General features: G+C 37.8%; 1 protein-coding gene and 1 pseudogene across 2 annotated transcripts; one reads left to right on the forward strand and one right to left on the reverse strand.

Annotated features, from left to right (window-relative positions):
• Nucleotides 1-2,717: 2,717 nt before the first annotated feature.
• Nucleotides 2,718-4,011, reverse strand: LOC138174926 (E3 SUMO-protein ligase KIAA1586-like; annotated as a pseudogene).
• Nucleotides 4,012-8,276: 4,265 nt separating this feature from the next.
• On the forward strand, nucleotides 8,277-33,276 carry CUNH4orf33 (chromosome unknown C4orf33 homolog). Of its 2 annotated transcripts, none has more exons than XM_069105369.1 (6): nucleotides 8,277-8,383; nucleotides 15,240-15,428; nucleotides 20,434-20,494; nucleotides 29,437-29,488; nucleotides 29,599-29,798; nucleotides 32,980-33,276. In XM_069105369.1, exons 2-6 carry the CDS (start codon nucleotides 15,248-15,250, stop codon nucleotides 33,095-33,097), a joined length of 612 nt encoding a protein of 203 aa, XP_068961470.1. In that variant the 5' UTR covers nucleotides 8,277-8,383; nucleotides 15,240-15,247; the 3' UTR covers nucleotides 33,098-33,276. The 2 variants fall into 2 exon arrangements, with proteins under 2 accessions (XP_068961470.1, XP_068961471.1); XM_069105370.1 differs by having other exon boundaries at nucleotides 29,599-29,650.
• Nucleotides 33,277-57,778: the final 24,502 nt, after the last annotated feature.

The following is a 57,778-nucleotide window of genomic DNA, read 5'->3' on the forward strand; positions in this document are numbered from 1 at the left end:
ATATATATATATATATATATATATATATATATATATTCCCTTCAACTACTGAGAAAGGTTTCATAAGTTACAATTATTGTTTTTCTGTGTAGGAATGTTAATAGTTCAACTTTGATAAGTTCCTTATGATTTCTTTTCCCTGTTTACCTTCTCATGTATCTTGTATCTGAATGTCAAATTTTCTATTCAACTCTGGTTTTTTCAACAAGAATGGTTGAAAGTCCTCTATTCCACTGAATGACCATATTTTCCCCTGAAACATGATACTCAGTTTTGCTGGGTAAGTGACTCTTGGTTTTAATCCCAGCTCCTTTGCCCTCTGGAATATCATATTCCAAGCCCTTTGATTCCTCAGTGTTGAAGCTGCCAGATCCTGGGTTACTGTGATTGTGTTTCCACAATATTCAAATTGTTTCTTCCTCGCTGCTTGTAATATTCTCTCCTTTAACTGGGAATTCCAGAACCTGGCTATAATATTCCTAGGTGTTTTCTTTTTGGGATCTTTTTCAGGAGGTGATTGGTGGATTCTTTCAACCTCTATTTTGCCCTCTGGTACTAAAACATCAGGGCAGTTTTCTTTGAGAACTTCCTGGAGGATGATTTCTAGGTTCTTACTTTGATCATGGCTTTCATGTAGTCCAATAATTTTTAAATTCTCTCTCCTGGATCTATTTTCCAGGTCAGTGGTTTTTCCCATGAGATATTTCACATTGCCCTCTATTCTTTCATTTGTTTGGATCTGTTTAACAGCATCTTGATTTCTCATAAAGTCATTAGCTTCCATTTGCTCCAATCTAATTCTGAAGCAATAGATTCTTTTTCCATTTGGCAAATTCAACTTTTTAAGGCCTTCTTCTCCTCGTTGCCTTTTTGAGCCTCTTTTGCCATTTGAGTTAGTCTATTTTTTAAGGTAGTATTTTCCTCAGTTAGGCTGTTGACTCTCATTTCATAATTTTCTCGCATCATTTTCATTTCTCTTCCCAATTTTTCCTCTACTTCTCTTATCTGCTTAAGATCCTCTATGGCCTGGAACCAGCTCATATTTTTCTTGGAAGCTTTTGGTACTGGAATTCTGACTTCACTGTCTTCCTCCTGTTCCATGATTTGCTCCTTTTGGTCCCCAAAATAGAAGTCTAATGTTGGAATCTTCTGTCTGCTTTGTTTCCTTTGCCTGGTCATGTCGCCCCTCAGTCCCTTGACCCCTGGGCTTTTTGCCACAGTAGGACTCTGCCACCAAAAAGAGGAGCTTTCATCCCAAACACTGGGGTTTTCTCAGCTGCCAGAGGTATTAGATGGGTGCCCTCTCTGAGGTCTCCACATGCTCTGGCAAGCTGGACACACACCTCAGGACCTTCACCCTAGACAGCAATCCATATTCTAGCAGGTTAAAGCAAGATTGATTACCCCTCAGACTGGTGCTTGGTCCCCCTACACTCTGTAGGCCAGCAGCTGAAGCTGCCAGGAGGCACTGGCTGGCTGTGCTGGCATCTCAGCAGCTTCTCGTCCCAGGGACAAAAGCCACCCAACTACTGGGTCCCAAAGTCCAGACTGCACTGACCTCTAACTTTGTCCTGCGCATTTATGTGTTGATAAATCTGGAAATGGCCACAGCTGCTGCTGATCTGGAGTCCCTTGGGCTGGCAGCTGGTCAGGCCCACCCTGGGGCTAATGCCTTAGCGTGGAGCCAGGCTCAGCTCCCAGAGCACTGCACTAGCTGATTCCTGCCAGCCTGCCAGGCTGTCCTCAGTGGGAGGTTAGCTTATATGTGTCATTTTGTGGGTTCTGCAGCTCCAAAGTTTGTTTAGAGTCCCCTTTTTACATGGATTTGGGAAGCTGGAAGCCGGAGCCACGGGGAGGTCCTGCTTCTATCTACATTTACTCTTTAAATTTATTGGAAGCACCTTGAGAGTACAGATCCTGTCTTATCTAGACTTTGCATATCCCTATCATAGTGATTTTTTTTTTGGCTTTTTGGAGGGGGAATGGTAGGGCAATTGGGGTTAATTGACTTGCCCAAGGTCACACAGCTAGTTTTGTATTAAGTGTCTGAGGTTGGATTTGAACTCAGGTCCTCCTGACTTCAGGGCCTTTGCTCTATTCACTGTGCCACCTAGTCACCTCCCTACCATAGTGATTGGCACAATGTAGATTTGTTGTGTTGTAATGTATTTTTAGCATTGGTTGTCTGACTATCCACTTTTGACATCTTTGCTATTTACCCTGCTGTTGTCCCTTCTCCCTCTATGTGGAACAGCATCTTCCAAACTTAGACATTTAGAAGCCAAACCTCCCTCCTTAGATGAGTTAATCCACTCATCTTTGGAACTCTTCCTTAGAACTGAGTTTTCTTAACTGGTATTGTATTCACTTACTTAATCCATTATATATAGACAGTACCACTTTTACAGTGGGGCAAACTGGGCACCTACTATAGATCCATGCCTCAGGAGATCTCAAGTATCTTTATCATCAGAGGCTCAAAAAAATCTGAGTTGGAATATCTGACTAACAGTATTTTGAGTGTTTTAATCAAATTGTTTAACTAGGACAAGGTCCTCCACAACACTCTGAGAATGGGGTCCTCCAGAACATTCTAAACACCCCAGATCATACTTCACATCCATCCATCCTGGACATCTTCACCTGTAACATGTGATCTATAAAGAATAATAAAATATACAATAATATTTTTGTAAATTCCATATAGTTAATTGATTCTAACAGAAGGTTTTCAGTGACTTTTTTTTTCTTAATTTGTATTTGTAACCAAACTTTGGTTGCAGTTCAACCATGATTTGACAAATGGGATTGCCATCTCAATCTGCTGATGCTTTTCTTAATAAATGTGTTGCCATTAAATGTGATATGTGATCTACTATTAAAGTATTTCTCACTCTTGTTCAAATTATATTCATTAAACCAAAATTTCTTTTGACTTCAGCACTTCTGTCTTCTTAGATTTTTGTCTATTCACAGGGATTGAATATTGTTTGATTCAACAGAATCAACAAAATGTGGGAAATCATTTTTTAAAACTTTCATTTAAATTTTTCACTTAAAGAACAGACTTTTTCCCACCAGATATCCATGGTGAAGCTAGGTCTTCACCAGGCCATGTGTATGGTTTTAACAAATCAAAATAATTAGAAATGATTCTATAATTGCTTCTGTGTGATAAAAGACATGAATTACTGTGTCAAATTGTATTTTCTAGTGATATATTCTTAGAAGAACATTACATTTATTATTTTTATTAAAAGGAATGTTTTAGACTTATATGACCTAATCAGTTCTTCATTTTGAGACTTGTGCTTTCTAGTACTGATCTTTAAGTTTTCCAAAGGTTTTATGGTGTGTTTGATTAATTTTTCTAATTTCTGAATGTTCTTGATTGCAATGCAGGTGAAAGTAATGAAAATTCTTCAAGAAAGGCAATCATTAAACCATGGTCTTACAAGAAATTAATGTTAACTAATCTCTTTGCCAACCCAGAATAAGATAAATGAGAAAAATGTGTATAAGTATGAAAAATACATATATAATACAGAAAATATGTGCCATATAGTAGAGCAGCTTGTGAACTGTATGCCATCCATCTTGGTCCCAGATGACTAATTTTTAATAATTTCAATTTCAACTTTCTTTAATACATTTTCCAACTCAGTTTGATTTTTATTTTTGATTGGTGATAAATAGGATAAATTTTATCCAGAAATATTTTAAGATGGCTAATTTGTTTTATTTCAGATATTGAATCATTAAGTAAAAATTGTAATCAATAATTTAAAGAGTGACAAATGATGATTTTAGGAAAATTTTCTAATAACTTTGTGGCTACTCCAGATTTTGTTCCCAACATTGTATTAGCACAGAACAAAATGCAATTGAGTTAGCTTTCAAATATCTAAATTATTCATTATCAGAGCCACAATCATGCAAAGTAGATAATAAAGCGTTGAAAATACTTTTTGCTATGGTTGAAACCAAATCTTTTAGAGTAACAAATAACATTACCAATAGATTGGTTGATTAAATTGTGAACTGACTGTGTTTTTACAACCAGCTCATAGAATTCCTAAAAATTTAACAATATGTTCTTGAGACATATGAACTGGTTCCAGCATTACTACTCCCCTCCCTGTCTAAGTGCAAATAGTGCTTCTATGTTTTCCTGTTTGTACCCTTATTTTTTCACCTCTTTCTTTCTATAGGAACAGTAATCAAATCAATACTACCTCTGCTGATGGAACTGACTCCTTTATGCCTCTACTCAACATTTCTGTGACTCTCTTCCTTACTACCACTTCCATGTATTTGTAATCTCCCCCATTAGAATGTAAGCTCCTTGAAAGCAGGGACTGATTCACTTTGTATTTGTACCTACCAGGGCCTAGCATAGTACCTGGCATATAAATGGGCACTTAATACATGCTCATTCATTCATTTTTTTATACTGGAAATGTCAGTGATGATACTTAGTGACATATACTTTGTGAAATACTAATAACGACAATAATAATTATAACAATAGTAACTTAATAATAACCAGAATGTATATATGCATATGAGAAAATAGATGTTGCATTGGATGGAGCACCAGAATTAGAGGCAGGAAAACTCATCTTCCTGAGTTCAAATCTGACCTCAGACACTTCTAGCTATGTGACCCTGGTCAAGTCATTTAACATTGTTTGCCCCAGTTTCCTCATCTGTAAAATGAGCTAGAGAAGAAAATGGCAAACTACTTCAGTATCTTTGCCAAGAAAAACCCAAGACTGAAAAATTACTGAACAACAACTCATCTATATAGGAAGCATGCTCTATCCTACTATTCCAGAGCTAAGCCAGCCATATTCCCACCTCAGGATTTTAAGGGTACCCCTCAAGAGTTTGAAATATTTTGTTTAGGATGTCTCTTCTCTGATGCTATCAACTTCGGCCCCCACACTGATTGTGTTCCCCTTACTATTGGACACAAGTGACTGGCACTCCATTTCTATTTAAACACTTGATATTAATCAGTTTTCATAAAAGAATATTTAGTCTGAAGACAGACTCTGGTTGATTAGAGCCTTTTGAGGGCACCTCCATTTTCAGATGCAGTCACTTGAAAAGGTTTGTCCTGACCATATTATTAGCAAACTAAAGTCAGTTACAGAATACCTAAACCTGTTCTAATGTCTCTTAGGCACTACCATTACAAGTCAACACAACTCTCTAGAAGCAGGCTCCCCAGACTCTCCCATGTGGGAGATATTTTGTGTATATGTTAATTTCTATTTTAAGTATATATGTAGAATGCAAACTCCTTGAGATCAGGGATTCTTTTTTTTATTTTTTCTTGTATCCATAGTAGACATCACCTTGGAAGAGTTCATTCATTTTGGGGACTGGCTAGCAGAGCTGCCTGGATACAAAGGTGAGTGAGTCAATCCTTACCTCAACCCTCTCTATTTAGTTTGTTCCCAAACCCCAAAACATGCTTCATTCTCTCAAATAATTCACCAGGATCTCAGAGCTGAACCATTGCTAGTATCTTGCGCTCTGCCCAGTAACTCCAGTTACCCACTTTCTGCCCTCTTTTCCTCCTCTTTGTTCAGGAAACAATGAAATCACATTATAATTGCTACTGTTAAGGGTTTGACAGTTGATTGCCTTAGGACCCCACTCTTGATTAGGATTAAGATTAGGATTGGGACCCCACTCTTGATTGGGATTAGTATCAGAAATAAAAGCTTCTTGAGGTTAGAGACTATCTCATAGTTGTTGTTCTTCAGGAGGCTGATATCTTGATTTGCAAGTGAATTGGATTTAAGAGAGGCAGGGCGGTACAGTGGTCAGCCTCACTCTCTCCTCCAGATTTAGGGAGTCCAGTGGCAAGACGTCAGTACAACTGGAGATGGCCCCAGACGCACAATGACTTCATGGAAACAACTTGTATATGTACTTGTAATTGTGAAAAATTAGTCAATTTCAATTCTGTATGTCAATTTCCCAAGCTAGCATGGGGTCTGGCCACAAATAGATGCTTTTTGATTGATGGATTAATAAATGTTGGGTTGATTGGATTGGAGAGCACTTTAAGGTGTGCAAAGCTCATTAGGTACAGTTTTCATCACTCATTTAATCACTAGTAATATCTAGCATAAGGTTTTATGATGTCTTCTTGTAAGGACCTTTCAATCACATGGTAACTCCCTCCTCCTGTGGGGATAACAATCCATCGAAATTTTCTTGTTCTGTATAATTCTACTCCATATCTTCCCATAAATCCCTCTACTCACTGTGCTTAAGGCCTTTTCACATTCCACAGGTGAGGCACTCAAGGGTCCATCTTTTATCTCTCATTCCTATGACACAACTGTTCCTTCTCCTTTTTCAAAGCTATATGTCCTTGCTATTTATTAGGTATATTAGAACTCTTTTATAAACAATTTGAGAAAGTAAAGATTTTCTGCGTCTTAGTTCCCTCCTCTGGAAAAAAAAATTAAAAGGCTTGGATTTTATCATTTCTAAAGTCTGTCCAAATCCTAAAGTTTGATGATTTTGATTCTGTTTAATCTTCCATCACATGCTATAAAAGTATTATTGCAGATAGAAAATAAGACTCATTGCCTAGTTAAGACACATGAAACAAAGTTGGGAACTATGGTAAGGTTACACACATTGTAAGCAGTGAAAGAGTTGAAGGCAAACCAAACTAAATATATTTCTATGATACTTGACCACATTTGAAAAAAAAACAAAACAAACTTACTTATTCCACTATTCTTGCTCAGTTATATTTAGAGCTGGAAGAGGCCATTGAGTCCAAGGTACTTATCTGACAGATTAGTGGCCTGAGGCCCAGAGAGCAAGTTATGACTTGCTCAAAGTCACAATGTCACAAAGATAGGAAATGACAGAGCTGAGATTTGAACTCATGGTCCTCTGACTCCAAATCCATCCCTCTTTGCACCACACTACCCATGTAATATCCACCTTAAGCAGTTCACAAACCAATCAATCAGTTACTATTTAATAAGTGCCTATTATCTGCCAAGTACTATGCTAGGTATGATGGGTATACAAAGATAAAAATTAAATATCCCAGCTCCCAAGGAACTTATATTATACTAGGGAAGCAACAAGTACATAAACATATGCAAAATATACACAAATAAATGCAATGGAAACTTTTCGTGCGGGGGTGGAGCATCCTTCCTTTGGGTGAGGCAGTCAGGAAAGGCTTCATATAGAAAGTGATTCTTGAATAGGGTAGAAAGAAACTAGAAGGGGCAGCCAGGTGGCTCAGTGAGTAAGAGCACTGGCTCCAGTGTCGGGATAACCTGGATCAAATCCGGGCTCAGATACTCAGCACCACACCCAGAAATAACTGGCCGTGTAACCTTGAGCAAGTTACTTAACCCCGATTGCTTTAAAAAAAAAAAAAAGAAAGAAAGAAACTAGAGATTCTAAAAGGTAGAGGGGAAAAGAGAATGCATTTCAGGTATAGGACATAGCCGTTGCAAAAGCCTAGGCACAAGAAATGGGAGTGCTGTGCATAAATAGCAGGAAAAACGTCAATTTGATTGGACTGTGGTGTGCCACAGTAGGAGAAAAATATACAATAAGGTTGGAAAAGCAAGTTGGGGCTTGGTTATGAAGGGCTTTAAAAGCCAGACAGAAGAGTTTATACTTTATCCTAGATGCAATAAGGTACCATTGGATTTTATCGAGTAGATGAGTGACGTGGTCAAAACTACATTTTAGGAAAATTACTTCGGCAGTTATGTATAAGATGAATTGAACACTTAAACTTTCAGTGCCACAGGTGACTGCATAACTTACAGATGTGAAATATTAAATGAAACCAGTTTTTGACAGGAAGGTTTTTTGTGTTTGTGTGTGTGTGTGTGTGTTTGTGTATTTGTGTGTGTTTAAGGAGCAGGGAAGTTTAAGCAAATGTTATAGAATTTTCAGCACTTGATTTGTATACACAACTGGCCATGAGTTACATTAAATGATGTTTGCTATTACTGTGGGTTAAAATTTGATTTTATTGCACAAATGCAGAATTCCCTTTTTAATTGCTAAATTGCCCTTAATCTCTTTGTCAATTTTCCTGCTGAATGATAAATTTATCTTTTTACATATTTTCTCACATTAGGTCTTTTAGGAGAAAGGATTGCAAGGTTTCTGATGAGTGGGAGTATTGAGGAGTTATTTAAAGTGCTAGCTCTGAGTTGTTCCCAATAGAAAAAAAAAATCAGCTGCTTTCACTTTTTTTCCCAAGTCCCTCCCCTTAGGCTTGTCAGGTTGCTGGGTGGAGCCTTCTGTTAGAGGAGCTGAAGCAGCCTTTCAGGAAGGAGGAAGACAGAAGCCCCCAGAGAGCTTCCGGCTGGTCTGTGCATTCTTTAGCTTTTAAATGCTTTCATCTTTCTGGCAGACTTGTACCCTTGTGCTTTCTTGTTGCCAGTGTCTCCTTCTCCTCTTTATTTTTAACGTTTATCCACCTACCAGCACCTTTACTTCCTCTATGCTAGTCTTGCTTCCTCATACTCTGAGGCCTGATTTATTATTTCTCTGATATAGCCAGTAATGTAAAGGAAAAGGAAGTAACTTTAGTCTAATGTAGCAAAAGTGTCATACGTGAGGGTATCTCTAAACCTAAATACCTTCCACCTCTATTTAGAAAAACATCTTATTCATAAATCCTTTGTTTTCCTAAGCTTCTGCTGTCCTTTCTCCTCTTCAGTACTAAATAGTTCCTAAATTCTATCTTCTAAGACATCTCCTATGGTTTTTTTTTCTTCCCTTTTTTGGCAGAGCAGTAAGTATAGTAGGACAACTGATACTCTGTCCTAGAGTAGAGTGCCTTGGCATAATTGCAGACCTTTGGCAGTTATAAGCAATTCAGCATACAACCTAGTTAGGCAGAATAATTGGTTAAAATAGCAACCTTCCAGATGACTGCCAAGGTGAGGTCCTCTTGCCCCATGGTGCATGGCCTCCTTGCCATCAATGGACCTGTGCCAGCGTCCTGTTATCTCTATGACAAATGGGAGGAAAGTGGTGCTTTTTGACAGGAAAGACTTTTTGTCAGATTAAAGATCTTTTTCCTATATAACTTCTCATGTATGTAACACACTAATGGTTGTATTCATGGCTGGCTATCTAGGTCCTGAACTGTCTTTCGCAGTGACCTAGCTACAGAAAATTTAAGGTCCATAATAATAGAGTTGCATAGTTTCTAAAGCAAATTCAAAAATTGTCATCTTGATATTTGGTATCTTGGTTCTCAATGGCAAAGTAGACCATAGGCTCCCTATATTTAGAGCTGTGAGCTATCTAATTTAATCCTCTCATTTTTATAGATGAAGAAAGAAGGACTGGTGAGGTTAAGTGATTTGCCTAAGGTCATAGCAGGGAATATGAACTCCCATATGATGACTAACTCTAGGATGCTTTCAACTGTGCAAGAACAGATACTGAATTTGGATTCAGAAAAACTTGGGCTCAATCCCACCTACAAATACTTTTTTGTGGACATAGGGACCTTAAGTAAGTCCCTTTCACTTATGTAAATCTAAGTTACCTCAACTGGGGAAATGGAGAAAGTAAATCCATAGAACCTAACTAGCAGGATTGTTTTAAATTTCAAATGATACAATCTATGCATTCTGTAAATGATGGTTGTCATTCATTTTAAACAATCCCATTATGAATATTACTTTCCCCATTTCCCCAGTTATGGGACAATAATAAATTCTTACATTACTATACCACACTGTAATGGCATGCCAAGCAAAGGCAACTTCCCAAGGTTCAAAATACCAGCATAGGTGCTCTCCATTTTATTCAATGGCAAATTAAGAACAGAGAGAATCAACATATAGCATCATTCAAAATACATCATTTACTAAGTGTGATTCAATAATCTCCAAGTACTACCTGATTTAATCAAGTACTACTCCAGCCCTGTATATTACATTCATTTAATCAATCACAAAGTCCCTCTTCTAAATACTACTCCACCCCTAGGCTGTACATTCATTTAGTCTATCACAAAGCCCCTCTTCTCAATGGACATTAGTTTCCAATCATAAGTAAAGTACATTCATTTGTTTAATCACAGAGCACAAAAAAGTCAAAAGTTCCCCACACTTGGATCACAATTGAATCTACCCCAGAGTTACAACAAGCTTAGGCACAGCATTTAATACCCAAATGGAGGTCTTTTCTTCATCTTGACAAGAGGCAAGTTCTCAGCAATCTTTGTTCCTGGGGAGACAAAGCTTAGCAAGGCCACAAGATACATTGCCAGTCTCTTCATTAATTCATTCTCTGTCTGCAGAACAGTCCTAGGACCCCTGAAAACATTAGCAAAACCCCCTTCCAGGATTTCTGTAAACATACAACAAGAAAATCCTTCTTCAGGGCTTTTGAACCAACAGCAAGGTTCCAAAACCTCTGCAACAACAGGACTGTCCTTCACCAGTGGACAGTATTTACTCACCGTCTGCAGAACAGTCTCTGGAGAGCACCTGTGCTGGTATTTTGAACCTTGGGAAGTTGCCTTTACTTGGCATTACATTATGGCATAGTTGGCAGGAATGGAATTTAAAGACCCCCCTGTATTGGCTTGGTTTTTGGCTTGATTGTGTTAAAACACAGAGCTTGTGAATCCCACTTGTGGGATGGACTTGTTGACGTGAAAAGAGAGGGCTGAACTGGGAGGATCTAGTGACGTAAATTTAGAGAGACACAAGAAAAGAGAGAGGCAGAAGAACTTTTTGGAAGCAGCATTTTGGAGGCAGAGAGAGACTGAGAGGATTTCTGAGGGACACTTTGAATTGCCCAGGACTTTTGAGAGCTGCCACCCAGAGCTGCCAAGGACTGAGGAGACATGGCTGTTATGCTGGTACTTTGTCTGTCTGTTTTGATGTTGTTTTGCCAATTCTATCCACTGGTGAAGGACAGTGCTGTTGTTGCAGAAGTTTTGGAACCTTGATGTTGGTTCAGAGCTCTCATGCTGGTGGCCTGTTCCTAGTTCTCTTGGCATCATGGAGATGCCAGTAAAGCATACAGTCTTTTCTTTCCCCTTTCTACTTTACCATCATCTTCTTTTCACCAATGACAGCTTTTGGTGTCCTCAGTGGCCTTTGGTTATCCAGGAATAAGAAAGAAATATTTTATTATGTTTTTTTTTAATCTCAAATAGAGCAGTGGACTCATAGTCTGGTAGATTGGAGTTTGAAAGAACTGGTGATGATCTTGCCTCAGGCTGATGTTAGTTGTATAAACACAGGCAAGTCACTTCATTTCATAGAACCTCAATTTCCATTTCTATAAAATGGGCACAATAAAACTTACACTTACAAACACCACTAGATAGAAGAACACTTTGTAAACCTGAAAGAAGTATAGATATTTTTGTTATTTTGGCCCAAAAGAGTGAATGAAAACTGGTTGTTGTTAGTTTAAAATGTTTCATGCTTGTGAAGCATGTGAAGATGTTTAAATCACTGACAGGTTGGGTTTTGTGCTGGAGGAAGTTTCCATTCTGTGAGTTGTCCTCAATGAAGAAATCCCCACTCCTTCCCATATTCATGTATAATAACAAATATCAATAACTAATCGAGCCTAGCCAACTATTATAAATCAACCCAGCATAGGAAACTAAAATAATCAGAATTTATCTGAGTGGTTTTTCCCTGTAAAGACAAACATTTTATTGATTGCTGTTATTTTACAAAACTTATGTCAGGACGTTTTCCTCTGGCACCCCCACATCAGAATTGAGTCCTCCCTTTTAACAAGGACAGACAATTAAGAAAAACCAATTGATAGCATGAACAACCATGTCACAATATTGCCCTCATCATGCCCCGAGTCAGAGGGATGTGTTTGTTTCCTTTTACATTTTCTGGTTTTTAAAAACTTCAAACAGCTTTATTTTATTACTTAATCTATTTCAGCAATTGGAATGATGTTAGATAAGTTTCAGTCTTTGAACTCATTTTACCTCCTGTTAATCGATTGCAACAAGAAAAGCTAATTGTGTAACCCACAATCTTCATTAAAATTCACTTCATTAAAATTGATATTGTTGTAAGATTTTAAAGAAGAAACTCACCTACTTTAGCAAGAAGTAGTCGACACTATTTTAAAAGGTACAATATTAAAATCTATACTCTAACAAATATTTTAAAATATAACACAAGGTTGGGAGCTATATACCAGTTTCTCTTTAATAGGCTGTAGTTTTCGATAGACCAATTTACGTATGTAGTACAGATGAATAATGAATAATATCTTTAACAGCATATTCTAGGTGTAAATAGCTAGTTGCAATAGTATCTCTATTAATAAAGGAGATAGTCCTGGTGTTATTATTCTTTATCAATACCAGAAGTAGGATTCATATGAGAGGCTGACATTTTATGACATCTGATGAGGGGAGCTAGGTATAAACATATCACTAAATTTTAACTAAAATAAAATCAAGTGACCCTGAAAGTGTATGTCTAATGATCTTGAGGCAGAGGAAGCAAGTTGAATTAAGCTTAAGAAATAGAAGGAAAAGTGCCAGAATTTGGACCCAGGGAAAGAAAAGAAGACCTATCTATAATGAAGAGGGTTGCTGAGGGACCTGTTCTGGGGGAAGAATGGACTCCAGATCCAGTAGGAAACTAGCAATAATGGGAGACTTCTGGGGGAATGTCATAGAAAGCGGCCAATATTTGTAGTCAGAACACCCAAATGTGAGTTCTCATCTGGGAATCTTTGCTATCTGTGTGACCCTTGGACATGCCTCCTAGTCTCTTTAGATCTCAGTTTGCTCAACCGCAAAATAAGAGTGTTGGACAATATGATTTTTAAAATTCCATGCGCTATCACTCCACTCCTACCCTTGGCCCAATTCCAAGGTCTAAAACTCTCGAGAATAGGGGTAATCGCTGTCCTTAGCTACTTCACCATAAAGAGCAGAGGGAGAGATATCACAATATCTTAGAATGGTCAAATACCATTAACAAGATCAAAGATTCTCTTTGAACATGTAAGATATATATGTGTTCATATAAGGTATGTATTTTTACATTAGTTATCTAAATGTGACTCGCCAGGAGCATGAATAGATATCTCTAGAATTTGGTTCTCCTTGTTCCAAGGGAGACTTCAGTTCCCTACCTTGAAAGAAATAGAAGGGTCTCGGCTGAGTGTCTGCTCATTTCCTTCCTTGTCGCTAAGAATGGTATTGGGCTATGATATCTGTCTATTCTTTTCTCCTCCTTACCTCCCCACCCCCACCCAACGCTTACCTTTATCTAAGGGTATGGTCTGATTCAGAACAAAAGCTAAACTTCCCTGGTCACTAGCCCCATAGCTTACTTGCCAGTATAGCCCCACTGAATGTTACACAAGACCATTGCAAATAGTGAATAAATAAACACATTTATCTAAGCAAAACAGCAAAAAGAAATGAACTTTCTATAGGTTAAAACATACCAGAATATACATGAGTGAATGAGCTATTTAGATGTAATTGAAGTGAAATCTCAGGTCAATCAAAAGAGAACCTGATTGTAATCAACCCAAAATTTTTAAAGTCTCTATTGATGCAATCTGGAAATCGGGAATATGCCTAGGAGTTAGTTTCTACATTTTTGTACCTTCCAAAGTCCTCTTTCCAACTAGCTCTTGAACCAAGTCCACACCTCAGGTAGACACGGAACACTGAGTCAGCATTTACCAATTAGGGGTAATGTCAGTGGCATACAGAACACCTCATACTTGGCCAAAAATTCAAGTTACACAAAGTTAAAGAATTTTTAAAAAATACAAATTTTGGCTTAGTCAACATATTGTTTAATTGATTGCTAAGCAATGATTAATGATATTTGAAAGATTATTGAAAGAAAAAAGATAGGGGCGGCTAGGTGGCATAGTGAATAGAGCACCGGCCCTGGAGTCAGGAGGACCTGAGTTCAAATTGGACCTCAGATACTTAACACATACTAGCCTATGACTTTGGGCAAGTCACTTAACCCCAATTGCCCTGCCCTCCTCCCTTCAAAAAGCAAAAAAGAAAATAAAAGATAAAATCTATTATTTTTTTGAAAAAAGAAAAATGAGATATATCGGGACTAGAGTTAGGCAAATGTTCTGATTTTCAAAAATAATTTTAAAAGGTAAGCAGAACAGATTTTACAAACTTCAGACCAATGAACTTGATTTCAGTTCCCAAGGGAATTCTAGAATGAATCATTGAAGGCATTGTTAGAGAATGTCTAGGAAAGGGAGATGTGAATACCAAGAGCCAGCATCAAGGAACTTTGTTAAGGATACGTAATATCTGACTAACCTTACTTCCTTTTTTGATAATTGCTAAACTGTTAGATGAGTAGCATGCTTTGGATAAGGTTTAGTTAGAATCTAGCAAAGCATTTTATAAAACATCTCATAATGTGCTTTTTGAAAAGTTAGAAAGGTGTGAACTATATAGTAATATAATTAGATGGATTTGGAACTAACAGAATGACCATTAACTACAAGAAGTAGTTAATGGTTCAATGTCAGCTTGGCAGGAAGTCTCCATTAGTCCTTCAGGGACCTGTAATTAGCCCTGTAGAGTTATTTTTTTTAAAGGAATGACTTAGTCTTAGATAAAGGCAAATGACAGAAAAGCATGTTTATCAAATTTTCATATCATGTAAATTGGAAGGTATAGATAACATATGGATGACAGAATCTAAAAATATTATGATAGATGAGAGTACTGGACTGAATCGAAGAAGATGAAATTCAATGGAGATACTCCCTGTTCTGCAGTCTATACTATGTACCACCTACCTGCCTCTGGCTTTTTGGATTTGGAGACTGAGGACCTGGGTTCAGATCTTAGCTCTGCTAATTACTACTTGCATGACTTTTGGAAAAGTACTTCATCTCTTTTGGTCTTTGTTTATTCATTTGTAGAGTGAAGGGGTTGAATTAGATGAGTTTGAAGGCCTTCTTAAGGTCTGAATTTATGAAGCTGATATATTGTGTCTAGAGCACTTGAGCAGTGGAAATCTGGCTGTAAATCATTATAGTATTATGCTCATTTAAAAAAAACATTAAAATGTAATGTGTATAAAGTAAATAGACTTTGATTCCATTTTTCTTTTAATTGAAGGGAATGCCTTTGATATTCCTAGGTGCTGGCCTCTCTAAATTTTCATGAGGCTAAGTTTCTTGTATTCTATTTCTTATAGTGCTTTCTATGGATTTTAAAATTGAACACACTTGGGATAGCTTACCAGTATCCCATGAGCCAGTGTGGATCAGGCTGAGTCCAGGTGATGGAGGATTGGTGATGGAAGTGAAGGCTCCATTTTTTAATGATCCCCCAGCCCCACCTGGAGAGCCAGGAAAGCCTTTTGAAGGACTGTGGGATTATGAAGGTAAGCGGAAATGCTGGATTTTATAGTAATCATCAATCTCTCATAATATCCTCTTGCAAGAACTTCATTTTAAAAGGAGCATGCCTGACACTTGACTTGTGTGGCACAAAGATTTCCTTGTAACCCTTGTGACAGGTGAATTCTCTTCTCAGAATAGAGCTTGAAACTTGCATAACTAGAAGCATGAAAAATAACCATGACAATTCCAGGTTTGGAGATAGCTTTTGTGTTTTCTTTCCCTTCCTTCTCCCCAACTTTCTTCTTTTACATTGCCATTTGAAAATAGCTCAGCAATGGTAATACCTTGAGTGTAAGAGGAACTTGTTAGGAAGGACTCTCAAATGTCTATAGCATCTTTTTATCTTCCTAGGGAAGTCTTAGTATAGTGTTACTTATAACTAAAACATCATCCACTTCAGAGGATGAATTTTATTAGCCTTAGGCGTAAAAATTAAGGATAAAGATTATCTAATGCAAACGTTCCTAAATTTTTATGTCATGAACAGCTTTTCTTTCTAGTAAAGCCTGTGAATCCTTTCTAGGTGCCTCTGATCTGAGGGCTGCCAAGCCCCTTTCAGGGCTCATTCACTTTTAGGGTCCTCCTGTCACCCAACTCTTACCTGTGACTCCAAGAAACTATAGCATGTGCATTGGCCACACCCCAGTAAAACCTTCTCAGCAGATGGATTAAAACCAGGTTGAGGGTAACTGACAGGCCTCAAACCCATAGGTGAGTGAAGGTATTGTCTAGCCCAAGCATGTGAAGATACCCATCACCCTCCCTCTGAAAAATGGGAAGATATGAACAATTTGTTCCAACAGCCATGAAGATGGCTGAAGCAGGTACTGTGGAATGCTTAGAGCTTGGTCAGATATCAAAGACACTAGGGTTATCCACTGCATCCCAGGTCATGACCAATTGTCTTGATTTTCGTCTTGCCACTGGACTTTGATGTCTCTGAATAATTTAAGCAACTCTGCCTCACTTAAATCTAATTTATGTTCAAATCAAAAGATATCACCCATATCATGTATGTGGATTCCTTGTGCCTGACCAGTGATAGAACCTTCTGAGCTCATATTGGCATAGTTAACCTATATAATTCAACAATATGGTGTTGTTTTGGTCTTTGAGCAGGAAGAACAAACAATAACTACAACAATGGAGTACCGTGCCTGTTACATAGTTCTTGTTAATTGAGTGACATAATGATGATACTTGAAGTATTTTAAACTTTAAACCATGCAAATGGATAAAAAGTGCTAATTATACCACATTATCTTGTTTGCCTGTTTTACAGAAAACAATTCAGTACTTTTTACAAAAAAATTTCTAAGCTTTCTGTATGGAGTGCTTTTATTTGTTTTTAGTATAATAAGCCCATGATTTCTTTGAGGCTGGAGTACTCCAGATCTGCAGACTCTCTCTACTAAGGCAGATGGGCAACTCTATCTGTAACTAAGATTCTAAAGGTATTGCCTATAACACTGCTTCACTTACTATCACACAGGCAGTATATACTAAAGGCAGGGCTTGAACCCAGGTCTTCCTGACTCCAAGACTGACCATCTAGCTATTATCAGGTTGGCAATCATGGAGTTTTAAGAATGTTTTTTGTTGGTGTGGGGAAGAGGAGAGGGAAAGTGACAAACCACTTTTAGTCAATAATTATTTTAAAATAACATGTGTTATGTGTATTTGTATACACATATACATATATTTGTGATCCTTAGTAAGAGTAGAAGTTACATAATTCAAAGAGATGTCATTTGCCCTTTTTTCTTACAAGTATCTCCCTTCTTTTCTCTTGCCTAGCAAAATTCACCCCTTGAAGTTGATGTGGTTTAAGGGGTTCAGGGACCCCTCAGGGACTGAAGTACTGGACAGGGTCATCTGGAATAAATAAACAGAATCAGGCATTCTTTAAGTCAAGGTGGCAAAGGTTTATTGTAACACCAATATGGTGGGCAGAGCTCCCCAAGGAACTTGCCACTTAACAGGAATGATGCTAAAACTTATATAGGAAAAGTAGTGGATTATCTGGCATATATATGCTAATTAGGTGATAATTTACAACCTTGGTCACAGGCATCATTCACTACTAGAAACCCCGGGAAGGGGTTTCTCAGGGGTGTATTTTTGGTCTGTTATGTCTGTAGCGAGATAGCTTTGAAAGTTGATGTCTATAGTTTGACCTCTGGATTGAATATGATAACTTTGGGAATCAATACATGATAATTCTGTAGTTACAAGATAGTTCTGTTTTTACAAGAGAATTTCTTCAGCGGTCAACTTGTTCTTGTGATTGGGAAAGATTGTTTTACTGGGGCCCACTCATGAGTAGTTGTGGGAAAAGGTAGTTTGACTTACTGGGGCCCACTAATGAGTTATTGCTAGGCCTAGCATCCTTGGTCTGAGGAGAAAACTATCAGGGATAGTGTTTTGAAACTAGGGAGAAATGAGATTTTGGAATTGGGACCCAAGCACCCCATCAAAGTGGATGGCATTTTAGTTATCAGTAATAATATACCAAAATTTCCCTAAAGAAGATATAAAGGTACTATAGTCATGTAAGAGTACTGCCTAATTTGTCAATTTAAGAGTCTTATTAAGTGCCTTCTATGTCTCTGGCACTGTGCCAACTGCTTGGAAAACAGTTATCAAAGTAGTATTTGTCCTCATAGAACTTATATTCTACTGGGGAAACAATATATGCTCAGACAGTATAAAATACAAAGTAATTTTGGAGGAATAGGTTGAGGAGAAACCCTAATTCCCAAGGGATCAGGAAAATCCTGGCACTTGATTTGAACACTTTTATGAGACTGTGAAAAGTCAGTTCATCCTTCCATGGACCAAAGTTAAATCATGTAAGGCAGAGAAAAATCTCCAGTCATCTCTCAGCTTTCTGTAACCATTCTATATGCATCATGAGTTACTTTTTTCTTTGCTCCTTAGCTGGTAACCTATTTAAGCTTCCTTTATTTATAAGAGCTACTATTTAGTTTGTATATCCACTATGCTTACTCAGAAGTCACCTTCCAAATCTCTTAAGAATTAAAGTAGAATGGTCTTGCACAGACCAGTGTTCTGTTCCCTATCCTACACACTTGCTGATCTTTTATTTACAAAGTTATTGCCAGAGATTAAAAAGAAAAACGATTAAAATCCACTTAAAACAACTCCTTTAATAATAGTCTTTTTTTTTCAATGAATGTGGAAGGGTGGAAAGGAGCAATAATTCCTGCTGGTGTTAGAATTAGTGATTCATGTATAGCTAATGGAATAACATTTTCATTTATTCAGCAGATATTTACTGAGTGCTCACTGTCAAAAGTACTGTTCTAGGTGCTTTGGGGAATGAAAAAGATGAGAAAGACACTAATTTCTGCTGCTGAGGAGAGGTAGACAAGACAAGTATGGGAAAAAATATAATACAAGTTATAATAAGATGAGTATGATGAGAAGTGCAAAGAACTATGGGAATCTGGAGGAAAAAAAGTGTATCTAGGTAGAAGAATCAGGGGAGGCTTAGTGAAAGAAGAAACATTTACTTTGACCTTAACGATGGGTAGGATCTCAACAGGAACAATAGGAAGATAGGTAGCAGCATGAAGTTCATTCCAGGTAGGTTGAATATTAGATCTTAAGTCTGGAGCTGGAAAGGACTGCAGGGGGCATCTAGTCCAACTCTTTCCCTTTACAGATGAAGAAATTGAGGTTCAGGGAATCTATGTCACACAGCCAGGTCCTCTGACTCCAGAGACTGTGATCTTTCCATTGATCAGAGTAAAGAAGGTGGGAACCCACCTTTACTATTGGATCATGGGAAAATTATTTAATCTCTGTGAGCCTCAGTTTCCTCTTTTATAACATAGGGATAAAAATACCTTTAATACTTGTATGTAACAGGGTTATCATGAGGCTCAAATAAGATAATACGGAATGTCCCAAAAGTGTTAGTTCAGCCCAAGCTTAATAACTTAAGAAGTAATGGCTATCAACTTACAAAAATATTACTTAAAAGCCTACTTACTTAATTTTCTTTTATGCTATGTAGTTTTGAGAATTTTAAGCAAAAAAAAAATTTTTTAAGCAATTGGGGTTAAGTAACTTGCTCAAGGTTACACGGCCAGTTATTATTATTTTTGTGTGGGTGCCAAGTATCAGAGGCCAGAACCGATCCCAGGTCTCCTGATACTGGGGACGGCATTCTTATTCACTGCACCACCTGGCCTCCGCTAAGCAATTGGTGTTAAGTAACTTGCTCAAGGTTACATGGCCAGTTTTTTTGTGTGGGTGTTAAATATCTGAGCCCAGAACCAAACCCAGGTCTCCCAACTCTGGGGCCGGCACTCTTACTCACTGTGCCGCCTGGCTGCCCCAGCAATAAATTTTTAATTTTAGCTAGACAGGACAGCTTGCATTTATTTACTCTGTATTCAACAGTTTCTGGATGTTACTTTCTCAGACCAGTTGATTGCTAGAGAATGTCATCTTGCTTGATTACCTCATTCTATCTCCATTAAACTTTTTCTTGTGGGGTACATCAAAACTGTCCTGTATGCATCAAAACCTTGTCCTTGTGATGATAACACTAGGATTACAAATGAAATCCTTTTCAGTCATTAAGTAATAGCTAATGAAAGTTTTTACAAAGTTCAGAAATGGAACCCACCAATATTTTAAAAATTTGAAAATTCAAATTTTTTTGGTAAGTTCATAGTATTTATATTCCAGAAGTTATCAAAGCTTAACACTGCACTAACATTTTGGAACATACTATATAGATAAAGCACTTTGCAAATTTTTAAGTATCATACAAATATTGGTCATTATAATTATTACATGAGTGCCAGTAGTAGGTAAGTCTGAACAAGTAGCTTGAAATTAGGGTGAAGGGTCTTGAATGCCACACTATTAAATGTCATGAATAAATAAATTATACTTTTTAAAGGAAAGATAATCACATTCCTCAAAACATGTTATTTTTCTTTTGAAAAGTGGTAGAGGCATTTTTCCTGAATGACAAAACCCAGCATTACATAGAAGTTGAACTTTGTCCGTGAGTATGAAGTCTTCTTATTTGAATGCATCTCTTTCTTTCTGATCAAGTTGTTGTTGCCTATATGGAAAGCATGTAGTAAGGTCATAGGTAATTTCAATTAATTGGGGTCATAGGTATGGGTACCTTAGAGATCATCCAGTCCAGTCCTTTCATTTTAAAGATGAAGAAACTGAGGCCTGAAGACGTTAAATGACTTATTATAGGTTGTACAAATATTAAGTGGCAAAAGTGGGATTTGCCACACTACTTCCTGTTCTTTCTATTACTCCCACATACTGCCTTATATGGGAACGGAAAATTTAAATAAATTAAAATTAGAACCATAGAACTATTATTATAGATTTATTACTTACCAATAAAACCTTGTTTTATACAACATACATATTCCTAAATTTTTGTCTGCGAATCAATTATTTGTAAGTCATGTTATATTTTAAATGCTCAGGGGAGCTGGCTTTTAATGGAAATTTGTAGTGAAGATATTTCAAGGTTGATTCCTATGTAAAATTACTAATGAATCATCCTTTGAGTTATCTATATGGTAAATCTGGAGTTTTATGTGCCAGGTATTTTAAAATCACAGATACAGAAACATCAAATTAGTTTAATAAAATGTTTCATTCTAGGGAACCAGTTTTAATGCATAGATACAATTATTTCAAATCAGTATATCAATTTTTATATATAGTCACATCTTGACTGCTTGAAAAATATTGGTTGTATCAACCTCATTAAATTATTAAATAGTTTAAATAGCCCTGTGCCACCTTGTGTTACATATGTTCTTAACTTTCTTAGATGACTATTTTTTCATAAATAGAATATTATAGTAGGTAGAGCAATGGATTTGGAATCAGAGAGACCTGGGTTTTAAGTTATATACTTATATACTCAGGTTCATAGATATAGATTTGGAAGGGACCTTAGAGGTTATTAAATTCAACACCCTCATTTTACAGATGGAGAAACTGAGGCTCAAGAAGGATTAAATGACTTGTCCATGGTCAAATAGGTAATAAGTGACAGATTCAGGATATGAACTCAAGTCCTTTCACTCCAAGTACAGCTCTTTCAACTGCACTCTCCTGCTTCTCAATTCCGGAGTGACAACTTGGCATAGTGGATAGAGGGTTAGCTGTTAGACTCGTATCCCAGTCCTATCTCTGACATATGGTAGTTTTGTGACTCTAGGTAAGTCACTTAACCTCTCAATGCTCCAAGGAATTAGTATTGGTGCAGGGACTTTCCACCACCATGGGTCTGAGCCAAAAAAAGCCAAACCAGTTTAAATTCCTTTGGTACTCTAGTAATGAGTTGTTCAGTTTTCGTCTTCTCTGTATCTTTCTAGTCTTTTTCTAATTAACACCTAAGTGAATACTTTGTAATACTCTTCAACACTTATAATATGTGTTGCTCCCATTACCACTGTATGTTACAGTTTATAAAGGGCTTTCACCACAACTCTTTGAAATGGGGATGGGGTGGCGGTAGAGTTAATTCTCATCCTTATTTTATGGATGACAAAATTGAGGTTTAGAGAGGCCTTGATCACAGTCACTCAGATAAAAATGGAATTGGGTCATGAACCTGAATCTTCTAACTCACTAGCTAGTACTTTTTGAACTTTACCATGCTAGGGGATTAGGAGCAGTGAGGTGGTACAGTGGATAGAATCCTGGGTCTGGAGTCAGGAAGACCTGAGTTCAAATGTGACCTTAGACACTTACTAGCTGTATAACCCTGGACGAGTCACTGAACCCTGTTTGCCTTAGTTTCTCATCTGTAAAATGACCTGGAGAAGGAAATGGCAACCACTATGGCATTTTTGCCAAGAAAACTCCAAAAGGATCACGAAGAGTCAGACATAGCTGAAAACAACTAAACAACAAAATGTCAGAGGATGAAAATGGGGTGAAGATATTTGGTGTTTATACTATGTTATCAGCTCATGAGGTCAGAGACCATGTCTTCTTTATGTCTGGGCCCCCTTAGCACCTGGTATAGGACTGGGCCATGCTTAAGTGCTTAAGAAATGCTGAAATAAAGTGCTAACTTGCATGTTCCTTACAGATTTAGTAGAAAAGTCCCCAAGCAGTGGAATATATGAGGTTGTAAGTATGTGTTTGCTTTCAGTCATTTTGTTTTATGCCAGCCTTAACTCCTATCAGTTTTGCAGCTTACAATTATTTTTGTAACTAGTATGTAAGCCAGCACCCCCTTATGTAGTCTAGATAACACTTGGACATGGCAGAATAAGAGACTAATGGAACATTTCTGTCTGTCTCCCTATTCTCGGCCCCTTCTGTCCTTTCCCCTGCATTATGGGAAAACTTCCCCTTCAGAGTTCAGGAACTCAGACTAATGAGAGCCAGTAGTCCCACAGTTTCCTTGATCTTCTTTCCCTATGACATTGGGATTCAGGACTGTTACTCGGACACCTTGGAAGAGAAACTGGGAGGAGGTTTCCAGATGTGGTTGCTCCATGAGGAGTGCTTAATGATTTTCTTATAATTTCTATATGGACAGTAAACTATGATGTGGTTTCATAAAGTCAATAACACTGTGTAGTAATAATACAAATATGTATATATATATAAAATACAAATTTTAAGTATGGAGATGGATTCAATTGTTTTATAGTTTTCCATTAGTTTGAAGTAGTATTTAACTGTCATCATTCTAAAACTCGGGACCTGGGTTAGTCATGGTTTACTTCTTGTCAGTCACTTTCAAGCTCAATAGTTGGTAGGTTTGGGTATAAAGAAATCTCTTTCACTAGCTAATTAATTAATTAAAGTTATGTCAGGAGAGTGAAAGCTCAAAGTGAGTTGGGGCTATAGAGGGAACTAAGGACACCAAAACAGTTTTGTTCTCATTATATTGACAGACAAATGAACATCAGAGTAAGGATAACACCTCCCCTTGGTGGTAGGTGGAAAGATTATAAATGACAATATCAAGAAGGAAGAGTTGTTTAATTTCTGTTTTACTTAGATTTTCTTTGCCTAGAATGACTTATATAGTGGAAAGGATAATAAAAATGGTCAACAGGAAGATAGATCTCCCAGGATAAATTAGGAGGTAATAAGAGAGCACTTAGCTGTCTTTGATGCATTCAGATCACCTGGCCAGGATAAACTATATCTTCAGGTACTAAAAGGAACTGGTGGAATCCTAATTAAGCTGTCCCCCCAGCCCCAATATTCTAACTTCCTTGTGGGCCCCACTGAACAGCAGGCCCACTGCTTCTACCTAGCCACCCCATCCCCATTCAATGGTCTAACTTCTTCATATATGCCTCACTGCTCACTAGACCAACTGGTGTGTCCATGAGCTCATATTTCTCACAGAAACAGCATCTATGTCCATATGATGGGATCCCAGCCACTGCCTCTAGCTAGCCACTGACTCCAGACCCATTCCTCATATTTCTCACAGAAACAGCAGGTATGTCCATACACTCAATTGCAACCACATCCATCTAGTCTCAGACAGGACCACAATAGCCAACCAGTCAGAAAGCAGCGCCACCAAGATGCCCAAGCAGGATGTGGACCCCAAAACAATAGAAGGGACTTTCCATAAGTAGGCACCTGTGAGTAATAATAAAGAACTGACTAGAGTGAACTTATGTATGATGTAGAGAAGCTTATTATAGTATCATTTTCATACATACATACCCCACCAATGTTTTTTGTGTGTGTGTGCATTGTGGGTAATTGCATGCACAGTTCCACTGTGACTTGGACCCCTCCCCTATTACCTAATCCTTTAACAAACCCCTCCTGCCTTTTTGATATTCATAATTCCTGTTATGAAATTACATCTTTACCCTATAAAAATCCATCTTGCTTTCTCTGAAGTTGTCGGTTCTTCTCAGAAATTACTTAGCTTCTTGAGAGGCATCAATCTCAATAAATGCCTGTACTTGGATTAAAGGTGGTCTGACTCTGAATTCTTTGAGATGATTCCACCATAAGACATCATGAAACCTTAACAGTGAATGTAATTGCTAAACCACTATCAGTAATATCTGATAGAAAGATCATGGAAAATTGGAGAGACACAACATGATTGGATGCAGGTAAATGTCCTGATTTTTGCAAAAGGGAAGAGAACATAGCCTGCAAATCAAAGACCAGGGAGTTTGACTTTAATTCTTGGAAAAAATTAGACAGTATCATTAAAAAAATCTGTAGTGAAGATACATAAAGGGAAACAATGACTACAAAAAGCAAGCATGGTTTCATTAAGACCAGTTCATGCCAGACAAACAGTATTTCTTTTCTTTCCTTTTTTTTGACAATGTTACCAATGATATGAGAGGAAAGCTGAAGGTATAGTTTACAAAATATTTCATAAACTATCTCTTGCCATTCTTATGGTGAAGATGGAGAGATGTGGACTATACAATAATACATTGAGATGGGTTCAGAACTAAATGACTTGTAGGGTTCATAGAATAGTTAATAGTTACTCTCAGTGTGGCAGTAGATCTCTAGTGAAATGCCCCAGAAATCTCTGCTGTTCAACATGTTTTATCAATGACTTGGCTAAAGGCATAAATGTTCTTCAAATGAAACAAAAGTGGGAGGTATCATTAACACATTAGATGACAGGCTCCAGAAATTTCTCAATAGCCTTGAATATAATAAAATGAAATTCAATGGGAATATAGAATCTTACATTTGGATGAGAAACAACAACAGTAACAACAACAAAACAACACACCAGTTTTAGAAGTACAGGATGGGGAACAAGTTTGTTGCAAAAAGTTATCTCTGAGAGTTCTGGTGGATTGTAATATTAACAGGAATCAGCAGCACAGTAAAGGTAGTCAGAGAAGCTAATGCAATCTAGTTCCACATTAAACAAATGATAACTTTTAGTTATAAGGAATGATATTCCCCCTGTATTCTACCCTGGACAAACCGCATGTAGAATATTATGTTCAGTCCCTATAGCTGCCATCTGCGGAACCAACCTTTGTGGAGATGTGATTTAGTAATTGCTTCTGCAGCTATTGAAGACCCAAAAAAGGAAAGTTCTCACCATTAGAGAAGTCCAGAATGTATTTGTGGAGATAACATTGATGAAGTGGCATCACCATCTGCTTTGTAGTTTAGTCCTGAGGATCATGGAGTCTTTTAATCTAATTTGCTACCAAACTCTCCCTTAAGTGTTGTCTCAGTCTATGATAATGTAAGCTCCTAGAAAACAGTCTTGTTTTTCTGTTTATAGCTATAGCACTTTGCCCAGAACTTTTCACACAGTAAGTAAGCTCTTAATAAATGTTTTTTCATTCATTCATCATTCATTCATTCATCCATTCATTCTTTACACCATACTTTAAGAAGGATGTTGATAAGCAGGAGGAAGTCCAAAAGAGGCCAGTAAGGATGGTGAAGGGTATTGGATCTATGTCCTATGAGGATTGATGGAGAGTGTTAGGGATATTTAACCGAAAGAGAGAAGACTTAAAAGGGATGAATAAGCTCTGAGGGGCCTCAAGTTCAGGACGTGGTATGATTAATCCAGGGGTGAGGAACCTTTGGCCTTGAGGCTACTTGAGGCCCTCTAGGTCCTCTAGTGCTGCCGTTTGATTGAATCCAAACTTCATAGCACAGATTCCCTTAATAAAAGGATTTGTTCTGTAAAAACTTAGACTCAGTCAAAAGGCTGTACCCAAGGACCTAGAAAGCCACAGGTTCCCCACCCCTGGGTCATTAAACTATAATAAAGCTAAGTATACCATTACTAAGATCTTCAAAATAGATAGGAATTTTAGTAATTAATAATACAATATAATAAAGGTTGGACACAGTGGCAGTCAGGGCAATTCCTCATCTCTTATTTCCCTCAGAAGATCATCTTTGGTCCCAATAGCACCAAGTTGTGCAAAGGGGGTTACTTCCTCATTCTGATTCTATGTAAACAGAAGAACTTAGTTGAATCCTGGCCAAAGCTCAATAGGAATATCTGATAGCTTGCTTCAGGAATTTGAAGGGCTATCAGTCAGGAAGAGGTATGAAACTTGTATTTCACCCTAAAGGGCAGAGGACCAATGGTTAGAAGTTGCAAAGAGTAATCCAGGCTCTCAGGTGAGACTACCTAACAAACAAAACTGTTCGAAAGGGGAATGAGCTGCCAGTAAAGGTGATGGGTTCCCTCTCCCTGCAAATCATCCAGTAGAGGTTGGATGATCACTTGTTAGATATATTATAATGGAGATTCCTTCTGGGTATGGGTTGGACTAGACTACTAAGGTCCTTTCCAATGCTCAAATATTCTTATTCTTTGCATCTACCTTTCCAATTTATTGCACATTATTCCATTCCACGCAATATATTGCAATCAAACTAGCCTTCTTCTCTTTTCATTTGCAACAATTCGTCTCCTTTCTCTGCCTTTGCATAGCCATTATATCTCCATAGCTGAAATTCACTCTCTCCTCACTTCAGCTCATTACAAACCTTTATTTCCATCAAGGCTCAGCTCAAAGGCCACCTTCTACATTGATCCAGTTGCTAGTTTCCCCAACCAAATTACTTTGCATTTACATATACATATACATATATAATATTTATGTGTATGTACTACTTACCTGATAGAATGTAATCTACCTTATGTGTTCCACTGTACAATATTTCATTGTCATGGGTGCTTAATAAATGTTTTGAGTAATTGATTGATATATAATCTCATTGATATGTGTATTTCCCTCCATCAGTGTAGATCACAACCACTATGTTTTTATCCTTTCATGCCTTGCAGTTCTTGTCTATGTTCTATAGAGCCTCCACGGAAGATCTGCCAATGTGTGGGAAGCCTTCCCATAGTTTTTTTCTTTTTCTTTTTTGAGTCAATTTGGGTTAAGTGACTTGCTCAGGGTCACACAATTAGTAAGTGTCAGAGGTCCGATTTCAACTTAGATCCCCTTGACTCCAGGGACAGTGCTCTATCCAGTGGACCGCCTAGCTGTCCCTCTTGTAGTTTTTTACACATCATGGTGCTCTGGGCACTTCTAGTGGTACTGTGGTGACACTGTATGATCCTGGTTTCTCTTATCTGATGTCCTGTTGCTGGGATCAGAGCAACAAGACCCTCTTCTGTGACCCTGAGATTCCCTCTCCTGGTTATAATAACAGAGTTATGATCTTTTACTCATGAGGGAGTGACTCCAAGTCTCAGGTCCTCCATTATTCTAGAATCTTTGTCCTAAATCACTTGCCTGTGGGTTAAATTTGTGATCCTGTGCTTGAGTAGTTGTTTGGGAAAGTAGGCTATACTGCTTCATACTTCATCATCTTGACTGATATCATGGCAAGTAACTTGTCCAAGGGCATAGAGTTATGCCAGGATGCTTTTAATGAGTTGAAAAATAGATTTCTTATGAAAATGATCTTCAGCCCATTTCATAGGCCCTGTGATATATAAATTGGTGTCAGTTTCCTTATGGCAGTTTAGTTTAGGGGGAAGTTCTGAGATTCTCTTCAAATGAAATAATACTTTCTCCCATTTTATGCCAGTTTGAATTATTTAAATGTAAGATTTCATAATTTTGATTATACAATGATAGAATTTCAGAATTGAAGGGGCCTTAATGGCCATCTAGTCCCAACCCCTACCTGAAAAAAATCTCTATAACATAGTCCACAAGTGGTCAGTAAGTTCTTTGAGGTCAAAGACCTTTTGTCTTTGTATCCAGAGAGCCTAACATGGGTCATGTACATAGTATGTGCTTAAGAAATTTTTATTAAATTTCATTGGCCTTCTGGTCTTTACTTGAAAATCTAGAATGAAGGGAAAATCTGTTATACCTTAAAGTAGCTCATACTACTTCTGGATAGCTCTAATTGTTAAGGAAGTTTTCACTTATGTCAAATCTAAGTTTTCCTCTTTGTACTTTCCACCTATTGCTTCTAGTTCTGTGTTATGTTTTATTCAAAGCAGATGAAAAGCAATATTAATACAGCACATAACTTTTTTTTGTACAGGATTACATTTGTCATAAATGAGGAAGAAAGGGATACTGATGTATTGTTAGTGGAGCTGTCATTTGGTCCAATCATTCTAGAAAGCAATTTGGAGTTTTATGAAGAAAGTGACCTGGATGCTAGTCATATATCCCAAAGAAGTTAATGACAAAAAGAAAGTCCCTATACACGCCAGAATATTTATAAGAGCACTTTTTGTAGCAGCAAAGAACTAGAAGCAAAGTAGATTTCCATTTATTGGGTAATAATTAAACAAGTTGTGGCACATGAATGTCATAGAATTATACTATGCCAAAAGACATGTTAAACATAATGAATATGGAGAAACATGGGAAGACTTACATAAACTGTTACACAGTGAGGTAAGCAAACCAAGAAAAAAATCTATAGTATAACTACAACAATGTTAATGTAAAGAACGACAGCAGAACAATTGGAACTGACGCTCCAAAATGATGACCAAACTTGTCCCCAAAGAAGAGTTATGGAAGGGCACCTACCTCTCTTCTTTGAAGATGTGGGGGACTACAGGTATAGGACACTACAGATAATTTCAGGCTTTTTCAGTGTGGTGATGAGTTCTGCCAAACTGTTCCCCCTGCCTTTTTAAATTCTTTGTTATAAAAGATGGTTTTCTGAGAAGAAGAGGAGAGATATATTGGGAAATGTAGGTAATTTAAAAATAAAAGATATAAAATTTATTGGAAAAGAAATTAATGGACCCCGTACTCTGAAGTGAAGAAAATTCAAATATTTCATTTTTTAGTAGTCACTTCTCTCCTTTCATTGGCTCAATATTTTCATTTGATTTTTGCTTGTTATTGGAAAACTTTGTGACAGAAATTTTCACATGTCCATATATGTTTCTGATACAGAGTAGTGCGAGAAATAATTTTGGCTTCTTTCTTTAAAGTACTTAACAAGGTATTTTCATTTTGACAGCCATGGACAACATTTGGTGATTTTACTATTTGGAAGAAGAAAGTCATGGAAGGTAAGTAATCAGTTTCATAGGAATCAGCCTTTTCAAATATCCAGGTGCTTTCTGTACTGGTGCAAATTTGCCATATTACCTTACATTCATCTTTCATTTTGCTTTTCTAGCGAGAGCTTGCTTTATCATTTGAGGTATCCAGACATGAGAATACATGGGAAGGTAAAGTTCATCTTCCTTGGAGTTATTTTCCTCCTGGTGTAGATAAATTTAATTCATTTGCAATTCATGGATCAAAAGCTGGAAGAACTTATGAAGCACTTTACCCCATACCACAAGATGAGATAAAAAAAGGACAAGAGCCTGATTTGTAAGTAGAAAACATATAATGAATTGTATTTGGAGTATAAGAGATTGTGATTCCATTGATTTTTTTTGGGAAGACAGTGCCCACTTAATTACACTAAGTGCCTACTCTTAGAGTAAAGGAAAGAAAATTGCTTTAAGTGTGTAGTCCAGTCCTATGTACCCTCTGGCTCCTCAGTTAATACACATTGACTTGTTGACTAACACAAGCTCTATAGTTACTAGCCTTGGGTTTTTCAGACCTTTTCAAGAGTCTAACCAGAATCCCAATGGTGAAGAAAGGAGCTGTTGATGGGAGGTTTACTATTTGGGCACAGACTCTGATTCATCCCCAAATACGTGGAAATGTTTCTATTCAGTCCTGCCACTTTCTGCAATCACTGTGCCCTCCTTTTTTTTTTTTTTACCAATTTTGCTTCTAAGTCTTTTCTTCTCTTCTTCCTATCCCCAGTGTTGGGTTTTTAAAGAATTCTATATTCCCCACTTCCTTTCTCTTAACTTTTCTCTCTCTTTTACCATTCTGCTCTCCTCTTTGCCCATTCTTTAGTCTTCTTTTCCACTCATCTTTTTAATTTTTTCCTTTATGCAATCACTGTGCTGTTAAATCCTTCCTTTTCGTATTCTGCCTATTTTACTCCAAGTATGACAGGTACACAGGTTGGTGTGACTCTACCTAATCAGGTAAGGAGGGTCAGGGAGCCAGAAATAATTGGTTCAGACACTGAGTTGGTATTTCTTTTTTAAACCAGTTTATTTATTTATTTTGCTTTTTGGAGGGCAATTGGGGTTAAGTAACTTGCCCAAGGTTACAGGGCTAGTTTTTTTGTGTGGGTGTTGTGTCTGAGGCCAGAACTGAACTCGGGTTCTCCTGACTCCAGGGCCAGCACTTTACTCACTGTGCCACCTAGCCACCCCAAGTTGGTATTTCTTTACCCAGTTAGGGCTTGCATTCTTTTTGCTCCTCTCCCTGTTAGCCCCAGATTCCTAGACTTCATGTGAGTGATCCACCACTACCAGTGGTACTCTCTATTTTTCCATTCCTTTTGGTTCCTCCTGTGACTATGGGTTGACCAGACCCTAATAAGGTCATTTGACTGACCATATGAATTTGATAAAATGAAAGTTACCAATTCTTTTCCTTCTAGTGAGATGTAGGAATGCCAGATTTTATCAACTGTTTTGCCATTGCATTTTAAGGTCCTTTGGGCTTTACCATTTGCCATGATCTTATTATAACCTCCAGGGCTTTGGGCATTATCGTCTGATTTACTGGTACAATTTAAGGATTCCTAGGTCCTTGTTATCAGCCCTAGGGACCTTAAGTTGTACCAACAGAGCCCTTAGGATTTCTGGACCTTTCCATCTGCCCTTTAGTTGAACTTTCTTTTATTTATTATCTCTTCCAATTAGAATGTGAACACCTTTAGAGTAGAGATTGTTTTACTTTTTTCTCTTTATATACCTAGAGTTTAAGAATAAGTGCTTAATATATATAAATATATATGTATACATATATATGTACATATTACTTATTTCCTTCAGTCTCTACCAGCTAAGTATTTCCATATATGTGCATATATACATATTACTTGTTTCCTTTAGTGGAGGGAGTTTCCATGTAGGGAGTTCCCACCAAGGGGTGTATGTTTATGTATGTGTGTACATAGATATTGTATTTATATGTGTGCTTACATATTGTAGACATATGCATGTATATATGCATACACATGTGTGTACATATAGGCACAATATCTATTTGTATATATACATACATATGTATACATGTACACATGATGTCTATGTACACACATATAGGCACACACAGACTTTCAGACTTGCAGTGGGAATTTGCTAAATAGAAACTCCCTTCACCAGTGTAGATCAGTAGATCATCTGTAATTTATAGTCATTTGAGAATGTTGCCTATGCACTGAAAGATCAAGTGACTTGCTCATGATTACCCAGTTAGGATTTCTCAGAGGTAGGATTCAAACCCATATCTTCCTGACTCTTAGAGAAGCTCTATATTCTCTACAACATGCTGTCACTCTACAACCTATGCCCAATAAACAAAATAAATGTATGTGTTAACAAGTAAAATGTAAATTATAAATTATTTGAGTAAATAAAAAGCAAATTGATATGGAGGAAAAAAAGAACAAGTGCTTAATAAATGCTTTTTCAGTGATTCATTCATATATTCGTCCACTCATTCATTACTTTATTCCTCTCTGGCCTTGCACCAGCTGTATCACTCTTCTAATCTTCTCCATGGTAGTTACAACTGATGGGAGACTCTGCCCATATACAAAGTTTTTTACTTGTACCCCTGGTCAAGGGAGAGTAAGTAATAAATCCAATTTCTCACAGCACAGTTGTTGCACTGGTACATGGAAGGAAATCTATTTTTCCTTCATTTTCATAAGTCCATGGTGGAACCTTTATAATAGTTCATTATTCTGCCTAAAAAGGGAAGAACTAAGTCTCAGATCTGATAATGCAGGATAGTATGTGGAGCTGAAACTTTTTAGAATACCTTCTTAAATTTCTGTAATGAACACAATGGCAACAAAGTTTGTTTCCTTCCAATATTTGAAAAGGGCCTGTGGGTATCTTTATTTTATTTTATTTTTTTATTTTTTAAAGCAATCGGGGTTAAGTAACTTGCTCAAGGTTACACAGCCAGTTATTTCTAGGTGTGGTGCTAAGTATCTGAGCCCAGATTTGATCCCCCGGTCATCCTGACACTGGAGCCAGTGCTCTTACTTGCTGAGCCACCTGGCCACCCCTAAGCAATTGGGGTTAAGTAACTCACTCAAGGTTACATGGCCAGGTGTTTCTGGGTGGGTGCTAAGTGTCTGAGCCCAGATTCGATCCCTAGGTCATCCCGACACTGGAGCCAGTGCTCTTACTTGCTGTGCTACCTGGCCGCCCCAGGTATCTTTATTTAAAACTATATATGAATGAAAAGTATTTTCAAGACATTGACTGTTTAACTATGAGAGGGTGTTTTCAGATCAAGAGAAGTTGTTCCTTTATGATACTGTCTACTCTTTAGTTTTTTAAAATAGAAAACTGCCACATAAAAGATCTGACAAAATAGAATAAATTTTCCTTCAAGACAACTATTTTCCCCAGATTCAAAATTCATTTCAACTCCCACTCCATTTTTTTTTTCCTTTTAGCCATCACCTGGAATACTTCAAGTCTTTTAGTTGGAATACAATTTTTGGAGAGGAGTGGAAACAGCCTGAATCAGACCTTTGGATGTCACAGAAACATACTGCAGAGAAGAATAAATAATTTCATTTCTCTATTCTGTCTTCTTGAAAAATCAACAAATTACAAGCTGCAACTTCTTAAAGGAAACTGTGAATGTTTGAACAATACATATTTGCAAAGATGATTTTGAAAAGTGAGTTTTTCCGAGAGCTACATGGCAGATAGGTTAGTACTCAAGATAATAAAATGTTTGTGAATGATCTTGTCTCTATAAGTAAATCATTTCCTGGAGGCAAATATCCAAGAAGTCATCATGTCATTGTCCTTGCAGCAACTTTGCTGGCATTTATTTAAGCATTTCTAGCATATCTGCCTCCATAAACCGTAGGTCAGTGCAATTCTCCATTCCTCAGTCCCTCTTGATCAATCTGAACTCTTTCCGGTTTTTTAATTCAATTAAATTAAACAAACTTTTGTTAGATGCTGACTATGGTGATGGCAGCTTAATGACAGAATGGATAGAGAGCTGGACCTGGAGGCAGGAAGACCTGAGTTCATATCTGGCCTTAGACACACTCTAGTTGTGTGACCTTGGGCAAGTCACTTAACCCTCTCTAACTCAGTTTCCTATGAAATGGATCTGGAGAAGGAAATGGCAAAGTACTCCAGTATCTTTGCCAAGAAAACACAAAATGGAATCACAAATACTCAGACACAACTGAAAAGACTGAACAACAACAATGATGACAGCTTGGTTGTTGTTCTTCATTCTTGAAGAGGACCTAAATGACAGCACTATGCTAGACAGCTAGACAGCACTAATCAGTGTGTCTGACTGTGCTAATCAGATCAGTACAAGCTCAGAATGCTCTACCACAGGTCGGGCATCAATAGTCCCTGTGAACATTTTGGGTGGATTCTCTAAATTTGCACATCCTGCTTTTCCTTTGAGCTGTTTCAGTTCTGCTTTGGTCATAGAGCACAGCACTTTCTCTGATGTGGGCCAGCCATGCTGAGCAGTCCCATGCCAGTGTCTCCCATGTCACATAATCAACTCCAAAGTTCTTAAGAGAAACCTTGAGAGTATCCTTGTATCACTTCTTCTGACCATCATGTGAGCACTTGCCCTGTTCTCCATAAAAGAGTCTTTTTGGCAAGCATACATTTTATATTCAAACAACATAGAAGTTCTGCTTTCTGAAGCAGAGTTTGAATGCTTGGCAGTTTAGTTCAAGTAAGAACCTGAGAGTCTGGTGCCTTATCCTGCCAGGTGATCTTCAGAATCTTCCTAAGACAATCCAAATGGAAGGGATTCAGTTCCCTGGCATGGTGTTGGAATACTGTCCAGATTTCACAGGCATTCAACAATGAGGTCAGCACAAAGACTCCTATAAACCTTCAGTTTGGTAGTCAGTCCAATACCTCTTCTCTCCTATACTTTCCTTTGAAGTCCCACAAACACCAAGCTAGCTCTGGCAATGAGTGCATCAACATCATTATCAGTGTGTACATCCCTGGAAAGTACACTGCCAAGGTAAGTGTATTTACCACAGCATTCAGAACTTCTCCATTTGCTATAACTGATGTTTCTATGTATGGATGATGTGGTGGTGGCTGATGGAGCACCTGTGTTTTCTTGGTGTTAATTGTTAGGCCAAAATTAGCTCAAACAGCAGAGAATTGACCCATATTTTGTTGCATCTCAGCTTCAGAGGCAGCACTGAGTACACATTCATTTGCAAACAGAAAATCATGTACCAACACTCCCTCCACTTTGGTCTTGGCTTGTAGCCTTTTCAAGTTGAAGAATTTACCACCAGTGTGGTAGCTGACCTTGATGCTGTGTTCATCCTCACTGAAAGCATTTGACAACATGGCTGAAAACATCATGTTAAAAAGCATGGGAGCAAGCCCACAGACTAGTTTCACTCCATTGGTGACTGGCAAAGCATGAGAGCATTGTCCATTATCCAGAACCTGAGCAAACATGCTGTGGTGAAATTGATGTGCAATGCTGATGAACTCTGGGCAACCAAATTTTGACATAATTTTTCATAAGCCCTCACGACTGATAGTATCAAAGGCCTTGGTCAGATCTACAAACATTGTGTACAGACCTCTGTTTTGCTCCTGGCATTTCTTCTGGAGTTGTTGGGCAGCAAACACCATATTGACCATTCCTCGGCCTTTTCTGAGGCCAGATTGGCTCTCAGGTAGATGACCATCTTCCAGCCTATTAAGGAGGACTCTGGCAAGAATCTTGGCAACAATGATAACTGTATGTAAAACAAAGCAGTACTTGCCCTTAAGGATTATATATTCCCCTGGAGGGATAGAATATAGCATATAAGTAAGTAAATACAAAATATATACCTTATAAAATTCTAGAGGGAATGCTCGTTAAATAAGTTAATTAGAAGAAAGCAATAATAACGAGGGTCTGGGGAATCAGGAAAGGATTCATGTCAGAGGTGATTCTGCGTTGTGCTTTGAAAAGAGGTGAGGATCCAAAGAACTGGGGGTAAGGCAAGATTTCATTTATGTAGCCTCATACATCTATCTGCTTTTTGAGCTGGTGGGAATAGCATCATTGATTTAGATGGGTAAACCCTTTTCCCAACATACCATACTGTGCATTATAGTATGGATAATAGAAATATTTCAGAGAAACCAATTTAAAAAATATCTAATTGGAAATGAGGGATTAGGACATGTAGTGATTTGCTTATTCAATATGCAAGTGTACAAAGAGGTCTTTAATACTGTTTCAATCAGGTTCAAAATATAAGGAAGTGTGAAAAATCTGTGATATTGTCAGCAAAGCAGGATTCAAAGTGTGGGAACTCCCTCCACTGATGCAAAGTCAGATTGCAACCTATCTATGAATTAGTAGATAAGTCCATAGGGGTTGCCAGAAGCACAGGGAGGTTAAATAAATTGTTTAGGGTTACACAGGTAAATATCAGTGGCAGCATTTGAACCTAGGTTTTTCTGACTCTAGGTACAACATTCTATCTACTACCGTGTTTCCCCGATAATAAGACACTGTCTTATTATTTTTTTGGACAGAAAAACACCAGAGGGCTTATTTTCAGGGGAGGGCTTATTTTAATGAACATTGACAGCAATTTTAATAAACAGGTAAATGTGAACAAAAAAATGTACCTTTATTCAATAATGATCATGTCATCTTCAACAACATCGTCATAAGTGTCCATACCCTGAATTCCGTCCTGGATGTCTTGCACCTCCATTTCCTTCAGAAGAAGTGGACCCAATCTGTCATGTCCAGCAATATAGCTCTCTTTAAATGAATATGTCTTGTCCAGGTAACCTGCTCGTAGTGCCTTGGCGACACAGCTGTCAGTAATTTTATCCCATGACTTCTTCACCCAAGTCACGACTTCTTGCAGACAGGTCTTCACAAAGTTTCCACGCTGATTTCTTTCCATTCTATTTTCAATGTAGTCATTGACTTCCATGGGCAAATGGTCCTTGAATGGCTTCTTTATTGCAATATCAAGGGTCTGGAGATAGGCAGTCATTCCTACAGGAATCATTACTTGATCTATTCTTCTCTCTGCAAGGAAGTTCTTCATTTCTTTAGCGCGGTGAGTGCTGGCTGAATCCCAGACTATCAGACCTCTTTGGTTACCTCGCATAACAAGTAGCAGCATTAAATCAACCCACTTTCTTATAACGGCTTGTGTACACCAGGCTTTTTCGGTTTCAAGAACGTAAATGCCAGATACACGTTCAATCTTATCTTTCTTGCCCTTACTGATGATGAGAGGTGTGGCTTTCTTTCCATCCAAACGAATTGCCAAAACACAGGTGACCCGTGCACTTTCATAGCTAGTGGTGGGAATGTAGATTGACGTTGCACCCCTGTGATGAATTGTTGTTTGAGATCCTTGTCCCATAAACACTGCAGTTTCATCCATACCTGTAGCAATCATATTGCAGGTTTGGTACTTGGAAATGTCGATCCTATCAATAAAGGACTTGAATGCAAGTGCACGTTTAATAACTTCAGCATCTTCCAGCTTAAACAGTGTTGTTGATCTTCTTAGGGGCAGTTCATACCATTGAAGGAAACCATCCAACCAGTGTTGTGATGCTTTGAATCCTTCTGAGACCATTTCAAACTCTGGTGTCATTGAAAGGGCAAATGCTTGAATATCAGCCCTGCGCACAACCAAGGCCTTTGCTCTCCTGTCAGCAATCCATTCACCAATGAGGATCTCCAAGTCAGGATATAAGGGCTGCTGACCTGATCCAGACCTGTGCTTTTTCCCTTTTCCCTCATCCACCTGTTGATTGAGGTTATTATAATCTGCTCTCCATTTTCTGACCATTCGAAGATCCAAAAGTTTTCTTTACAGAAAACTGCAAGATTCTTGCCATGTGACTCCTCTACAATTGCTTTCTTATACTCAACAGTACAGCTCTTCCTTTTTGTACTCATGTCTGGGGATCAAAACAGACAGAATAATAAAATTATGACCATCAGTCCTTCTTTTCACTCCATCATGCCCCCTGAGTTCTTCTTTTTTCCTCCATCATGCCCTTTTTATCCTCCATCATGCCCCCTCACTCCTGCTTACATACCGGGTTTTTATGTTGTCCTGCCTCAGCTCTCCTCCGCGGCACTGCTCTCAATGGTGCCAGCAAGCAAATCACTGGGGAAGAACAGGATGATGTGCTAACTGCTGCAGCTCTGATTGGATGCAGCTCGGAGCGCGGCATGCGTTTCACCCGGGGGGGAATCGGTGCATACAGAGGGTACCGTAATGTAGCGTGTAGCACAGGGGATCACCTTCACTACAGTAGCAATCTCAATAGGGCTTATTTTCGGGGGAGGGCTTATTTTAGAAGAATCTCACACAGTAAGGGGAGGGCTTATTTTCGGGGTAGGTCTTATTATCGGGGAAACATGGGTATGTCATATTGCCAAAATAGCCACTGGAAATTCTTTGAAGAAAACAACTTGGAACATACATCTTGGTATTCTCTTGAATTTTCACTTGCATAAACTCTTCTTACCTATACTTTAATCACTGAATGGGTGTTGCCTCAGACAAACTGAGAACTGAGAAAGACCTTAGGTTAAAAAAAATGCCAAGGTCTACCACTGCATCTGGGTCATCACCAGGTCTTGACTTATGTCTTGTCACTAGACTCTGAATGATGCTGGGGGAGAGAGTGAGGCTGATGACTTTGTGCAGTCCTGCCTCACTTAAAGCCAATTCACTTGCAAGTCAAAACATCACCCCCCTGATGTCATTGGTCTTCTTTGAGAACAAAGGATGAACAACAACAATGTATAAACCCTGCTCCTTTCCATATCCTCATTTGTGCTACTGAAATATGGTTCTATCAGCCTATTGAACAAGCCAATCAGTTTTCAATGTTTAAATTATGAGCTTTAAGAGGTGACTATATTAAAGACTATCATTGGGAAGAGAACTGAGATTTATTGGAAGGATACACAGAAAGAAATGTCAATCAATAGCCCTTTATGCTATTGGATGAATCTAGAGCATGCTGTGAATAGGGAGTCCAATCCATTTTTCCACTTCTTTACCAGCTACTAGGGATATGGTGGCCCCCAGAGGTTAACAACTGAGACAGCAGTCAAGAGTACACTATCTCATGTACTGAGTATTTGGAGGCTCTTCTGTCAGGAAAGGACAGAAAAGGAGTGGAAAGAAAAAATCCTGGTGGTGATTTCATGACCTATCCTAGAATAGTTGTGTGTAAAAAAACTCAAAGAGAGGTATGAGAACTTGGAGAAACTTACAAAGTAAGGGATGTGATTTTCCAAGAGAAAATACTGGAAAAGACATTTAAGTAGAAAAACAAAACACAGGTAGTTAATGGAATTAGCCCAGTAATACGAGGCTATGCTCCACAGTGATTTATCAGTGAATATTTTCTTCCACTTAAACAATGTGCTTCCTCTACTTGTAATGAAATAAATGCCAAATTTTTACTAAAGGAGATATAGCTGTCTTGGATGTATGCATACCACAGGGAGATGAAATTAAATATCTCAGATAAGCTTAGAATCTCCAAAAACAGCAATTGCCTTGGTTTTTTAGTTAACATACTAATAAGTTCTTTGCAGTATCCTTGGCTTTCAGGATACTTATTTTGCTACAAGTTTTAAGATAGTTCTATTTATTATAGAATAAACAAAGGAATTATTTTTAAAGTTTATATAAATCTTGTTATAATTAAAAAAATAAATTTACAGTTTAGTACCCTAGTTGGTAGAAAAGAGAGCACCAATCTTACAGACCAAAAAGCCCCTCCAAATAAATAGTGTAATGATTAACTTTCAAATGCAGTTAAGGGGAATCTGAGATGTTTGTGACTGCAGAAGGATAGATTTTTTTATGTAAGAAATATTTTTTTTTTTAAATTGATGTGTATTTAGCTCCGTTTTGGCTCTTTAGAAATCAAATCTGGTAGAGAGTATATCTAAACCATACTGCAGGCACCTACCTCTCAGTAAGAGGGCAGGTGTGTCTAGCAGCTGTAACTCATTTCCATTTTAACTAAATAGCACCAGGAAAGAATAATGTTCCTTTGTTTTAAATATGCATAAGTGCATTTCCTTTTAGGGTTTTAAATGATTTACTACAGGTACTGTTCAGATTCTCTCTTTTCACTGCCTAAATAGATTAGTCAGCACACTTAAATGAATAGGAATTCAAATGGTATTTATTCAATTGTGTTCTCATGCATTTTCCTTTCTATGCTGAATCAGAATGTGCCAAAGAACAGAGGAACTTGATTCATTGTTATCTCTAGCTTCAATACACCTCACTTGATAAAAATACAAATGCCTCAGATGCTTAACTTCCCTGGAAAAGGGAAATCCTTTGAATAGTATACTTTAACAAATTGATAATAAAGACAGAGAAGGAGGAGTAAGAGAGTATACTAGTATATCTTCTCTCTGTGTGTTTATAGTTTTCCCTTTTTCTTTCTTTTTTCTCCCTTCTTTTCTCAAGAGAAATGAGGGAATGTTAAGTGGCAGAGATGTTAAAGTGGATTGGGCAAGCCTGGCTTGGAGAGATGGAAGGAAGTTTTAGAAATCTGAAGTTTGTAGTTTTTCAGACTTATCCTAATAGTTTTAACTCAGGTGTCCAAAATCTATAAGGGCAATCAATTGATCAGTTAACAAACATTAACCACTTACTAGATACCAGGCTAAGGGTTGGGAATACAAAAGAGGGAAAAGACAGTTCCTGCCTTCAGGGAATTTACAATCTAATGGGGGAGACAAGTTTGGTAGTATTTGGGCCGCTGCTAATAATAATAGCTAGCATTTACATGTCACTTTAAGGATTGCAAAGTATTTCACAAATATGATTTCATTTTATTTATTCTCACAACAACTTTGGGGAGTGCTTCATTATCCCTACTTAACAGATGAGGAAACTGAGGCAGACAGGCAAAATTACTTGCTCAGAGTCCCACAACTTAGTGAATGTTTGAGGCAAGATTTCAGCTCAGGTCTCCCTGACTCCGGGTCCAGGACTCCTTTTTCTTATTTTTTTTCTTAGACTCTTGGATTTTGATATCCCAAAAGAGAGTACCTGGCTTAATCATCTGATTGGTGATGGCTCAAATCCTCATTCAGGTCCTGTTCCTTCTTGCCTTCTCCCATTCTATAGGGATCAGACCTGTGATTTCACTGATATAGGAAACACCCTGGGTGAATTCTAGAGCAATTGCAAAGTGACAATATGTGTTTATTTTTATATTTATCTTTTTATCTCCTCCCCCCCCCCGCCCCACATCCCTTTATTGAACTACTTCCACCTTTTTCCAGCAAACCTGGCACCAAGTTAGTACATTCTCCAGCCCATCAGATCTCATTAAACCTGAACTTTCCCAGTCCTTCAAAAACTCTGATTTCCTCAATACTTTTTTTTTTTAGCAGAATCTTATTAATGAGACGATCTTCACAAGGGCATTTTATTTTTATTATGTTTTCTTTTGTGATAACATACCTTATTGTAAATGTTTTATGTATGTTTCTGTTACACATGTTCCTCTTATTCTGAGTGCTTTCTTTCCATTTGAACTCTTCTTAAAAAACAAAACATTAAGCATGCCAAGCCTGGAGTCTGGCCTCAGACATTTTCTAGTGTGTGACCCTGGGCAAGTCAGTTAAACCTATTTTCCTCAGTTCCTCATCTGTAAAATCAGCTAGAGGAGGAAAGGGCAAACCAGTATCTTTGCCAAGAAAATCCCAAATGGGGTCAGAAAGAGTTGGACATAACTGGAATGACTGAACAACAACAATAACAATTCATTAAAGCCTTAGTCTGACAACATATGTGGTATTCTTCACCCTAAAGTCCCCAACCTCTTTATCAAGAAGATGTGTTTGTTCTCCTGATTTGTGATTAATCATTTTATTTAGTTTGAATTCAGCTGCCTTTTGTTCTCCACCACAGAGATTTACTTTTTATTTACTCTGTAAATATTATAAATATTTCCAAGTTAATTAGTTTTTTCTTTAAGTTAGAGGCTATTTCTTTTTCTTGGATGCTATGGTATTTATTATTGAGAAGGCATTTAGTGCTGAAAGGGTTAGAGTGGCATTTATAAATGATTGTGATAGAAGAACTATCCATGCAATTTTTTAAAAAGAGAGAAAATATGGTAGTTAAATTATAATATGAAGGAATCTATTTTTGAAAGTGAAAAGAGCAGTGGAATAGTTTCATTTTGTTTGTTTTTTTTTTTTTTTCAAAAATTTGAGAAGCTCATTTATTTGTGGATTTTGTCAGGTCCTTCTGATGGCTCACCTACTCACATAGGTTCCCAAAGTGGGTGATACTGCCCTCTGGAACAATTGGGGGGGTGGTAGTAGTAACCTCAGGTACAACTGGGGGATGTTGAATAAAAATAAGGGGGTGATGGAAGCATAAGGAAAGAAGAGAAGAAAATTTTGAAAAACCATTTGTACATGTTTCATCTGTTGTGTAACAGAGTGTAATGCCATGCACAAGCAGCTTTCCAGAAGAATGCTACTGTGAACAGCTTTTAAGGTTCTGATTACACAGTATAGTGATCACTCTATTTATTTTATAACAAAAGCAAAACATCCGCAGAAAATCAAGGTACAGCATTCACAATATTACAACTTATCACAGAAAATCACAATATAATATTCACAACATAGTCTCAAAGTAAAATGGTAACTTTTTTTAAAGCAATTGGGGATAAGTAACTTGCTCAAGGTTACACGGCCAGTTATTTTTGTGTGGGTGCCAAGAATCTGAGGCCAGAACCAATCCCAGGTCTCCTGACGCTCTTTCTCACTGCAACACCTGGCCACCCCTTAAAATAGTCACTCTTAAGTTAAGTCAATCAGTCACTTATCAGTAGTCTCAAAGTACACAAAGTCTTCCATTCTTGGGGCAAAGTCTTGATTAACTCAAATCAATCACTTATCAGTAGTTTCAGAGTACATAGTCAAAGTCTTTCTCTCTTGGGGCAAAGTCTTCATTAACTCAATCAGTCACTTATTCAGCAATCAAATACTAAGTATCATATACAAAACCCTCCTTGTTCATCAATCAATTACTAAGTATCATACACAAAACCCTCTACCCCTTAGGTCACTAGTAAACTATAATTTCATCTTTACTCAGTACCCAAGGAGAGGTCTTTTCATCTTGACTTGGGGCCTGTTCTCAGATTCCCTGGATCCCCTTTCATGGTCCCAGATTCTACCTGGATTCACCAGACTGTCACCTGGGTTCAATAGCAGACAGCTCCCAGTTCCCTGTCCAGCTCTCTGGGTAGGTCCTACTCCACACTGAAGTTCACAGGGTCTGATCCATGTCAGATCCTTCACCATTTCTGCTCCAGGGAATTCAAGGCTCAACCAAGCCACAAACAAACAAAGTCTCAACATCCCAGTCATGCTTCAGTCACCTGGTCTCTGGGCTCCTGGCTCCTGGCCCTTGGGCTCCTGAGCTCTGGGCTCCCATCCAGAAGAAGATCCACCACCACAAGCTCCCAGGAAATTCTGCCTCAGTTCTCCATTCTTCTGCAGCTGCTCTGCCACCAGATCTTAGTCTCAAGAAAATTCTGACTGTGTCTCTCTGAGACTTTTCTTATATACACGACATTAGCTTCCTTTTTCAGCCAACCCCTTAGGAAACAGGAGTTCATACCTTCTGTTCTCCCAACAGAGGCTTGATCAGTTACTAAGCGCTAAATACCTGCTACTTTTGCCAACACAAAGGGATCTTCAAATTCAAAATTATATTACCATTACACAGAGTTAAAAATTGTAGCAATTACATTATTTTCCAAATAAACACACAAAATGCAAGTTGTAACTCATCAGTGGTCAAGTTTGTCAACAGGTCTTAACAAGCAAGTGTTGGCAGACAAGTGTGTTGGGAAGTCTAGCATGCATTGGCAGGAATATGTGTGTGTGATGACTTGTTTACAAAATGATAATATATGGTTACATGTTGCAATATTATTCATCAAAATTTCAATTCAGGAAAAAACCCCGCAAATTTATAATAAATTATTTAATTTAAGATGTCATTAAAATTATATTTTTTTGAAATGACTACATTAACAAAAACTTTAGAAGGTTAAAGAAAGTACATTTCCAGGAGGCATTGAGTAATTTTCATAGGCCAAATAAGTTTGGGAACCTCTTCACTACAGGAAGAGGTTCCTGTGTTTGGAATACTCAGTTATCATGAATTTAGTAAGAATTTACTGTATACCAGGCACTTTCCTAAGCTTTGTGGGAAGTAAAACCAGGCTTTACCCTCAAGGAGTTTACATTCAAATAAGGAAGACAACATATAATGAAATAGATACATACTAGATATACAGAGTATCTAGAAAGACGGAAAGACAGGCTCTAGCAGCTGGAGGACACAGAAATGACGCCTGCAGAAGGTGACTAGAACTCAAGAGGCTTGAGTTTGAGTTCCAGTTTGGCTACTAATCAGTGGTGGGCAAGTCATAACCTAATTGACCTTTAATTTCCTCAACAATGAAATGAAAGATTTGAACCAGATAAACTCTAAGGCCTTCTGTGAACAGATGGATTGATGTTCATGCTAAAAACAAAGCAATCACATGACCCTCCCCACCCCCAACCCCAGTTCTTAAGCATTCATTAATTCCTTCCCCCAAAATCTGTGGGTTATAAAAATGTTGTACATTTTATAGTATTTATAAACTTTCTCTATTCTTGTTCTATATGCCTTATCACAAAAGAAAAAAAACAATACTATGATACTGTACATAGGCATATATATATGTATATATATATATGTGTATATATATATATATATATATATATATATATATATATATATATAGAGAGAGAGAGAGAGAGAGAGAGAGAGAGAGAGAGAGAGTACTTGGCTGGACAAAAGAGTTTAAGATTATTTAGAACTAACAGTCCCAAAAGGTAACAGACTACCTTGGGATGCAGTGGGCTGCCCATCTCTAATTCATATTTGGGCAGATGCTTGATGACCACTTATCAGGGATGTTGTAGCCAGGATCCCTCTTTCAGATATGGGTTGGAATAAAAGGCCACAGAAAGACCTTCCCACTATGAGATTCTATGATTTAGTTCACTTATTTATAGAATAAGCCATCCCAGCAACTCATACTGTTTATTGCAACATTTATAAATAGTTAAAACTAGCCCTTTGAGTAATGATTTGCTGATAACACCAGGGTTCAATTACTAATTGCCTAATTTGAATTCTACTTACAATGATGTGTAAACCAAATATTGATTTAACGTACTGACTCATGATTCTAGTGTTCTGTATATAAACATAAATATCATTTTTTTTTATGGCAGCTGTCTGGAAATTTTCCCTCCATATTTATGAAAGTAAAGCATTAAGACTTTTCAGTGAATGTTGTTTGGGGATGTCTATAATTACATCAAATTTAAAATCTCAGCTGATTGTATGTGACCTACATGAGTTAGTCAACAGTGTCTACAAATCAGACATTGCAAGCTCATACTGCAAAGTTTCTGAACCTTGGTTCAGAAAGGATAAAAAGTGACTCAAGGGTCCTGGTAGACTAGTAGGGGAATCACTAAAAGACAGAATATTTACAATATGTCCAAAGCCACACAGAATGATATTTAGCAGATGAAAAAGATAATCCATGGGTTTTTTGTTTGTTTATTTTTCAGAACTAAGTCTCACAGCTGATTTTTCCCAGTGTTTTAGGAAGGCACCTTCATTCATCAATTGAAATGCTGTGTGAAGTTGAATTGGAGCAAGGTTACAACTCAAATAAATGATTAAGTCAACTGTGAATTTTGATCATATATATGACATAACTACAAGAAGAATACTCCAGTATAAGAGGATTTAAATAAAATAAAATATTACATTATTAGGTAGAATAAATTATAAGATTTTTTTCTCATTTGTTTTACCCCTAGGCTTTGTAGAAGGCTTCATCTCACTGTACTAGAGTTCCATCTTTTAGAACAGAGATTCTTAATCTAAGGTCTACATCCCTGGATAAATTTCAGGGATTCTGTGATCCTGGATGGGAAAAAATACATCTTTATTTTAATATAATAAGCTTCCTTTGTATTCCTATGAATTTCATTTTATGCACTTAAGACATTATTCTGAGAAGCCCATAGGATTCACCAGACTGACAAAGGGGTTTATGATACCAAAAATGTTAAGAACCTCTGCTTTAGAGGTAAGGGTATGTATAAGGTAAATGGTCTGGCAAAAGTTTGAAATTCATTGTGTTAAAGGGATGTAGCAGCAAGCACCCCAAGTCCTTGGGGGTTCATGACACTTTATCCTACCCACCATAGTCACAAGTCCATCCTCCCCCTGGGTCCCAAACTGTGGGATGCAGCCAGGAAACACATTCAGTGCCCTTGCTTTGCTGCTCATTTCTTATCTTTTCCTGTGGTTGAATTCTGAACTCCTGGGTTCCTTCCCCCGCAGGCGGCAGCTGCTCCTGGCTTCTGCCCAGGTCCCGATGCAGGCAGCTCACCATTCCTGCTCTCAGATCAGCGAAGTCTGTATGCAGACCGTTCTTCTCTCCTGGTCCATGGCTCCACAGAGTCACAGCTACCACAACTGGGAAATAAACAATTATCCCAGTCCCCATACTTTCCTTTTACTCTGCAGATCCTGTTCGTGACGCCATTTTGTAGCAGCAAGCACCCCAAGCATCCTCAGGGTTTGCTCCCAATACAGGTTCTTGGATCTGCTTTGATAAAGGAAAGCAACTCAAAATGGGTTAACAAGCTTACTTTAATCAGTCAAACATGTATCATTTACCTCGTTCAGGGGAAAAAGGTCAGCACTCCAAACTTCAAAGTATACAGGTAGAGTTATCAAGAAGAAACAGATCAAGTAGACAGCTTTCCAAACTGTCCGGCCACTACATCCATACCAAATCAAGACCTGGGTTTCAACATCTGGGTTTTTCAAAGCCAGGGGGCTCTGGACAACAGCTTCCCAGAAACCAGATCAAATCACAGAACACTTCTCAAAGTGAGCCCCAAAACAAAGCTAAACATCAGGGCTTATGTAGCCTTCTCCTGGCTCAGAGAATGTAACAACCTTATTGACTCACTGGCCAATCAAGAAGTATCTACTGAAAAACAAGCCTCCCACCCCAGGTTCCAGGTGCACTTTAGCCTAGGGGCAGGGAAGATCTTGAAAATTTACATTCCCATTACAAGGGATCATAGTGCTCACTATGACAGAGGTCTCAAAGAGGTAAGAGGAATTGTTAAATCCATTCATTCATCTTTGTGAATCTGTACATTCAGAGGTCAGAAAGTAGTTTAATTTTGCTGGTCTATAGAATATGATTAAAATAGGAATATGAAATAAGACTAGAACCATAGGGTGTACCAGATTACAGAGGGCCTTGAATGTCAGGGAGAAGAATTTAAAGATAAGCAGGCAGGCAATGGGTTGCTGGGTGGCACAGTAGATACAGTGCCAGACCTAGAGTCAGGAAGACCTAAGTTAAAATCTAGCTTCAGACACTTACTAGCTCTGTTACCCTGGGCTAGTCACTTGACCCTATTTGCCTCAGTTTCCACATCTGTAAAATTAGAGAAGAAAATGGCAAACCGCTCTAGTATCTTTGCCAAGAAAACCCACCAAAGGGGTCATAGAGTAGAACACAGCTGAAATTACTAAACAACAGCAAAGGTAGGCAATAGGGAGTTACTGAAGATTTTCTTTTTCTTTTTTTAATTTCTTTTTAGCAGAATACATAACATGAAGGAAGAAAGTAAAAAGGAAGGTAGAAAGACTGGCCAGGTTTTTGCAATAGAACGAAAAGGTAATAATGAAGGTTTACACAAAGGTGATTGTATCAGTGATAAAAAAGGATGGTATGAACATGAGAGATGTTATGGAGACAGAATTAGCATGACTTGGTAAATGATTGGATATCACAGGTGAGGGAAAGGAAAGAATTGAAATTAACTACAGAGTTATGAACATAGGATGAGTTGTGATGGCATAGATAAAAATAATGGAGTCAGATATCAGAAGGTTTAGGAGAAGAGTAAAATTAATTTTCAACTTTTTGAGTTTGACAGTGGATAGACAAGAGAGATATCCTGTATGCAGTTGTAATGCTGGTCTAGATTCGAGAGGCCAGGACTAGAGATGAATCTGTGAATAATCAGGATTAAGCGATATTTGAAGCCATATGACTTCAAGTGAATGAGCTTGTCAAAGGACAAAGTAAATTCAAATAGTTTTGAATCCTTTTTTTTTGGTTTGTTTTTAATAAGAAAGTCAGTGAACTATGGGGCCTATTTGGCATCTTCAATAAATAATTCAATTGTATTTTTAAAAGAAGTTGATAATAGCTGCATCTTTGAGAATTTTTCCCCAAAATATGTGTTTACTTAACATCTGGAGGTAGCATTTGTTTTATGAAATGCAGTTTTTCAACCAAAGGAAATGTTCATTTGAGGAAATCACCCAGGAGGTTGCCTGAAGCCAAGTGAAAAAAAAATAGGCTTGGTAAAACAAGATATACAACACCTGAAATTTCATTTTTTTCAAAACCCTAAGACTGCTAGATAGAATGTCTATTGACTTATTGCTGTTCACTGTAATGATTGATGATACCTTTACTCTGGTTTACTAGAAAGATTGGCAATCCCGATGTTCATATTTCTATGATTTGAACTTGATGGATGAATGAAATTTGGTGTTATGACTTTAGCTTTCATTTTGTTCTTACAAATGAAGTGTATGACAGGTGGACGGCTAGGTGGGCTGACTTTTTTCATGTCATGCTCAAAATGATTTACTTTATGACATAAAGTAACCCATAAAGGTCAATTTGGTTCTTTCTGATTCTATTTCCTTTTCTATTCATTTATAAAAGTTGGTGGTGTCCATAATTATCTATTGATGGGAACATTTTCTAAATGCCCTCTATTTGCAGATGATATTGAACTAACTTCTTTGAGGGCAAAAGACTCCAAAATCTTTTCAGTTAAATCCACAGGTTTGAAAAAATTCTACAAGTGGTTATTGTTTCTATTGTCTTACCAGAGTGTACTTCTGTACTTTATCATGGTCTTCAGAAACTCATCATCCTACAAGATCATATCAGCTCCGAAACTCTTATCTCTTTGGTATTCCTTGCCCTTGTGGCCCCTCTCTCCTTCTGAATAGATAGGGTGTAGATTAGACATCAGAGAGTTCCTTTTAGAGCTTCAATTTAAGGAAGCCTTCTAAGGTAGCTATCACATCGTTTCCCATCCATGTACACTCCTCTGGATGTCATCATGGCACTTTGCTGGGTTCCTTTACCTATATGCTCTCCCTCACCTCCTGCCATTTTCAACCTCCTTTGAAGTGGTCCTTTGTATTTGAATTCTCACTATTTGTAATTATAATTGTGGAAACATATGGTAATTGGTTGGAATGTATTGGAAACATGCAATTCGAATTTGAATAATGTGCCCACCTCACAGGATCCATTATTTGCATTAATTGGTACTTTGCCATACATTAAGATAGAGGTTTCAGATGGGCAGTGACTAAGGCATAGAACTAATTAGAAGGAAAGGACCAGGGTGATTTCTATTTTAGGATCAAAGATATAGAACTGACAGGACCATAGAGGGAATCTGTTCCAGCTTCCTCATTTTATAGATGAGAAAACTGAGGTCCTTTAATTTAACCAGGGAGGTTAAATTACTTGTAGTAAGAATAGGCAGTAACAAAGGTGTAATTTGAATCCTTCCCTCCATGCCCTTTCTTCTATGCCATGATAAGGGAATCTGTAGCATAGACCTTCATGCTACCTGTCTAGACCCAATAATCCCAAGCTCTTCACTGCCCGAAAAGTCTATCTGTATAACACTATTATTCTTCCAGTGATACTATATGGCCAGAAACCATGGAACACTATGACTTCAGAAGAACTAGAATTTTAGGTGACCCAAAGAGCAATAGAAAGATGCATGGTTGATCTCAATAGGCTGCCATTTATTGATAACAATGATCTGTATGTGAGAAATGCCATAAAAGAACAACAAAGAAATTTGTGACTGGAAAAGGGGAAGTGGGTTAATCAGATAGTGAGGGAAGAGGATAACAGAGAGCCTAAATTATGTAATGGTATTCATGATACATTAAAAAGCAGAACAAAACAACAAAAACAAAGGAAAACTTCTATCACATAGAAGCAATTCTCTAGGGAGGATTTTCAGAAAGACATAGTCAACAATTTCACATGATGGGGAAGGATTGGAGGAGTTACATCAGTCTGGTAGAAGAGGTCCATACCAATAAGATGATGGATCTATCTAAGTATAAAAGAAGCATCACCCAAAGTAATCTATTTTCAGAGATTTCTTATAGGGGCATAATGGGTTGGGTATAATGGATTGAATACTTGATGTGGTGTCAGGATGGCTTGGGTTCCATTTCAATTTCTGACACAAGTTATCTGAACCCTGGAAAGTTGTTTAAATTCTCTGAACCCCACTTTTCTTATTGGAAAAATGGGGATAATACCTATAGTATCTATTTTACAGGGATATTGTAAGGCTCAGATGAGACAATGTAAGGTACTTTGTAAACCTTAAAGTAGAATATAAATATTGGCTATTATTATTAGGAAATGGGCAGATAATACAATTGTACATTAAAAACTATTCTGTCTAGCTCTGTGCCAGCCAGAAAGCACTAGAATATAGGGGTTTTGGATATCCTCCAGTAGAAATCTGAATCTAGTAACTAGGCCCAGTTAGGAAACTTCCCAGGATGAGATTCTCTTTGTTCTTAGAAACTGAAGGTTAGTATCACATTTCCCCACCTAATCAATGACATATCTTATTTTTATAAGCATGGTGACATAATTGCTTATCTGCAAAAAGTTAATCCCTTTGCAATGTCAAAAACAAATTGATTTCAAAATTTATTTGAAAATTCAGGTTTTTTTCCCAATGCACACAACACAAGTTGACTTGTGTTATATTTGTTGTTTTTAGGTTTGGGAAATGAATTTTACATCATGTAATGGCTTTTGTTTGCTGAATAATTTTCCTCTTATTGCATACCTTGTTCCATATTCCAAAATCGAAGTATTCTTCATGTATACTTTTCTTCAAAATAACTTCTATGGCTTTTGGATGCTGAATGTAGACTTAACATAACATAACACAGCTTAGCATAGCATAACATGAAGGAATTAGAGTACAATAATATTTGATACATGCCTAAACACTAACTTCTGTATGATACCATCAATGTAGGATACAGGAATCAAGGAAGGATTCCTTAGCAATCTTTATGGGAAGGTGTAGAACTTATTCTGTACCTGGAAGGATGAATAGGAGTTGAATAAGCAAAGTAAAAAGGAGGAAAACATGAGATGGAAAAAGTGATTGATTGAAAAGTAAGAAGAAGGGGGCGGCTAGGTGGCATAGTGAATAGAGCACCAGCCCTGGAGTCAGGAGTACCTGAGTTGAAATCCGGCCTCAGACACTTAACACAAAAACTAGCCTTGTGACCTTGAGCAAGTCACTTAACCCCAATTGCTGTCCAAAAAGCAAAAAAAAAAAAAGAGGGGAAAAAAAGAAAAGTAAGAAGGAAGTAAATATTTATTAAGCACTTATTTTGTGCCTCTGTGCTAAGTGCTTTACAAATATAATTTCATTTGATCCTCATGACAAATTTTACAGGAGGTAGGTGCTATGATTATACCCATTCTACAATTGAAGAAACTGAGGTGGACAAGTTAAGTGACTTGCTCAGGGTCATACAGTTAGTAAATGTTGGGAGTCAGGTATGAACTTAGTTCTTCCTAACTTTAGGCCTAGCAAGCTACTCACTGCACCATTTAACTTGATCTGAGAATGTGTTTGATGTGAGAGAGCCCACTGGGATAAGAGTAAAATAATTGGGGAGTAGTGGGAAATGAAGTTTGATAGGCAGTGTAGGGTCAAATTGTCATTAATTTCATTCAAGTATTTATTGAGAGCTAACTTTGCTCATTCACCTGCCCTAGGAGTTAAGGGGAAAACAAAGCAAATGTGTTAGTTCAGGGATGAGAAAACTGTGGCCTCAAGGTCCCATGTAGCCTTCTGGGTTCTTGGATGTGGCCTTTTGATTGAGTCGAAGTTTTGCAGAACAAATCCTTTTATTAAGGGGATTTATTCTGTGAAGTTTGGAGTCAGTTAAAGGGCCTCACTTGAGAAACCTAGAGGGTCACATGTGGCCTTGAAGTTGAAGGTTCCCCACCCCTGTGTTAGCCAATTTAGATCAACAGTTATTAAACCCTAGACACAAGGCAGTGTGCTTGATGTTGGAGATATAAAGATGAAAATGCTACAATCCTTGGCCTCAAGGAGTTTATACTATAAGAGGGTTTACAATACATAGACCTGTGACATGTAGTGAAAGTTAGGTATTAGTTACACAGGTGATGGTGCTGCCAAAATTATACCCACTCATACCTTGGTTCATTCCTTTTCTGTACTTTATATTAAGTAGCTAGGAGTCACAGGAATACAGAGTGCTAGACCTGTAGTCAGAAAGACCTGAGTTCAAATTCTGTCTAAGATACTAGTTGTGTGACTCTGAGCAAATAATCCACATGTACAGTTTTTCCTTATGGCTGAAATTCCAACTGCTCACCAGTTAGTGCTGTATCTACAGACAATTCAGTCTGGGGTTCTATGTAGATCTCTGATTCTAAAAGTATGAACTGAAATATATTCAAAACTGTTCCACATAGGAAATTCTCTCATTTCTGCTCTTATCCCCAGTTTCTCATGTTGGTATTCTGTCCTTTTCCTTCAATCTCATTTGTGGGAATTGCCAACTACCAATGGAACCATAAAAATCAGACCACAAAAAATTTGGGGCAATAAAATCAACTCTTCTTCCCCAACTCCTCCTCCTAGCCAGTAGAAGAGAAGAAAAATTTGGGAATTTCTCAAACTTGCAGGAATTTCATTGACAGCTGCTGTGAGGAAAGAAGCAGGGGAGGTGAGGTAGGAAATGCTGGAGTTAGTATCACTTGATCTCTCCATGGCTCTGAGTCACAGCATGACCCATACCCAGTCTGATCCATTCTGTCTTGTCTTTACTTCATGTAATTCTGTATGCCCTAGGTTTGAGGTGCTCCTTATCTCTTCATAGCTCCTGTGGTTCTCCTGGAGGGCTCCCAGTTCTTGCTTTTTTCCTGTCCTGCTCATCTGCAGAGATGATACCTGTTGGGCACCTACTCAGTTTCAGCTGCTTTAAAGGAAAACCTAAAATGGAACACAATGGCATCTCTTTTCTGCCTGAGGCCCATGAAACTCCAGCTGACATAAACTTAAGTATTCTCAGAAATGTCTGACTGGATGCATTTTTTAGATTCCCTGTACTTTATTCATCCTTTACCCTGATCACTTTTGGAAGATTTTGAAAAGAACTATTATACACAAATCAGCAGCTAGGGGTGTGGTGGATAGAACGTTGGACCTGGAGTCAGTAAGACCTGTCTCAAATCCAACCTCAGACACTTACTAGCTATATGACCATGAGCAAGTCACTTAACTCAGTTTGCCTCAGTTTTCTTATCTGTAAAATGGGAATAATAATAGCACCCATCTCCCAGGATTATTGTGAACATCTGTAATATTAATGGGATTTAAGATCTTTGCTGTCCATTAACAGGCTTCATTCACATCGAGCCCATTAAGGGAAGTTTGCTTAGAGGAGGCTTGCCTATAGGAAGGCTTTCACACCTTTTGTTAATTTCTAATTAGACACTGAGTCAGAACATGTGCTCTGATTCTAAAAAGGCTATATATATTCTGAAGTTAGCATTTTGCTTTGGGGTTCACTCATTGGAAGAGTGTTTATGTGATTTGGCCAGATGAGACTCTGGGTAGCTGTTAAGTTATTAAGGTGTTAACACCTGGCTTTGAAAAACCCAGATGTTGGCGCTTCTCTCTCTGGTAACTATGTATGTGCTGCCTTGGTCAGATAGTTGAATCTGTTTGTTGATCTGTGCTAATTTCTCAGACTGTTAGAAGCCCTGTCTGTTGGTCTTTATTTCTCTGCTTGTATTTTCTTTGTTTGGGTTTTCTCTGAAGGGTAATGATTTTTTCCCTTGAACTAATGAATGTAATTAAAAAAAATGTTGACCCCTTGAATCTTTCCTAGTAAAGCAGATCTAAGAACCTGTGCTAGTAGTCATCCTGGGTATGCCAGTGTGGTTGCTGCTACAGCATTAAATGAGATAATATTTTTAAAGTACTTTGCACTTAAAGTGCTATATAAATGCTAGCTATTATTATTGTCAAGTAAGTTGGAATTACAATAAAAATATAAATCTGCACATATCATATGTATTTATAAATCTGAATAAGGAAAGACCATTTTTAGTTTAGAGGAGGGAAATCAGGGAAGGATTCAAAGGGGAACTGAATCTTGAACTAGTCTTTGAACAGAGAAAGATTTCAGCAGGTAGAGACAGATAAGGGAGGGCATTCTAGGCTTGAAAAGCAGCCTGTATAAATTCATGGAGGTGATTAAAAAGCTGGATTGAATGGAGGAGCAGCAAATAGTTCAATATACAGGGAATTTAACTCTGTGAAGGATAATAATGCAAAATAGACTGAGTAGGTTGGACAAAGATTGTAAAGGAAGTTGAAGAGCCAGATTGAAGACTTTGTACTTATATTAGAGACAAAAGGGAGCCACTGTAATGGAAATGCAAATTTAAAGATCTTCCCTGCCCCTAGGCTAAAGTGCACCTGGAGCCTGGGGTGGGAGGCTTGTTTTTCAGTAGATACTTTTTGATTGGCCAGTGGGTCCAAAAGGTTGTTACATTCTCTGAGCCAGGAGAAGGCTATATAAGCCCTGATGTGAGGGTTTGTTTTGGGGGCTCACTTTGAGAAGTGTTCTGTGATTTGATACGGATTCTGGGAAGCCGTTGTCCTGAGCCCCCCGGCTTTGAAAAAACCCAGATGTTGATTTGGTATGGATGTAATGGCTGGACAGTTTGGAAAGCTGTCTACTTGATCTGTTTCTGTCTTGATAATTCTGCCTGTATACTTTGAAGTTCAGGGTGCTGACTTTTTTCCCCTGAACAAGGTAAACGATATATGTCTGACTGATTAAAGTAAGCTTGTTAACCCATTTTGAGTTGCTTTCCTTTAACAAAGCAGATCCAAGAACCTGTGGTGGCAGCAAACCCTGAGGACGCCGGGGTGCTTGCTGCTACAGCCACTCAAGGATTTTTTTTTGGGGGGTGACATGGTCAGACCTATGCATTATAAGAGTTTTTCTTTTTCTTTCCCAGCTGTGCAGATGATGAGTTGGAAAGGAGAGAGAACAGAAGCGAGGAAACCAATCAGGAAGCTATTATGATAGTTCAGGTATAATGAGGGTTTGAGCTAGTTTGGTGGCCTTAAAAATGAAACAGAGGGAACTAATTTGAGACATATGATGGAGGTAGAGTCATTTTGGTCAGTCATAGAGTGTTAAGGTAGAGGGAATAGTCATTTATAAATAAGTCTAAGGTTTTGGACTTGATTCACCTCAGTTTACCAGATGTTTGGAAGTATCATGACACCATAAGCAAATATAGAGATGTTGGAATGAGGCATAGTTTCTTTGGGGGTAAATGTGCTCACTTTAGAACATTTTGAGTTTGAGATGTTGGCAGGTTATCCCAGTGGGAATATCTAGAAGTCAGTTAGAAATTAGTAGGAATAGAGCTAACAGGAAAGATTGAGATAGAGATATAGGTTTGAGAATCATCTGCATAGTGATGGTAATTGAAGTCATAGGAATAGATGAGATAATCAAGGCATAGAGAATGGAATGAAGAGAATAGCTAGAATCTTGGGTGATACTTATGCTTGGAGAGCAGCAGTAAGAAGGTGAACTGGCAAATGAGACTGAGAAGTCAGCAAGCTAGGAAGAAAAACTAGGAGAAAACAGGGAAAGAGTAAAAGGAATGGGTAATCAGCAGTTCCAAATTCTATAGAAAGGTGCAGAAATATGGAGGCAGAAAAAAAAGTCATTAAAGTTGATCATTAACACCCAATTGATGAACTCAATCAGAGCAGTTTCAGTAGAATGACAGATAGAAGCTATATTTCAGGATTAGAAAAATGTTTTAGAAGGGTAAAAGAAGTCATGGATATAAATAAGTGTGATCTTCTATTTCTAGTTTATTAGGGAATAGAGGAGAAAAGAGGATAAGTTCAGAGAATTAGTGAGGAAAAAATGTTTTTTTTTTATATTTTATTGCTATGTTTTTAATGTGAGAGACCTACGCATGTTGTAGAAAGGAAGAGATTAAAGATAGAAGAAAGGGAGTTGTTTGGGGCAAGGTCAGAAGAAGTTGAGATCAACGTCAAAGGTAAGGGGTTAGCCTTGACAAAAAGGAAGCCATCTCACCATTTGAGTCTAGATAAAGAGGGGAAAAATGGGTCAGGATGAAGTCATGGTCATTTTCCTCTAGGGTTTCATCAATACATTGGGAACACTAGATGCTGTTCATGAAATAGTTTAGTAAAAATATGACAGAGTGTATGACTCAATGCCTGATAATGTGTGATACAGACCAATGCTATAGGATCAGTACTATATTTCCTTTTTCAGACAAAAAATGAAGATCAATATGGGCTGCAAAAGTAAGGAATGGCTTCATGGAAGAGGATGAACTTAAGCTCAGCCTTGAAGGTTGGAGTAATTTGGATAAATGGAGAGTTAGAAGACATTTCAAGTCAGAGGAGAAGCATAAACAAAGATTTGAAATTGGAAATAAATATGGTGATAAATAAATGGAAACAAATATGGGGAAAAGTGAGGAGACCATCTTGCCTAGAGTGAAATGCTTGTGTTTTGGGTATGTTGAAGGAAGCAGTGAGTTGGATGCCTAGGATGAGGACATATTATGAAGAATTTTGAATTCCAGTCTGAGGAGTCTGGAATCTTGTTGACCCATTGGAAATTTTTGTATAGACAATTAATGATGGAATTCATGTTTGATAGCCAGGGTGCTGAGGACAGTGCCTGCTATTTATTCAGTATCAGAGACCAAGGGCTATCAACTGAAAGCTCACCACAGCTGCCATGTGCACTACCTATCTCTAAGGGATATCAATAAGACACGTCCTAATAGCAGCTCTTGAAGCAACTCCTGTAATTTGATATTTCATTATTCTTCTCATGAATGGTATCCTATATTCTTCTTATACTTTAGGGGGGTTAGTGTGAATTTATCCAGTTAGATTCTTGCCTCCAGATACTCTCACCACTTTAAGAAAAGTCTACCCCACTTGCCATTCATACTGTGTTTTAAGTGAGGTCATTTGAAAAGCTTCATTATTTATAATTTTTCATAATAATATTAGAAAGAAATATCACAAACACATAAGTGCAGGCAGTACAAGTAATCTTTAAGTCCAGAAATCCAGCTCAGGCAGCTTCCCTCTACCCCTTTCAACAGCAGAGGCATTTTGTTTATTTCCCAACTACTTTCACTAATAATGCCATCCTAGACCCTTTTTACTTCCTCTGGCCACCTCTTTGCCATTGTGACCACAAAGTGTGTACTCTTTTGTATTCAGGATCGCAAAGGGGTACTGCCGTAAACCTATTATATGTCTTAAGAGGTGGAGGCAGGCATGGTTGAAGAATTTCAGACAGTTTCTGTGAGAACTCTTTAAATTACCGAACCCTGAAAACATGAGTTATTGCTTACATTTCCATTACCTAGCCCTTGGAGGGCCAAATAAACTCTGTGCCCTTGGCTTGAGTACCACGTTCTTCTAATAAACAAAGCTAATTGGACAGAGAGAGTATTTTGAAAACTAGCTCTATCACAAGGGTCAATTAACAAACATAACCAAGGACAATTGATAGGGTTATCACTCCATTTCCAATAAACCTCAAGTATCATTGCCTTAGCTATGATAAGAGAATTTTAAAGTATAAATATAAGAATGTCACTTGGACCTAAGGTTTCAAACATGAAAGTGTTGCTGTTCTTAACCTTTGCTGCCACATGCTTTGGGAGCCATGCAGGACACTCTTCATTAAACGGGTATTTGACACGTTTTTAGAACTTTTAGCTCTACAGATGAATGGCTGATTATTTGTATTTAAAATAATAGGGATTCCCCCCCCCCACTTAAAACAAATTCTGCATGAGTATTACTTTTAACAGTCTGATTCTAGAAAA

Source organism: Petaurus breviceps, unplaced genomic scaffold, assembly GCF_028583685.1.
Source record: "Petaurus breviceps papuanus isolate PSGF00001 unplaced genomic scaffold, PetGlider_PUasm1.0 76, whole genome shotgun sequence".
NCBI classification, from domain to species: domain Eukaryota; kingdom Metazoa; phylum Chordata; class Mammalia; order Diprotodontia; family Petauridae; genus Petaurus; species Petaurus breviceps.

What these genes read in the sequence shown, in the direction of transcription:
- CUNH4orf33 (XM_069105369.1), top strand. Translation starts at nt 15,248, where the DNA reads ATGGATTTTAAAATTGAACACACTTGGGATAGCTTACCAGTATCCCAT. An exon ending in ATAGAAGTTGAACTTTGTCC is followed by an intron (nt 20,495 to 29,436) that starts GTGAGTATGAAG and finishes TCATTTTGACAG; the next exon opens with CCATGGACAACATTTGGTGA. An exon ending in AAAGGACAAGAGCCTGATTT is followed by an intron (nt 29,799 to 32,979) that starts GTAAGTAGAAAA and finishes TTTTCCTTTTAG; the next exon opens with CCATCACCTGGAATACTTCA.